This window comes from Ictidomys tridecemlineatus, chromosome 4 (genome assembly GCF_052094955.1).
Source record: "Ictidomys tridecemlineatus isolate mIctTri1 chromosome 4, mIctTri1.hap1, whole genome shotgun sequence".
Classification (NCBI taxonomy): Eukaryota; Metazoa; Chordata; class Mammalia; order Rodentia; family Sciuridae; genus Ictidomys; species Ictidomys tridecemlineatus.
This window is the reverse complement of record NC_135480.1, coordinates 210,569,693-210,638,491: the sequence shown is the minus strand read 5'-3', so window position 1 is coordinate 210,638,491 and position 68,799 is coordinate 210,569,693. Positions and strand designations below refer to the sequence as shown.

General features: G+C 44.8%; 1 protein-coding gene and 1 long non-coding RNA gene across 2 annotated transcripts; one reads left to right on the top strand and one right to left on the bottom strand.

The window, feature by feature from the left end:
* Positions 1 to 20,108: 20,108 nt before the first annotated feature.
* Positions 20,109 to 23,785, bottom strand: LOC144376921 (uncharacterized). The gene is made up of 3 exons (XR_013437270.1): positions 23,674 to 23,785; positions 23,137 to 23,245; positions 20,109 to 20,301 (listed from the first exon to the last, which is right to left on the bottom strand). It is a non-coding gene; the product is annotated as an uncharacterized LOC144376921 (long non-coding RNA).
* Positions 23,786 to 43,684: 19,899 nt separating this feature from the next.
* LOC110597400 (regucalcin) lies at positions 43,685 to 47,384 on the top strand. Its single transcript, XM_078044997.1, is given in 4 exon segments — positions 43,685 to 45,286; positions 45,919 to 45,994; positions 45,996 to 46,048; positions 47,167 to 47,384. Coding segments are annotated over 4 exon segments (558 nt in total). The 5' UTR covers positions 43,685 to 45,075.
* The last annotated feature ends 21,415 nt before the right edge of the window (positions 47,385 to 68,799 follow it).

Below are 68,799 nucleotides of genomic sequence, written 5' to 3'. Positions count from 1 at the left end.
TAAACCTTAACCCTAAACTGTAAATTCTAACTTCTAACTCCTAACCTCTAACCTCTAACCTCTTACCCCTAAACTTTAACCCTAATCTTTACTCTTACCTTAACCCTATTTCCAACCCTTATTCCTGGCCTGCCTGCTCTTAGAGGACCCAGCAAGTTGGAAGCCTGCACTCACCTTGGCGGAGGTGCTCATGATGGTCAGAAGGCAGATCTCGGCATCCTCTTGAGCTAATGTTGTGCACAGGAAGAGCAGATGAAGAATAGCAAGAATAGTGGTGTGGCAGAGGGTGGGGAGCGTCTACTATTGTGCATGTGTGCCCGTCCTCTCACCCCCCTGAGCCTCAAGGGCAGGGTGTCTTTCCTGGTGGCACTTTGGAGTCCCTCATTCTGAGCTGGGGTTCCCTGGAAAGCACCCCCCCAGTCTCTGTTGCTGGCCCAAGTTGTATTAGATATCATACTAAAGATGTTACATGGGGCTGGGGATGTGGCTTAAGAGGTAGTGCGCTCGCCTGGCATGCGTGTGGCCCGAGTTCAATCCTCAGCACCACATACCAACAAAGATGTTGTGTCCGCCGAGAACTAAAAAATAAATATTAAAATTCTCTCTCTCTCTCTCTCTCTCTCTCTCTCTCTCTCTCTCTCTCTCTCTCTAAAAAAATAAAATAAAAAATAAATAATAAAAAATTCTCTCTCTCTTTAAAAAAATAAAGGCATGTGTGTCCATCTACACCTAAAAAAATAAATATTTAAAAAAAATTACAAAAAATAAAGATGTTACATTAGTATAAAAGTCACAAGGCATATATCAGTTTTGTATGCTACTATATGGTATCACATTATTATTAAATGTCACAAGCCACTTATTATATACGTTTTAGAAACTATAATATGACTATTATATCAAAATGAAAGACCACAGAGCAGCTATTATATTATATTTCAGATGCTGGAATTAAAAGCCAAGGATATTTTGTAATTTCCAATGTTAACATTAAAGACCACAGGGTAGTTAATATATTAGTATCAGAAGCTACACTATCCTAAAGGCCAAAGTGCACCAATTATTATTTAGTTTTATATACTCTAGTAGGATGTCACAGTAATAGTAAAGAAAACACAGTAGCTATTAAATTAATTTTAGATAGCATACAATGAATATCATATTTATATTACTTGCCAGAGAGCAAGTAATATTGATTGTAGGGCAAATAGTTAATTGATGATGCCACGGTATTGATATTACATGAGTACTCAAGGCCTCAGTGCAGCTATGTATTAATTTTAGATACTATATTGTGTGTATTATGCAAGCAAGAAATGAATTTATTACATTATTTCTAAAGGCAACACTATGGCTACTATATTAATGTTAAATGACATAGAATAGGAATTAAAGTATTTTGAGGTCACAGTATAGGTACTATATTAATAAAAAAGGAAACAGGTCAGTTATTAAATTAATTAGTTCCTATAGTATCTATATCATATTAATATTAGAGGCCATGGGGCAACTATCATATGAGCATTAAATGCTATATTAAAGATGTTAGGTTAATATTAAAAGCTACAGAACATTAATATATCAGTTTCAATGCTGTTGTATTGATATCATGTTAGTACTAATGGTCACAGGTCAGTCATTATATGAATTTTAGATGCTTTAATATGGATATTAAAAGTAAAGTCAAAGAGCACCTGTTACATTAGTTTTAAAATGTATAATACCTATATTGTATAAATTATAATTGCCACTGGAAAGCTATATACTTTAGTATGGATATTATATTAATATAAAAAGCCACATTGTTGCAATTATATTAGTTTTAGATTGTACAGAATAGATATCATATTAGTACAAAGTTCCACAGGTCAGCAATTGTATTACTTTTGGAATCTCTAATACATGTAATATATTTATTATAATCACTATGGGCCAGCTATTTTGTTAGTTTTGAATACTATGTTATAGATATCATATTTGTCCTAGAGGTCACAGGACAGCCATTATATTATAAAATAGGCCACAGTATATGTATTATATTAATATTAGAGACCACAGGGCAGCTAATATCTTAGTTTTAGAGGCCAAATTAGGCATATTATGTTAATATTAAAGACCACAGGGCAGTTATTATTTCAGTCTTGTGACCAAAGTATGGATATTATATTAATATTAAAAGCCAAAGGATGTTTATCACATTGGCTTTAGAGGCTGTAATATGTATATTATATAAGCATTAAGGGCCACAAGGAAGATAATATATTAGCTTTAGAAGCTATAGTGTGGATATCATAATAGTCTTTAAGGCTACAGGGAAGCTATTTTATTAGCTTTAGATGCCACATGTGGATAACATGCTACTAATAAGGACAAATGAACAGCTAGTATGCTAGTGTTATATGTTACACTATGGATATCATATTAGTATAAAAGACCACAGAACAGCTCTTACATCCATTTTTCATGCTACAATATGAATATGATGTTAGTATTAAATGCCACAGGGCAGCTACTATATTGATTTTAAATGATATATATCACATTAAATTAAAAGCTAGAGGATAGTTATCCTACCGGTTTTCAATGCAAGAGTATGATTATCACATTAATATGAAAGACCATAGAGCAACTATAATATCAGTTCTGATGCTATAGTATGAATAAAATATTATTAAAAGACAGGACAGCTCCTAAATTTGTTGCAGATGCACTAGTATGAATGTTATATTAATACCAAAGGCAACTGGACAACTGTTACATCAGTTTTAGATGCTACACAGGGCAGTTTTAGATGCAATAGTATGGATATTATAGTAATACTGAAGTTTCAGGGTAGCTATTTTTCAAGTTTTCATGTAGGAAATATGTTACATTAATACTAAAGGACATAGGGCTGCTATTACATCAGTTTTAGAAGCCAGATTATGGATATACTAGTAAAGGCAACAGGATGGCTCTCATAGTAGTTTAAGATGCTATAGTATACATATTATGTTAGTATTGAAGGCCAAAAGTCAACTTTTTTTTAAACTTTTGATGCTGTAGCATGGATATCATATTAATATTAATGGCCATAGTGCAACTAATATATCAGATGTCAGATGCTGCACTGTGGATATTAGTAATAAGGACTCAGAGAATATATTACATTTGTTTCAGAGACTGAAAATATATATATATATATATATATATATTTCACATTAAAAGGTTAATGTTATATTAACCTTTAATTAATATGTAAAATATATTATCATATTAATAAATACATCAATATATTACTATATTATTATATGTTAATATATAATATATACATATATATTTCACAAAAAGTTCATCTATCTTATTAGCCTTAGATTCTGTAATATGGATATTACATTAATATTAAAGGCCACAGAGCAGCTGTTTGAACACTTTGACATGCTAAAGTGTACATGTTTTTACAAGTATTAAAGGCCAGAGACTCACCACTATATTAGTTTAAGAGACTTTAGTATGGACAGCATGGCTATTGCATAATTATTCAACATCACAGGGCATATATTATATCAGCTTTAGTTGCTACAGTATGAATATATAACTATTAAAATCACAGTACACTTAATGTATAATATTTGATTCTATAATATGGGATACCATATTGGTGTTAAAGTACACAGGACAGCAAGTAGTTTTAGGTGCTACAGTTTGCACGTTGTTTTAATCTTAAATTCTTCAGAGCAGCAATTATATTAATTTTAGATACTATAGTATGGAAATCATATTAGTTATAAAGGCCACAAAGCAGCTATTATTTCTTATATCAATTTTAGATACTACAGTATGGATTCTGTGTTTGTATTAAAAGAACAAAGGACAGCTATTATTTTAGTTTCATAAGCCAAGTATGGATGTTATATCAATATTAAAGGCCATGGTGCAGCTATTATCAATTTTAGATGCTAATATCCTCACATCATATTATTATGAAAGGCTGAAGGGTAGCCATTATTTTATTGGGTATAGCATGAATATTGTATTAGTATTCAAGGCACAAGGCAGTGGTTATGTCGGTTTTAGATGATATGATGTGAATATCATGTTAGTATTGGAAAACACTGAGCAGCTATTACATTACCTTTAAATGATATAGTGTGAATATCATATTAATACTAAAGGCACAGGGTAGTCATTATATCAGTTTCAGATACTCTGATATGTACATTATATTAGTATTAAAGGCCATAGGGAAACTATTATGTCTGTTTCCAATGCTATATTTTGGATTTTATGTAAGTATTAGAGGTCATAAATATTAGTATATACACACCCACCCAGTCACATTTAATACCAATAGAATAGCTGAACTGTGGCCTTCAATATTAATATAACATACATAATGTGATCTTTAATAACTATGGAAATACAGTATTAGTATTAAAGGTATATTAGTTCTAGATGTTCTGTTATGGATATACTATTAATATTAAATGCCAAAGGGCAACAATTATGTAAGTTTCAAATGATATACTTTGGATATCATCTTAAAGACCACAAAGCAGCTATGATATTAGTTTTATATGCTATAGTATAGTTTATATATTAATATTGAAGATCACAGGGCAGCTAGTATATTTGTTTTAGAGTTCATAATATGGATATTATATTAATATTCAAGGCTACCTATCATATTAGTACTAGAAGCCACAGGATACTTCTTTTATAAATATTAATGGCCAGAACAAGCTATTAGTTTAAGGAGTTATAGAATGGAGTTTGAGTTAATAATAAAAGCCACTTTGCAGCTATTACATTGCAGTTATACACTATTTTATAGATATTATATTAGTAGTAATTAGATATTATTATATATTAGTAATAAAGGCAACAAGATAATTATTATATCAGATTTAGATGCTAAAGGATGAGTATTATATTAGTAATAAAGGAGGCAGTGCAGCTATTCATTTCACATACTATAATATGAATATCTTATTATTAAAAGCTTCATGGCATCCATTATCTTAGGTTTTGATCCAATAATATGCATATCATATTAGAATTAAAAAACACAGGCAGTTACTATATTCAATTTTGATGCTATAATATGAATATCATATCAGTATTTAAGGACACCTATAATGTTAATTTTAGGTTCTATTGTATAGATATCTTATTAGTATTAAAGATCACAAGGCAGATATTGCATTAGATTTAGATTCTATATAATTAATATTATATTAGTTCTAAAATCCACAGGGAACCTATTAAATTAGTTTTAGATGCCATAGTAAGGATAAAATATTAACACTAAATCCACAATTTTCAAAGCTATCATATGGATAAAGTTAGTACTAAAGGTCACAGGACAGCTGTTGTATCAGTTTTACATGCCATTATGTGGCTATCATGTTTGTGTTAAAGATCCACAGTGCAGCTATTTTGTCAGTATTGTCTAATAAAATAAATCAGATAGTATGTAAGGCCATAAGATAGTAGCTATTCTATTTGTTTTAGATGCTGTAGTACTATATTACATTATTATTAAAGACTGCAGGGAAGCTAGTTTGTTATATTTAGATGGTAGAGTATGAATATCATGTTAGTATACTATTAAAAGCTGCAAGAAAACTATTATGTCACTTTTAATAGCTATAGTATGGATGTTTTATTAGTATTAAAGGCCATAGAAGAGCTATTCAGTTTTAGATACTATGGCAAGGATGTTATATTAATATAATAAATAATAATAATATAATGATAATATAATGATTATATTAATATAATACGCAGGGAATTTACAATATTAGTTTTATGGGTTATATTATTATTAAAAGTTATGGATGTTATATTATTATTAAAAGTCACAGGGTAGTTGGTCTGGGGTTGTGACTCATAGAGAGCCTGCCTAGCACATGTGAGGCACTGAGTTCAATCCTCGGCACCACATTAAAAAACATAAATAAAGTAAAGGTATTGTGTCCATCAACAACTAAAACGATATTTTAAAAAATTCACAGAGTGGCTATTATATTAGTTTTTTTATGTCACAGTATGAATATTATATTAATATTTAAGGCCATAAGCAAGTTCATATATTGCTTTTGATGGTATATGTGAATATCATATTAGTATTAAAGGTCACAGGCAAATATTTTATTAGTTTTAGATGCTAGTTTATCAATATCATATTAATATTAAGGGTCCTTGGCAAATGTTATAATTTGGATATCATATTAGTTCTAAAAGCCACAGGACAGCTATTATATTAGTTTTAGATGCTATAATATGGACATTGTATTAATATGAAAGGCCACAGGAAAGGTATGTTATTAGTTTTAGGTCCACAGTATGGATATAATACTAAATCACACATTTCAGCTACTATGTCAGTTTTTGATGCCATAATATGGATACCATATTAGTTATAAAATTCACAGGGGAGCTATTATATCCATTACAAGTTCATAGTATGGATGACATGTTTGTATTAAAAGGTCACAGGCAGCTCTTCAGTTTTAAAACTAATATTATATCCACATTATAGCATGTAAAACTGATATAACAGTTTTCCTTTGGCCTTAAAGCTTCCCTTTGGCCCACAAGGGTTCTGTGTTTGGGACTGGGGTCTCTGATGGCTTCATAAATGTGGCATGATTGGTGGCTAGGAAGTTTCTGTGCCAAGAGGAAAAATGCCTGGATACTAGGAAAACTTCTGTGCAAAGACAAGGGATGCCTACCTGCTGTAGCAATGCCTTGCATTAGAAGGCTTTATGCTAGAGTCTTATTGGCTTTGACCTTGATCGCAGGCACACAGCTCCTGGGAATAAAGAAACACTCTTGTTATACAATAAAAATGTTTCCCCAAGTTCCCATGCTCCTGGACCTGCCCACCTAACAGTAACTGTAAATAAAAAACTTTCTTGATAGCTACACAAAGCTTCTAATATTGCATATTGTAACTATAGAATATAACTGAGGAATAAGCTGCATAATGTTGCTAACTCTATAACCTTCCAAATGACACAATAAACAATAGTATATTACTGATGCCAATGATCAAATGCAACCTATTGATATAAATAAAGCTGGCAGCTTGACCATTCTGCCATTCTGTCATTCTGACTCTGCATCTTCTCTCTCTGTCTCTTTTTATTTTCCTTACATTTATTATTAATATCCATACAGTTATCTATAAAGCTAATAGCTACCCTGTGGCCACATTATTGATATTACATTAATATTAAAGGCCACAGGGAAGCTATAATATTGGTTTTACTTGAAATATTATGGATATCATAGTAGTATTAAAATGCTATACTATTTATATCATAATATGATTAAACACCACAGAGTAACTATTAATTTTAGATGTTATATTATTGATATAAGAGGTCAAAGGGCCACTATTATATTATTTCTAGATAGTACAGTATTGTTTTAGTAAGCTTTTTTTGCCCTTGTGTCTACAATTCCTGACAAGAACAATTTTTTGAGAATGAAAATTTTATTTGACACTTATATTATCCAGGTCTCAGTCTGTAGAAGACCAACTCCATGGCTCTTGCCAAAATGGTATAGAGGTAGGAAGTAAATCAAGACATGGCAAAGAGGAAGCAGATAGAGAGTTCTGCACACCAGAGACAAATATACACTCCAAAGAAATGTCCCCAGTGACCCACCTTCTCCAGCTACACACTACCTTCCTAAAGTTACCATCCAGTTAAACACTAACAGTGGATTAATGCCCTCACTAGGTTAAGGCTCTCATAACCAAATAATTTCACCTTTAAATCTTTCTTGCCTTTTCTCACATGAGCTTTAGAGTAACACTTCATATTTAAACCATAACATTGTGCCCTTGGCCCCCAAAAGTTCATGTCCATCTCATGATGCAAAATACATTGAGTTCATTTCCAGGAGTCCATATGTTCTTAACAGTTCCAGTATTCCCCAAAATTCAAAGTCCAAAACCTCTTCTGAAACTTAAGGAAAACTCAGCATGAGACCCCATAAAAATCAAAGCAAGCTACATAATCTAATATATAATGGCATAGATTAAACATTTCCATTCTACAAGTGATAAATAGGGGCATAGAAGGAAGAGATGGGAACAAAACAGGACCAAAATCCAGCTGGGCAAACAAGATCTGTAGTTCCACATCAAGCATCCCAGGTGAGCGCATTACCACTTGAGCCACATCCCCAGCCCAACACATTACTATTAAATACAAGAGGTCAGCTATTAGGTTAACTTTATATGCTATCATATAGATATGCTATATTATAGGGTTTATTGCTATCATATGGATATTTTACTTAAAATGACAAGGGGGCTATTTTATTACTTTTAGAGGACCTAATATGGATAAAATATTAATATTAAATGCCACAGTCTAGCTATTATATTAGTTTTAAGAGATATAGTTTGGGTATCATATTACCTATAAGGGCCACAGGGCTAATATTTTATCAGTTTTAGATGCTATTATGGGTACCATATAAATATTAAGGCCAAAGAGCAACTATTATATCAAGTTAAGATGCTATAATAAGAATCGCTATTGATATTAAAGGATACAGAGCAGCTATTATATTAATTTTAGATGCAATAATATGTATTACATTAGCTTTAAGGGCCACAGGGAAGATATTATATTAGCTTGAAATGCTATAATATGGATATTACTTTAGTATAAAAGGCTGTAGGGAGGCTATAATTTTAGTTTTGGATGTTATGGAATGAATATTATATTAACATTAAATGTCACAGAGAAGCTATTATATATCAGTTTTAGATGTTACACTCTTAATATCATATTAGTATTAAAGGCATCAGGGCAACTATTGTATTTGTTTTAGATCTATGTCATGTACGTTATTGTTTCAGTCATCTTTTTCGCTGCTTTGACCAAAGGACCTGACAAGAACAATTTTAAAGGAGGAAAAGTTTATTTAGGGGCTCACAGTTTCAGAGATCTCAGCCAATAGATGGCCAACTTTATTCCTTGGGGCTTAAGGTGGGGCAGAAGAGTGTGGTGAAGAAAAGTGGTGATCAGAAAGCAGAGAACCTAAGCTCAGCTCACCAAATATGTACCCCAAAGGCACAGCCTCAATGACCCACCTCCTCCAGCTACACACCATCAGCCTGCAGTTTCCACTCAGTTAATTCCTGTCAGGGGATTACTAATTTGGGTTAAGGCTCTCGTAACCCATCATTTCACCTTTAAACTTCCTTACATTGTCTCACACATGAGCATATCCAAACCAATTATTTGGTATTAAGGCCACAGTGCATCTATTATTTTAAATGCTGCAGTATGGATATTATATTAATATTAAAGGCCACAGGGCTGCTATTATATTATATTAGCTCTGAATACTATAGGATGGATATCATATAAATATCAAAGGCCACAGGGAAACTATTGCATCAGTTTCAGATGTTCCAATATGAATATCATATTAGAATTAAACACTCCAGGTCAATAATTATGTACTATTAGATACTCAAGTATGAATATCATGTTAGCATTAAAGTCAACATGGCAGTTTATTGGTTTTAATACTATCCTATAAATATCATATTAGTTTAATGGCCACAAAGCTGATATTATATTAGTTTCAGGTGATAGAATATCATATTAATACTATAGGACCTATTTACCAGTTTTACATAGAGCACCTATTTATCAGTTTCAGATTTATAATATAGATATTAAATGAACAATTAAATTTCATAAAAAAACTTATTAAATTGGCTTCACAGGTTATAGGAATGATGTAACTTTAATATTAAAGGCCACAGGACATCTATTACATCAGTTTTGGAGGCTATAATGTTATTATCAAAAGCTACAGTGGGGCTATTAGTTTAACATGCTTTAGCATGGATGTCACTTAGTATGAAATTCTATTGTACAGCTACTTACTTGTTTTAGATATTATAGTTTGCATCTATTAGTAATAAAGACCTCCAATATCAGTTTTTAGCTATAATATGGAAATCATATTAATACTGAAGGCCACAGAACAGTTATTTAATCAGTTTTCCATGCTATAGTATGAATAACAAACCAGTAATAAAGGCCACAAGACAGCTATTAATTTTAGAGGTCACAGTATGAATATTATGATATTAAAGTCTAGAGGGCAGCTATCATATTAGTTTTGGATGCTATACTATCAATATTAAAGGACACAAGGAAGTTATTACATTAGTTTTTCATAGTATATTATATTAGCAGTAAAGGCCATAGAATAGTTATTACTTTAGTTTTAAAGAGCACAATATGTTTATCATATTACATATCATATTAAAGGGCCCAGGCAGCTACTATATTAAGTTTAGGAGCTACAGTATGGATAGCATATTAGTATTAAAGTCCACAAGGTATCTATTATACTAGTTTTAAATCCGACATTATGAATATAATATTTGTCCTAGGGACACAGAACATATGTACTATTAATTGAAGATGCTATATTATGGATATAATATTAATATTTAAAGCTAGAAATCATCTATTATGTAATATATGCTATTATATGGATATCATAGTAAGATTAAAGGACACAAATCATCTATTATATTAGCTTGAGTTGCAGTAGCATGGATATCATATTGGTATTTAAAGCCACAGTGCCACTATTTTATTGGTATTGGATATACTGTAGCACAGATATCATATTAATATAAAAGCCACTGGGAAGCTATTATATTAATTTTGATGCTATACTATAAAATTGTAATAGTTTTAAAGTTACAGGGCAGCTACTATATTAGTTTTAGATGATAAATTAGCTATTATTTCAATTTCAGATGCTACAGTACAAATACCATGTTAGTATTAAAGTGAACAGGTTAGATATTCTATTGGCATATAAATGTCATAGGGAAGCTACTAAATTAGTTCAATATGCTATAATATTGACATTGCATTGATATGGAAGACCACAATTCAGCTATTGTATCAGCTTTAAATACTGTAGTATAAATACCTAGTAGCATTAAAGGCCACAGGGCACTATTATTCTAGTTTTAGAAGCTTTGGTATGGATATTATATGGCTATTATAGATTACAGGCAGCCATTTCATCAGATTTAGATCAACAGTATAGATATTTTATTAATATTAAAGTTTTATATTCTGTTATAATTTTTATATTACTATGAAATATTATCAGTTTTTGGTGCTATAGTATGTATGCACTATCAGTATTAAAACATCACTTGACAACTATTACATTAATTTCAGAGGCCACGGTTTTTATCTCAATATTAAAGGCTACCAGGTAACTATTGTATTAGTTTTAGATGCTACAGTATGGATATTATGTTAATATTACAGGTCACAGAGCAGCTATTATATTAGTTTTTGGAAGGTATAGTATGGACATCTTTAATATTAAACACAACAGGCACCTATTAGTCTTAGGTACTATAGCATGGATATCATTAGTATTAAAGACCACAGGGAAGCTATTATAATATTTTCTAGGTACCATAGTGCATGTCATATTACTCTTGAAGGCCAAAAGGAAGCTATTTTATTCATTTTAGAGTCTACAGTATGAATATGATATTAAAATAAAAGGCTACATGGAGACTATAATGATGCTACATATGGATAAAATTAGTATTAAAAGGCTACAGGACAGCTATTCTGGTAGTTTCAGAGGCCAAAGTATTGATGTTATATTAAAATCAAAGGCTACAGGGTAGCTATTATATTACTGTTAATGCTATAGTATGGATATCATATGACATTTATAGGCCACAGGGCATCTATTTTATTAGTTTTAGATGCTATAATAATGGATATTAGTAGTAAAGACCAAAATTCAGATATTATATTTGATTTATGTGCTATAGTATGGAAATTATATAAGTATTAAAGACCACAGGGCAGCTGCCATAGTACTTTAGGATGCTATAGTATGCATATTACATTAATATCAGAAACCAAATTCAGCTACTATTACTTTTAGATTGCATATTATAGATATCATATGATCATGAAAAGACACAAAACAGGTCTTACATTAAGTTTATGTGCTTCTCTGTGGAGATATTATTATTACTGTAATTCACTGAGCAGATAGTATATTAGTCTTAGATGCTATAATCTGGATATTACATTATAATATCAACAGTATGGGTAAATATTAAACGTCACAGGGAATATATTATTATCTTAGCATTAGATGCTACAATATGGATATCATGTTAGTATGAAGTCCACATGACAGCTAATATATTAATATAAAATACTATAGAATGGACATAACATCAGTATTAAAGGCTACAGTAGAGCTATCATATTTATTTTACATGGTATATTAGGATATTATATTAGTATTAAATTCCACGGGGAATCTATTACATTAGTTTGTCATGCTACAGTATTGATACCACGTTGATGTTACATGTCACTTTCCTGCTACAATATTAGCTTTAGATTCTAGAATAAGGATATTACATTAGTATTAATTGGCACAGGGAAGCTATTTTATCAATTTTATAATAGTTGGATATCATGTAACTATTTAAAATCACAAGGCAGCATTTATAATCACTTACATTTATAGTATTGATTTTATACTAGTATTAAAGTCCACAAGGCAGTTATTATATCACTTTTTGATGCAATAGTATGGGTAAATATTAATATTAAAGACCAAAGGATTAGGGTTAGTGCCCATGGATTTAATCCCCAGTACCCTCCCCCAAAAAAGATTAAACTATTCTAAAGTAAAACCTTAGGACATGGTTATATTTTCTCAAACACCTACTTATTTAATTATTCATATAGTTAATTACTAGTAACTGACACTCTTAGCTGTATTTTATTATGAACATTTCTAACACAAAAATCAAATAGTTCAAACTAATATAAAATTCAAAGTATGTGGGCTGGGGTTGTAGCTCAGTGGTAAAGCACTCACCTAGCATGTGTGAGGTGCTAGGTTTGAGGCTCAGCACCACATAAAAATAAATAAATGAAAATGAAGGCATTATGTCCAGCTACAACTAAAAAAAACTTTTAAAAAAATTCAAAGTATGTGCCTCTTTCACATATTTCTTGTTGAAGTAATAACATATGTTAACTTATTATATTTTTTATGCTGTCACTAGGTTCTAGGTTTTCCTTCTTAAAATGTGATCACTACAGGGGGAAAAAATGACATTTTAGAGATTTTATTTCAACCCATGGTTTAACTTTCTCTAAAGAGTGACTTTATTTTTTTTAAAAAAATTGTCCTAATACAAATTGACTCACTGTGACTGAATAACTTGTCCCAAAGAATCCTTGTCTCTATTTTATTTCTATGCATACCTTTTAGCAGAAATATAATCAAATATTTGTCACTGGGACAAAGAGTCAAAGAAATAGTCATCTCCTCCAGGACCTCTGCAGGAAGTGGTGAGCCAAGAGAAGCAGAGGTTTCAACTCAGTCCAGGAGTGATATTAGATGCTGCTGTGTTGTGGGAAACTCTACCTTTTAGAAATCACAAGGAGCTATGGATGCCCAGACTCTTGCATGAGTCTCAATCTAGTTGAAATTCTAAATAATTTTATTGTCACTAGCTCATCATGAAGCTCATGACAACTAAAGGATCTATGGGGCTGGGGATGTAGCTCAATGGTAGAAGGATTTCCTAGCATGCAGGAGTCCCTAGGACCAACCCCCAGAACCACAAAAGGGAAAAAAAAGAATTTATGTCTTATTTGTGTAATCAAATAGAAAATGAATAATCATTCCTCTTAAGAAAACATGTTGGACCTAAAACACTTGAGACTCTCAGAATCAAAATACTCTCCTTATAGTGTATTGCATAGGTAGACCATCATGAACAGTGGTGTCACATCATAAAGCATGTTCACATTAAGCTTACCATCAAAACTAAAAAAAAGGCTTTATTGACTGTTGATAAGAAAACTGAACATAATCTAGCATAGGAAATTATTAACACAATATTAGGATAACATTAGGAAAAAATGTAATCATGGCATTTCCCACATGAAATAACTCTAACTACTAATAAATACATAATTTCAAAAGAAAGTCAAATTTCTGAAATCAAAAGCAAATTGATACGTTTTTAAATAATATTTTGAACAAAGGCAAAACACTTAAAGAGTTCTCCCACAAGAATTTCTGACAACATAAAGTATCATGTTCATTAGAAGACCCATCCCTTTGTATGCAAGGAATAAGAGAACTTTCTGATGAACTTTAATAGGACATATGGACATGCTTTCTAAATTTTAAAGAAAAAGAAAAAATATCTTTTTTAAAAAAGCTTATTTTTATTAAATATATCTGAATTACAAAAAAAATCTACTGACTTGTCTTTTACATTTTGAAATGATTTGCATCTCAGGAAATTTCATCTATATTAGTTTTAAATATCATGAAATATCAATAGTTGACATTAAAAATATCATCATCCCTCTTCTCTTTCAAAAATGATTTGAAATTTTCTTAGAATAATTTCATATGAATTTGGAAAAGGCACTGTGGCATATATATGTATGTAGAAATACATGATCTTTTAAAAAAACTTTATTTTTAGTTGTAGTTGGACACAATACCTTTGTTTTATTTAATTATTTTTATGTGGTGCCAAGGATCGAACCCAGGTCTTCCCATGTGGTAGGTGAGTGCTCTACTACTGAGCCACAACCCCAGCACCAATACATGATCTTTTTAAAGCATACCTCTCATGCTTCAGTCCTGTCAAAGACATCTTTTGTGTGTGTGGTGCTGGGAGGGACTCCATGGCCTCTCACATGCCAGGCAAGTGCTCTGCCACTGAGCTGCACATCCAGTCTCCAAAGATACCTTAATAAATGGAAATTAATTAAAATTATTTGATTATGAGCACTTCCAAACAAGACAATTCTCTCAAACAAAACAATTCTCTCAATCAAAAACAAAGTAAGCTAAAAGTAATTTTTAAAATATTCCTTATAAAAAATAAAAGTTCACAGAATTAAAATTCTATAAAGGGCTAGAGTTGTGGTGCAAAGGCAGAGCGTTTGCCTGGCAGGTGTTAGGCCCTGGGTTCAATCCTCAGCACCACATATAAATAAACAAAATAAATAAATAAAATAAAAAGATCCACTGACAACTAAAAAAATATTTTTAAAATTCTGTAGAAAACTGAAAGAATATTAATCAAAAATTGAATTGGTAAAACCTACTGCACAGAACTGGAGACCTGGAGGCCATGGGGAATTACATTACAAAATAACTCTAAAATAAGAAAATGAATCAATTAGCATACAGAACCTTGGACTGCTACTTAGAGTTCTCCCACTGGAAGGGATTCTGGGATTATCAGGGCTCAAGGCTGGCTGTCATCTGCCCTTTAACAAATTCTGTTTTTGTTTCAAATGTTCATGATCTATAGAGAAAATAAAAAGAGAGAAAAGTGACTTTTCTAAAGTTATTTTATGGTATATTGAATTCTGATACAGTCAAGATACTTCATCCAATGCAGGATGTCAGTGTTTATACAACAGATGTTATTTGTGCACCATTACAAATATACTGCCAATTAGCACAGCAGCCAGGGAGCTGCTCATCCTAGACTAGCAGGGGCAGAGTCTGCAGGAGGGGGAGGGAAGGTCAGGAGAAGGAGGGGGGGCCTGGAAGATGGGTGGGGTCTGGAAAAGAGGCAGGGTCTTAAAGAGGAGGAGGGTTGGGCTGGGGTTATGGCTCCGTGGTAGAGCGATTGCCTAGCATGTGTGAGGCACTGGGTTCAAACCTTAGCACCACATAAAAATAAATAAACAAAATAAAGGCATTGTGTCCATGTGAAAAACAAAAATTTTAAAAGAGAGAGAGAGAGACAGAGGAATGTGAGGTCTGCAGGAGAAGCAGGACAGAAATAAGGGAAAGATCTGGAAGAGAGACAGGGTCTGAAGGAGGGGGAGAATGAGTCACAAGGGGGCAGGGCTTGCTTGGCAGATGGGTGGGACCTGAGGGAGGGACAGGCCCTAGAATGTGAGTAAGAGATAGAGGAGAGGCAGGGTAGGAAGGAGGGGGAAGGTGGCTCGGGAGGCAAGGCAGGGCCGAAGAATATGGGTGGGGTCTGGAGAAGAGGCAGGGTCTGGACGGGGAAGCCTTAGCAAGAGGGTCTTGGAAGGGTGGCTTCTTGCTAATTAAACTCTCCACCAAAAGAAAAATGTGTGGCTGTGGTAGCTCAGTGGTAGAGTGCTTGCCTAGCATGTGTGAGGCACTGGGTTTGATCCTCAGAACCACATAAAAATAAATAAACTAAATGTATTGTGCCCTTCTATAACTAAAAAAAATTTTAAACAAAACTAAGCAAAGATTAAAGAATAAAAATGTGGTTCATTATTAAAATTACAGGGGATGTATTTTTAATAAATTCTGGTTTTGTTAGAAGTAATATATTTAAACCTAAGCAGTTCAGAAGGCTAAGGCAGAAGGATCTTGAGTTCAAAACCAGCCTCAGCAAAAGCAAAGCATGAAGCAACTAAGTGAAACTCTGTCTCTATAATACAAAATAGGGCTGCCCCACACCAGGCATCTCCCTCAGGCTGCTCTGAGGAGAATGGAACCCCGGGCGTCCCTAGAGACACGACTCACGAGGCTCCTCACACCAGGAGGCTTCATCAGCCACTCTGAAGAGAAGGGAACCCCGGGTGTCCCTAGATACGTGACCCAAGAGAGTCTCCACACTGGCGTCTCCTCCAGATCGCTTTGAGGAGAAGGGAACCCAGGCCTACTTAGAGACATGACCTGTGAGGGTCCCCAACCCTGGCATCTCCCTCAGGAAACCCTGGAAACCACATGAGGGTCCCCAATACAGGCGTCCCCCTCAGGCTGATCTGAAGATAAAGGAACCCCAGGCATTCCTAGAGCCATGACTCACGAAGTCTCTAAGAAGTCTCTAAGCCAAAAGTCCGCTGAGGCTGCTCTGAGGAGAATGGAGCTCCGGGAATCCCTGGAGGCATGACCCACGAGGGTCCCGAAACTGGGTCTCTCTCACAATCTGCTCTGGGAAGGGAGCTCTGCCCCACTCTGTGGAGTGACCCAACACTCCAGTGAGCCGGGGCTCTCCCGGGTTGGTCCTGAGGGGAAAGCCAGTTCTCCTCACACTCAGGGAGGCAGCATTAAAGATGGCGGTGAGGCCCTGCCCCTTCTTGACCACGCCCCTTTGGCCAAGTGCACGTGCACCAGCTGCTCACGGCTCAAAGGCGGGGCCTCTCCTGGCTCCCTGGTGAATGTCAGCGCCTTCTTCCACCCTCAGCAGTTACTGAATAAAATCTGTTCCCACTGCTGTAACTAGGTCTGGCTGTGGCACCATGAGGAGTGGAATCTCAGGAGAGGAGAAATGGAGTCCAGGAGACTCTTCCCTGCACTCCTCCAGGCCAAGGGCTGCAGCAGCCTGAGGCAGGTGGGAAGAGGCACAGACGGAGGCTTCCACAGGGAGTCTAGACACTCAGGCGCCCAAGGGCAGAGACCACCTCAAAGGCTTCTGGGACATGTAGTCTTTGAGACAGAGTGACTTAGCCAGGGTCTGCCCCATTTTGGAATCAGGAATTTTAAGAAAATCTGTTAATTCCCAGCCCAGGGTGACCACTGTAGGAGGGTAGAAGAACCTGAGCTCAGACCAAATTCCCAGTAGCCTCTGAGAGCATTCTAGGTCAGTCAGTCTGTCCTGCCTGTCCAGCTCTCACCATAGATGCCTCGGGGAGCTGCAGGCTACACAGATTCAGGGTTCTCAGGGATTCTAGACAGTGTAGTCTGGTGCTCTACGGACACTGTCTTTGCCCTTCAGGACCATGGAAGTTGTGTGCCATGTGCTGGCCCAGGCACCCTGGAGGACCCTGGCAGTGGACTCTGGTGTTCTACCCATGCAACCCTCACCACAGAAGCCAGAGGCTACAAGTAGCACATTTACCCTCATACCCCCAGGATTCTGGGTAGTGCAGTCTTGTACTCTACAATGCAGCACAGCTGCAGAGGTCTCTGTGAGCTGCATGTTACTCAGGCACCCCTAGTGATTCTGAACAGTGTAGCCTGGCATTCCTCCCATTCATCCCTCACTCCAGAAGCCTATAGGGGCTTCAAGTAGCACATTCACCCTCATATACCCACCTAGAATTCTGGGTAGTGTAATCCAGTCTTCTACAATGCAGCCTCCACCCCCAGCAGAGGTCTCTAGAAATTGTAGGCTACACAGTCATTCAGGCATCCCTAGGGATTATGGACAGTGTATTCTGGTGTTCTGCCAAGGCAGCCATCACTACAGTGGATTCTGGGAGCTGCAAGCCCCCAAGGATTATGGGTATTATAGCCTGGTGCTATGTTCAACTGCACAGTGACTACTTAGAGCTCAGAGCCCTCAGGAATTCTGAGTATTGTAGTCAGTTCTACTCAGTCAGCCCTGACTGCAGAGGTCTCCGAGAGCTGTGGGCCATTGATTATTCTGGGTTGTGCAGTCCATCCTACCTAAGTGGACTTCACCATCAAAGGTCTGGGATCTGTGTAGCACAAGCCTGCCTAGACACCCCGGGAGTCTGTGTAGTGCAATACAAACCTTGCCCTGGCAGTACTCAAAAGGTAGGTGTCTGGGAGATGCAGGCCCCCAGGGATTCTGGTAGCATAGTCTTGCCTTCTGCCTCCATAGCCCTCACTGTGGAAGCCTCTGAGAGTTCCAGGCCACATGGACACTGGGCACCTCCAAGAATTCTAGGTGGTGTAGTTCAGCTCCCTACCCTGCAGCCCTCACTATTGCAGATCCTGGAAACTGCAATTCCCCCTGAGGATTCTGGATAAGGAAGTCCAGTGTTTTGCCTACAAGCCCCTACTGCAAGGGCCATGAGAACTGAAGGCCACATGCTTGCCTTGGTACTGAAGACCTCACTGTGGAAGCCTCCTGGAATTGCAGGCAGCACATTCACCAGTGTGTCCCCAGGAACTGTAGGTATTGTAGTCTGACCAGCATAATGCACAGCTCTCACTTGGGAGGCCTCTGGGGGTTGCAGGCTGCATACTCACCTGGGAAACACACCTCACCAAGGATTCTGGATACTGCAGTTAAGCTCTCAGTCCAACAGTCCTCACAACAGAGGATCCTGAGAGCTGCTAACACCGAGATTTGTGGGTAATATAGTTCTGTGTTTTTCCTACTCACTGCAGAAAATTCTGAAACTCAAATTCCCACTTAGGATTGTGAGTAATGCAGTCCAATAGTTTGCCCACTCACCACAGAGGATTCTGGGAGCTGCAGTCTCTGATGGTTCTAGATAATGCAGTCTAGGGTTTGCCTGCACAGTCCTACTGAGGATCACAGGAGCTGAAGACCCCATGCTTTCCCTGGTACCCTAGAGATTCTAGGTAGTGGGCTCTAACAATACAACTGTCACCACAGAAACCTCTGGGACTTACAGGGTCAGGGTATGAAGGCATCCCCAGAAGTTCTAAGCATTGAAGTCTGGTATTCTGCCCTTGCAATTCTCACCCCAGAGGCTCTTGGGCAGAGCAGGCACCCAAAAGTAATTGATAGCATAGTTTGATTTTTTGTCAGTATGGCCCTCTCTGCAGAGGTCTCTGCAAGCTGCAGGTCCCCAAGAATTATGGGTAGTACACTTTGTCATTTGACCCATGCTGCCCTCAATTCAGAAGGTTCTGGTAACTGCAATGATGATTCTGTAGTTACCCAGGATTCAGGGTAGTGCAATCCATCATAATCCTTACATCTCTCACCCTAGAGGCTCCTGAGAGCTTCTTACTGCATTTTCATGCTCCCTTACCCTCAGGCCCCAGTGAGACTCCAGGCACTGGGCCCTCCCTGCACCACCTTGAGGGGGCATTTGTGTCCTTAGACACTCAAACCACACAAAATACATTGATATACCATGATAATGAGCAGCCAAAGCCTCAGTAAGAAATACTGTTGTTGGTGTGGGGCTGGGGATGTGGCTCAAGTGGTAGCGTGCTCGCCTGGCATGCGGGGGGTGCTGTGTTTGATCCTCAGCACCACATAAAAATAAATAAAGATGTTGTGCCCACCGAAAACTAAAAAATAAATATTAAAAAAAATACTGTTGTAAAATAAGTTCTGCTAAAATATTACCTGAGAAAGTAAAGAACATGGCAGAATTTACTTCTCAGCACACCAGGCAGTGCACAGGAAGCTTCTTCCTCATGTTTTCCTCACATGGACCTCAGTCATCCTGAATCCACAGTGGAGCCTCCATGGGTAGGTGCCAAGGAGAAGGAAGTTCTGGTCCTCACCATAGATATATCCACCAGGCATCCCCAGGCCATGGTATCTTTCTAGGTGTGTCCCTAGGATTAAACAAAAAAAACAAAACACTGGTTTACACCTTAGATAGAGCCCCTAGGAGTCTCTAGATGTGGCATCTCTCAGGTGGGTCCCCATGAGAAGGAAGTTTGATTAGGGCACAGAACACAACCCCCAAAAGTAATTGATCAGAGAAAGTTGTCCTGAGTGCCCCCTGCTGGCCAATGTAGACAGTGCAGGATGCTGGGTGTTCACTGTTCAGAGCTGCACCCCCTTGTGCTAGGCACAGTGAAGCTCTAAAATTCATACTTCTGACTATTCCAGGTCATGATTTTGGAAATCAAAAAGAAATAGAGCCTACCATCCTATGTCTTGATCAGAATGGATGGAGATAGCAAGCAGCAAAATACAGGGCCCATAGACAAAATTCCATTGAATTCAGCAATCAAACTGGAATAAGAAAAATTTTAAAACATTAATATTTCAAATAGAGACCCCAAATATGAAGTACTTTCATGTAAGTCTTAAAGTACAATCATTCTTTCAGAAAATCTTGAAATGTTTAGAAAGAAATCAAATGAAATATAAATAAATGCAGATATACTTTGTTCAGGTCTCAATATAATTAAGATGAAATTGTCTCAAACCTGACCTGAAGATTCAGTGCATTCCAGAAATTCCCAACAAGCTGTTTTTAAACATAGACTAGACAGCACTGACTGCAGAAGGACCCACTTCAAGAAGGCACATATATGGACACCAGAACCTATCAAAATACTCTCTAGACTTGCATTTAAAATGGGAAACTGTAAAACTCTAGAAGATGTGCATGACCACATGTTTCATGAATACAGCACCCCCCAAAAAAAATCCATGAAATCTGGGGATGTGGCTCAGTGGCTAGGCACCCCTGAGTTCAATCCCTGCTACCAAACAAACAAACGATAATAACAACAAATAAATGAAAGAAAAACCTGATAATGTGGACTGTATTAAACTGCTCTGTTTAAAAAAAATCATATTAAGGCGATAAAAAGACAAATCAAAGACGGGGAAAATTTGAAAAGTATATGTCTAAAACAAACTTGTGTACAAAATATAGTAAGACACTCAACAATAACCCAACATTGGGCTGGGGATGTGGCTCAAGCGGTAGTGCGCTCACCTGGTATGCGTGCGGCCCGGGTTCGATCCTCAGCACCACATACCAACAAAGATTTTGTGTCCGCCGAGAACTAAAAAATGAATATTAAAAATTCTCTCTCTCTCTCCTCTCTCACTCTTCTCTTTGAAAAAAAAAACAATAACCCAACATAATGGGTAAAGATCTGAACAGACAATGCACAAGAAAGACACAACATGGCAAAGAAGCATAGAAATGACTCTGAGTATCACCTGTCATGAGGAAAGCATAAACTAAGTTCCCAAGGTGCACTGCACAACTATTAAGCTGCTAAGGTCTTTACTAAAGTGTAGTATCAACCATGAGGATGATGAGCAGCCACAGGAACTCTTTTGAGACCCTGCCTCTAAATAAAATACAAAAAAAGGGCTGGGGATGTGGCTCAGTGATTAAGTGCCCCTGGATTCAATCCCCGGTACACCCACACACACACACACAAAAAAAAAAAAAAAAAAAAGATTAAACTACTCTAAAGTGGACATGGTTATATTTCCTCAAACACCTACTTGTTTAATTATTTATACAGTTAATTACTGGTAACTGAAATTCTTAGCTAGTTCTGAATTTTATTAGGAACATTTAGAACACAAAAATCAAATAGTTCAAACTAATATAAAATTCAAAGTATGTGCCTCTTTTACATATTTCATGTTGAAGTAATAACATATGATAACTTATTATATTTTTATCATGTCACTAAGTTCTAGGTTTGTCTTCTTAAAACTTGATCACTACAGGGGGTAAAAATGACATTTTAGAGATTCTATTTCAACTCATGGCTTAACTTTCCCTAAAGCGTGACTTTATTTTTAAAAAAAAAGTCCTAATACACTTGAGACTCTCAGAATCAAAATACTCTCCTTATAGTGTATTGCATAGCTAGACCATCAATAACAGTGGTGTCACATCATAAAGCATGTTCACATTAAGCATACCATCAAAACAACAAAAAGGCTTTATTGACCGTTGATAAGAAAAATGACACATGCCTCTCATCTCAGCTATTTGGGAGGATAAAGCAGAAAGATCACAAATTTGAGGCTGACATTAGCAATTCAGCTAGACCCTGTCTCAAAATGAAATTGTAACAAGGACTGGGGACATATGTAGCTCAGGGCTTGCATAGCACATGCAAGGCCCTGGGTTTAATCCCCAGTGCCAAAAAAAAAAAATTCTCTAGGTGAGACATCTGATAACAGTCAACTATGGCAGGTACATAACAGAACAGAAGCCATTATGTCAACCTCTGTTTTTTTAAAAAAGCTTATTTTTAATAAATGTATCTGAATTACAAAAAAAGCAGCTACTGACTTGTGTCTTACATTTTGTAATGATTTGCACCCCAGGAGATTTCATCTATAGTGGTGTTAAATATCATAAAATATCAACAGTTAACATTAAAAATATCATCATCCCTCTTCTCTTTTAAAACTGATTTGCAATTTTCTTAGAATAATTTCATATGAACTTGGAAGAGGCACTGTGGTATATGTGTATATGTGGAAATAAAAGATCTTTTAAAAAATTATTTATTTTTAGTTGTAATTGGACACAATACCTTTGTTTTATTTAATTATTTTTATGTGGTGCTGAGGATTGAACCCAGGGCCTTGCATGTGCTAGGTGAGTGCTCTACTGCTGAGCCACAACCCCAGCCCCAATACATGATCTTTTTAAAGCATACCTCTCATGCTTGAGTCCTGTCAAAGACATCTTCTGGATGGACTCCATGGCCTCTCACATGCCAGGCAAGTGTTCTTCCACTGAGCTGCACAACCAGTCTCCAAAAATACCTTAATAAATGGAAATTAATTAAAATCATTTGATTATGAGCACTTCCAAACAAGACAATTCTCTCAAACAAAACAATTCTCTCAATCAAAAACAAAGTAAGCTAAAAGTAATTTTTAAAATATTTCTTAAAAAAATAGAAGTCCAAGAATTAAAAATTCTATGGAGAGCTAGAGTTGTGGTGCCTGGCAGGTGTTAGGCCCTGGGTTCAATCCTCAGCACCACATATAAATAAACACAATAAATAAATAAAATAAAAAGATCCACTGACAACTAAAAAGTATTTTAAAAATTATGTAGAAAACTGAAAGAATATTAATTAAAAATTGAATAGGAAAAACCTACTGAACAGAACTGGAGGCAATGAGGAATTACATAGCAAAATAACTCTAAAATAAGAAAAATAAATGAATCAATTAGCATACAGAACCTTGGACTGCTACTTAGAGTTCTCCCACTGGATGGGATCCTGAGATCATCAGGGCTCAAGGCTGGCTGTCATCTGCCCTTTTACAAATTCTGATTTTATTTCAAATGTTCATTATCTATAGACAAAAAGAGAGAAAGGTGACTTTTCTAAATTTATTTTATGGTATATCAAATTCTGATATAGTTAAAATAATTCATCCAATGCAGGATGTCACTGTTTATACAACAGATGTTATTTGTGCACCATTACAAATATACTGCCAATTAGCACAGCAGCCAGGGAGCTGCTCATCCTAGACTAGCAGGGGCAGAGTCTGCAGGAGGGGGAGGGAAGGTCAGGAGAAGGAGGAGGAGGGGGCCTGGAAGATGGGTGGGGTCTGGAAAAGAGGCAGGGTCTTAAAGAGGAGGAAGGTTGGGCTGGGGTTATGGCTCCATGATAGAGCACTTGCCTAGGATGTATGAGGCACTGGGTTCAAACCTTTTTAAAAATATTGCTGAGGAAAAACAGCAGAAGTTCATAGGATTAAGAATTCTGTAGAGGGGCTGGGGATCTGGCTCAAGCGGTAACTCGCTCGCCTGGCATTCGTGCGGCCCAGGTTCCACCCTCAGCACCATATGCAAACAAAGATGTTGTGTCCACCGAAAACTAAAAAATAAATATTAAAATTCTCTCTCTCTCTCTCTCTCTCTCTTAAAAAAAAAGAATTCTGTAGAAAACTAAAAAGAGAAAAACTTAAAAAGAACTGGAAACCTGGTCGATATGGGACATTTCCTAATACAGACATTTCAAAACAACTAAAATAAGAAAACTCAATCGGGCTGGGGATGTGGCTCAAGCGGTAGCGCACTCACCTGGCATGCATGCGGCCTGGGTTCGATCCTCAGCACCACATACAAACAAAGATGTTGTGTCCGCCGAGAACTAAAAAATAAATATTTGTTGGGAGCCAGCGACCGCACCCTGAATATGGCGCTGGTCTCTGCTTCCGCTTCGTTAAGCGGTTGGAGTTGTTAGAGGTAAACAACTCCTTGTAAGGCCGTGGGGCTGGGCTCTGGCCTGCTTCCGCTGCGCTGTACCTATTAGACTTTTCCACGTGGTGCTAGTTCATTGGCGGGGCTGGGTACTTAAGCTAGGGCAGAGAGACCGCTCGCTCTCTTGTTCCTGTTTTCTCATCATGCTTCAAGGGTCCTGAATAAACTGCTGAAAGAAGAATCCTGTATCGTGTTTCCCTTGCTGGCGAGGGGTCGTGACAAATATTAAAAAATTCTCTCTCTCTCTCTCTCTCTCTCTCTCTCTCTCTCCCCCCCCTCACTCTTTAAAAAAAAAAAGAAAGAAAAGAAAACTCAATCAATCCATTAGCATAGCAAAGTTGGAACTGCTGCTTGGAGATCTCCCACTGGAAAAGACCCTGGGATCATTAGGGTTCACAGCTAAGTGTTACCTGACCTTTCACAGATTCAGATTTTATTTCAAATGTTTATGATCTAGAGAAAATAGGTGACTTTCCTAAAGTCACTTTATGTTCATCAAAGCCTGATATAGTCAAGATATTTCATCCATGTAGAATGTCAATGTTTATACAACAGGCTATTTTGTGCACCACTGCAAATATACTGTAAATTAGTGCCCTGAGCTGTGGCTGAGAGAGGCAGGTAGGAAACAGGGTAGGGTCTGGAGGAGGGCCACAATCTGGACAGGGCAGGGATCTGTACAAGAGACATGGGGGCCTTGGGGAAAGGGTCTAGGCAGAGTGTGTGGAGGGTGTGGTCTGGAGGATGGGGTGAGGTCAGGAGATGGGAGGCAAGGCCTGGAAGAGGGGTCTGGAGGAAGGTCAGAGCCAACAGGAGGGACAACAGATGGTGAGGAATATTGACCTTGGTGGTCACTCGCTCAGAGCCCTGAGTTCTCTAGCCTTCCATCCCAACAACCCACCTCAGGGACACTGACCTGAGCTGGGTGGAGGAAGCAACAGTCTGCCTCACCCACCACCCTCCACCTGGTACAGTAGGCCCCAGCAGCTTCACTGAATCCTGGGCAGAAGTCCCTGGCCATCCACCACCCTGCCTGCTCTGTACCAGCCACCTTAAAGTGCATAGAAGTACCAGGTAGTCTACTGAAAGAGGAGAGGACCCGGGTATGGTGGTATACACCATAATAATCCCAGCTACATAGGGAAACTGAGAAATGAAAATTCTAAATTTGAGGCTAGTCTGGGAAATTTAGCAAAATCCTGTCTCAAAAAGAGAAGTGAGGATGTTGCTCACTTATACGGTAGAGCACTTACATAGGATACATGAAGTCCTGAGTTCAAATCCCAGTCTAAAAAAAAAATATATATATATATATATATATATATATATATATATTTTAAGAAGAGGTATACACTGTTATTGTAAAACCAAGTTCCTTTTATTCTACATTCATCTTTATCATCATTTAAATGCATTATCACATTCATGAACAATGAATTATTTTGGCAGAAGCTGTAGAGCACTTGAAAACTAAAATGTAAGATGCTATTTATTAAAGATCAATCAATTCAAGATAAATGATTTCTAAAATGAAGATGTAAGCCAGTAGAAAAGCTAGATTGGGATCATAGACACCTGACTCTGCAACATATTGGTGCAGGCACTGACTTCCTCAACAAGACCCATAAAGTTCAAAAAATAAAACCAAGACTCAATAAGTGGGATGCCTTCAAATTAAAATGCTCTGCCCAGTAAAGGAAATAGGATCATGAAGAGAGCCTCTCAGAATGGGAGAAAGTCTTTTCCATCTACTTTTCCAACAAGGGATTAATATCCAGAAATATAAATAACGCAAAACATGTAACAACAGAAAAATGAATAGCTCAATACAAAAATGGGTGAAAGAACTAAGCAGACATTTCTCAAAAAGAGAAATACAAAGGGCTGAAAACATGAAAGAAAAAAAAAGTTTCAACATCCCTGGCAATCAGAGAAATGCAAATCACATGTACATTAAGATTTCATCTCCAGTTAGAAGGGCAAACATCAGGAATACAAAAACTAACAAACTCTGGTGAGGATATGGAGAAAGGTACACTCACCTGTTGTTTGTGCAGACGAGTGCAACCAAACACTATGGACAGCAGTTCAGAGATTCCTCAAGAAACTAGAAAAAAAGGCATCACATGATCCAGCTGTTCCTCCCACCTTTTTTTTTTTTTTTGGTATTTACCTAAAAGAACAAAAATCAGCATGCTATAGGAATACAGCCATATCAATGTTTAAGCCAGCACAATTCTCAAGCACAATTCACAAGCTATGAAACCATCCCAGGTGTCTGTCAACAGATGAGCAGATAAAGAAAGCATGGCATATACACACATCAGAGTTTTACTCGGCCATAAAGAACAATGAAATTACTGCATCTGCTGGTAAATGAATGGAACTGGAGAACATCATGCTAATTGAAATAAGCCAGACTCAGAAAGCCAAGGTCAAATGTTTTATCTTATATACAGAAACTAGAGATAAATAAGGAAATATAGAAAGGGGGAGATCCCATAAAGATAGAAGGGAGGTCAGTGGAATAGAAGGGGATGTAGGGGGAGAGATGAGGGATGGGAAAAGGGAGGAACTGCAGAATGAAACTGAACAATCTAAGTACATATACGATTCCACCACAGTGAATCCCCCCTTCATGTCTATCTATAAACCACCAGTTTAACAAAACAATAAATAAATAGAAGGAAGACCACTAGAGAAAGAGGAGCAGGAGAAAGGAGGTGGAGAGGGAACATGGAAATACTGGGGTGAAACTGAACAAGTTATACTCCATGCATGTCTGCATACATCAAAATGGACCCCAGTATTATGGATAAGTAAAATGCATCAGGGCTGGGGTTGTGGCTCAGTGGTAGAGCACTCACCAAGCACATGTGATGCCCTGGATTTGATCCTCAGCACCACATAAAAAAATAAATAAATGAAGGTATTGTGTCTAGCTACAACTAAAAATAATATTTTTAAAAATTTTCTAAAGAGGTAAGATGCACATATACTGATAATTAAACTGGAATTCTCTCAACCAAAGAAAAATGTGATTCATGAGTGAAGTTTCATGAGTTTAGTTCCATGAAATGTGGTTCATGAGTTTAGTACATGGAATACACTTTCTTAATATGTTTAGGTGTAGATCAAACAAACACCTGTATCTTATTTATTTATATGTGGTGCTGAGGGTCAAACCCAGGGCCTCACACATGCTAGGCAAGCACTCTACCAGGAAGCTTCAGCCCCAGCCCTGAAATACATTTTTAATAAATACATTTGTTACAAATAACATACAAAACTGAAATAAAGTAGTGGGCTGTTAACACACGTGCTTTTCCATATTTCCGTATTCTTTTCTACTACTTTGACACCATTAAAACAATAAGGAGGGCTGGGGTTCTGGCTCAGTGGCAGAGCACTTGCCTAGGATGTGTGAAGCACTGGGTTTGATTCTCAGTATCAATAAATAAAACACAATCCATGGACAACTAAAATAACATTTTAAAAAATAAGCAATAAGGAACACAAGTAATGGAGTCTCTCCTGGGCTTAGAACCCTCATTCATCATTCCTCCTTCATCCCACCCAGGTACTCCAGGAAAAACCTGGGGTAACTGTAGAAAGATGATGAGTGGCTGGGGCTGGGGCTCCATGGTAGAGCACTTGCCGAGCACGTGCAAGGCATTGGGTTCAATCCTCAGCACCACATAAAAATAAATAAATTAAATAAAGGTATTAGGTCCAACTACATCTAAATTTTATTTTAAATTATGACAATATATACATAATGTAAATTATTTGTAAAAAGATGATGAGGGTAACAACCTAAGGCCTGCTGCAGAGCCAGCCTGAATGAAATAGTGAAGGAGCAGGGTGCACAGCCAGGCTCTCCTCAGCTCTCAGTCCCAAGGTGGGGCTCTCTCCTCACCAATGCCACATTTCCCACACCTGCTGCAGGTCATTTCAGAAGCTTCTAGTGGATCTCCCTCAGGCAACTCTGAGAACAAGAGAGCTCCAGGCATCCCTAGAGACATGACCCATGAGTGTCCCTGAGCCAGGTGGCTCCCTGAGGCAGCTGAGGAAAAGGGAGCTCCAGGCCTTTTTAGAGTGTCCCCAAACCAGGAGGCTCCCTGAGGTAGCTCTGAGGAGAAGGGAGCTCCAGGCATCCCTAGAGACATGACCCACAGTGTCCGGAGGCTGGCATCCACCTGAGGCTGCACTGAGGAGAAGGGAGCTCCAGGGGTCCCTAAAGACATGACAATAGACCCAGCCTGATTCCCTCTTAAAATTGGGAACCTTCTTGCCACAAAGCCAGGAAAAGCTGATTTTGGTTTCACTGTAAATTACTGCAGATTCTGAACCTGCTTGGAATGCCTGCCCGTGCATTGGACTCCCCCTTGCCTGGCTCTCTGACCAGACAGCAGCCCTCTCTGAAACTGGCCTTCCCTGGCCAGATCAAGCCCCTCTCTGAGGCTCCAATGACCTTCATAAATTCTGATGTCAGGGCCAGCAAAATGTGAACTACCTTTGTGCCCTGCTGTCCGAATGTTGTTATCTGTGACCCCCTTTGTGGAACTTTCTGGGCTATGGAGCCGCTGCGAGGGAGCTGAGAGTGTCTTCTTCCCGCGGTTTTGGGTGGGAGAGGCAGCCCGGCTGGTGGAAATGATCAGCTTGCATTCATTTGATTTTAAATGGAGTCACTGGTCTTTTCTTTGCATCCTGGTCTAACAGTGACCCACAGTGTCCCCAAGCAGGGTGGCTCCCTGAGGTAGCTCTGAGGACAAGGGAGCTCCAGGCGTCCCTACAGACATGACCCCCAGTGTCCCCGAGCCAGGCGTTCACCTGAGGTAGCTGTGAAGAAAAGGGGGCTCGGACCCTCCCTGAGGGGTTAACCACAGTTTCCAGAGCCTGGCTGTGCCGTGTGGGTCCTGAGGAGAAAGCTCACCTCTCACCCTGAAGGAGGACTGACGTCAAAGATGGCGGTGAGGCCCCTCCCCTGATGACCACGCCCCCCATGGCCAAATGCCCGGATAACCACGTGCCCAATGGCCACGCCCCTAATGGCCACGCTTGATGGCCATGCCCCACAGGACCCTACTCATGCTCAGAGGTGGTGCCCACCCCTAGTTCCTGGAAAATCTCAGCCCTTTCTACACTCTCAGCTGTTACTGGATAGAACCTGTGCCCACAGCTGTCACAAACTCTGGCAGTGTTGGCTGTGTCATCATGGAGTGGAATCTCAGGAGAGGAGAAAAGGGAGTCCAGAAGCCCACCTCCCCGTTCACCAGAAACCAGGGAGCTGAAACTCCAAACCCCAGCTCTTGTGCTACAGCGAAGGAAAATTTAAAGTCAGACACCAAAAGTCATGCAGGAGAGGTTTCTGAGAAGTGACAGTGAGGTGAAAATAAATTAAAACTGAGGCTTAAGCAAAAGCACTCTCAAGGGGGAGAGTGGGCATCTCCAGGCAGAGAATAAAAGGACATAAGGCTGTCCCCAGACTTCATTACTGTTGACGTTTGCCAAGAGAACTGGGGACCACCTGTGTACTCTGCCCATCAGGTGGTCAACTCCTCCTTCACGTTGGGCAGTGGAGTTGTTGACCTTAGCTGGTCCTCTCCAGAACTGTCACCGTGGCCAACCTATTTAGGGGGCTTCATCCACAAGTCAATCCCATGTTGATGTGGGCACTGGGGTAAATTCCTGGTCAGAGGTTACCTTAGTGTGACTGTGCTACTAAAGGGATCTTCTATAGTGGCACCCCTTCCTCTACAGAAAATCTTAACTAAGTTTCCCCAGAAATCTTCACCATAATTGATTTGAGGACTATCAGCAAAAGAGTCTCTATCTACAAGAGAGATCAATGTAGGTAACTTCCTATGTTCCTGTTTCTCTATTTCACTTGGCCACTGGCCTGGAAGAAATCATCACTCCAGGTGCTGAATGCCCCATTACTAGTTTGCCACAAACATTTACCAGTATAGTAGTTTATAGAAGTGTGGGGAGCCACTCTGAATGACCCACACCTTCCAGTCCTGAAGCAAGAGGCTCTGAATGATCATTTCAACCATTTCATGGTGACTTGGGCATTGTCCCAACTCAGAAAGTGGAGGCATGTCTTCAGATGTAGGTGTCACCCCTGAGGTTGAGCTACACTCACCTGTTCCTCAGTAATCCTACCCCTTTGCCCAGTTTGGGATAGAATGGTCCATGGAAACTCCCTTTGTGTGTCCCCTGCTCTTGCTCTGCCTTTGGGTGTGGCCTTCCTAGATGTCAGTCAACCTGCTGACACATACATCAGGAAGCTAGACTCAATCCCCTTAAACTTGAACCCTTGCCTCATTTGAATGGCTTCTCCTCAATAAAAGTGTTCAGCACAAGTGTGTGTGTATGTGTGTGTGTGTGTGTGTGTTCTCTCTCTCTCTCTCTCTCTCTCTCTCTCTCTCTCTTTCTCTCTCTCCAGACCCTTAAGGGTAGAGGAGCCATCACTATAGGACCCAAAGAAAAAGGTATTTTTCTGTCTCTTGTGTGATTATTTAACACAGCCCAGTTCACCTGGAGTGACCCTGAGTGTTTTAGTCATGAGAAAGGTGACAATTTGTGGCCCATATGGAACTCTAGGATGAATTTTAGAAATTTAGTGGGTTTGAAATTTCTCTCCAGAAGTTAAGCACGCTTAGGATTTAAGAGTAATGTGGGCTGAATTGTAGAAAGCAAGTAGAAGAAAAATCTGTGACATTCAACATTTTAATATTTGGGAGTAGTTTGTCTTTAGAAAGAAAAAAAATATTTTTATAATTCTAGAGACTCTAAATGTAAAGAATTATTAAGATGATTAATGGGATATGTTGTTAAGTATTCTCCCATGGGGAAAGTGCTTTTGTGGACTTTTTTGGATTGTTTTTGTGAATTTTTATATTTTGAAATATTAAGTAAAGATGGGGGGGTTATATACTAGAAGTCTGTGCTTGGAGAGTGAGAAAAGGGGAAGGAAGATTTTGTGATGAGACTTGATAAAAGGATTCTTTACCTGTAGAGGAGTAAATGTTATTTTTGTGAATACTCAGAAGGTTTATACTGAACCTCTTTGCTACATTCTTGTCCTGCTGAATCAGAAAGGCTGGAACTCAGCCACTGTGGACAAAAGACTTTAGCTGCTGTTCCCTGTGGTGTCTGTAACTAGACTCACAGCCAGCAGTGCTTTCAACTCTTAAGCAACCTGGCCTGGGTGCCAAATGAAGACTGCCCTAAAATCTGAGAGAAACACTGCTATTGATGGGAGATTTCCAACTATGCTCTTTTTTATATTTTGCTTTTAATTTTGAAGGTTATGGGGGTGCACTTGCTTGTCGCAGGAACAAAAGCCGGCAATGTTCCTGTGATGAGCATAAAACCCTTACTCTCATTCTTGACTAAGTAATTGTAAAAAATAAAATATACATAAGGGTCAAAAATTTAAGCTACATCATGTGACATCACAGATTTATTTATGTACTCCTAGTTAAAAATAAATGGATTCAAATATCTTAAGAACCACGTGGTTACATAAAGTTAATACAATTATAAGTTATGGGCTGGGGAAGTGGCTCAAGTGGTAGCGCCCTCGCCTGGCATGCGTGTGGCCTGGGTTTGATCTTCAGCACCACATACAAACAAAGATGTTGTGCCCGCCGAAAACTAAAAAATAAATATTAAGAAAATTCTCTCTCTCAAAAAAAAAACAATTATAAGTTATGCCCTTATTATTAATATATTTTTCTAGGTACTTGGATAACCTATAGTTCTTAATTCATAAAATGATTAGCATATATGTCTAACTGTTTAGTAAATATATATTTATCTAATTGCTTTTCTTCAACAGAAACAAATAATTTACATACTTCTTATACATGCATTTATCTGATGTTCTGCCTTACCTCCTCTGCTTCTGTTTACACATATTTTAGATACAGACATTTTAGATGAATATATTTCACTATAAATTTCATTTCAAGAGAGAATACAACCTTCAAGTAATCTCTAGTTCTCAAAGTTATCATACAAATTTTTTTTTAATTTTTTATTTTAGTTGTTGTTGGACACAATACTTCCATTTTTAAATGGTTTTAGGTGGTGCTGAGGATTGAACCCAGCACATTGCACATGCTAGGCGAGTGCTCTAACACTGAGCCACAACCCCAGCTCCTGTATAAACTTTTATAAGATGATAAACAAATATAATTCTATCTTCAGAAATGTTCAAGGGGTTTAACTATTTTTTCATTAATATTTCTTCTCATCAAAGTACAAAAATTTGTTTAGATTCTAAGGTTTTCAAAAATTACTCCAAAGTATAACCAGGAAAAATTCTAAAAGGAAAAGATGCTTCAACCGAGAGGAAGCACACATTGGAGGTCCTAAGAAGAATCAAAAAAACATCTTTGGGTGAAACAAGGTCTTTACATTCTAGATTTTAATGATTAAAGTATTTCCCTAAACCAGAAAATCTTTATATCATTATCTAGACAGATGATATAAAAAGTTAAAACAATTAAAAAGAGATTTATATGTACTGTACTGACTATAAAAATTTTACCTGATTATTCAAGAATATTTCAGGCTATTTCCCTAATTTCACTATGCTAATGTGAGCTAACGTTTTGTCCATATTTTGGCAAGATAAAAACCTATTAAAATGTTGCTTATTTCCGTTAAGGAAGGTCTTTATTGCCTAATGATTCGTACTGTTTACTGTGATAAAATAAAATTTAAAAAGTCGAATCCTGTAACAAGGCCTCTGGACCTGAGCTGGAGCCTCACTGACATGGCTACATCTCTGAGAGAAGTTACCAATCAGGCTCCATGGTAAGAGCTGACAGGGGAGGAAGGGAGGGGAGAATCAGCTCCCCCCTTCTCAGTCGCTGTCCTTGAAGAGTTAACTTGCCCAGAACAGTGAAAGAAAAAGCTGCTTTGGTGTGAACTTCTGCAGACTGGGAGCTTCTGAGCCCCTCCACTTACATGCTGGGTATAGAGTTCTGAAACCACTGAACTCAAAGTTCAGGGGGATTGACTGATTACAGAGAAAGCTGTACCCTCTGAACCTGACCTTGTAGTGTGGTGCTCTGTTGGTGCAGACCACATTATAATGGCACCTTAGAACTCTGAGCCCCCAGGAATTCTGGGCATTGTAGTTCGTACTACTAGGGCAGCCCTGACCTCAGAGGTCTGTGGGCCATTGATTATTCTGGGTAATGCAGTACATGCTATCTAAGTGGACCTCACCATCACGGCTCCTGTGATCTGCCTGGACACCCCAGATGCTTTTCCCTGAAGCCCTCGACAGGAAGGTGTCTGGGCGCTCCAGGGCTCAGGGATTCTGCAGCCCCTGAGGGTTCTGGGTAATGTAGTGCAGTGTTCAGGCTCAATTACTACAAAGGATCCTGGGAGCTGAAGCACCTGAGGGTTCTGGGTAATGTAGTGCAGTGTAGTCTGGCCTTCTGCACAGCCCTCACTATGAAGGCCTCTGGGAGTTGCAGGCTGCACACTCACCTGAACAACACCTCCCCCCAAGGATTCCAGGTAGTACAGTTAACTTCTCTGCCCTCCCGTTCTCCCCACAGAGGACCCTTAGAGCTACAGCCCTTGAGTGTAGTGAGTCATGCAGTTAGCGCACTCACATCAGAGGGTTCTGGAAGCTAAATTCCCCCTTAGGGGGCTGGGGATGTGGCTCAAGCGGTAGCGCGCTGGCCTGGCATGCGTGCGGCCCGGGTTCGATCCTCAGCACCACATACCAACAAAGATGTTGTGTCTCGCCGAGAACTAAAAAATAAATATTAAAAAAATTCTCTCTCTCTGTCTCTCCCTCTCTCTCTCTCTCCTCTCTCACTCTCTCTTTAAAAAAAAATGAAATAAAATAAAAATAAAAATAAAATAAATTCCCCCTTAGTGTTGTAGGTACTTCAGTCCCAGGGCTTGCTCAGCCATCAAAGAGGGTTCTGGGAGCTGAAGTTCTGAGGACTGTGGGTAATGTAGTGCAGTGTTCATGCTCAATTACTACAAAGGATCCTGGGAGCTGCAGCCCCTAATGGTTCTGGGTAATGTAGTGTAGTTTCAGGCTCAATTACTACAAAGGATCCTGGGAACTGCAGCCCCTGAGGGTTCTTGGTAATGTAGTGTAGTTTCATGCTCAATTACTACAAAGGATCCTGGGAGCTGCAGCAGCTGAGGGTTCTGGGTAATGTAGTGCAGTTTCATGCTCAATTACTACAAAGGATCCTGGGAGCTGCAGCCCCTGAGGGTTCTGGGTAATGTAGTGCCCATCGGTGACATCACAGATGTGGACACCGTCTGATGTCCAGTTGTACCCTTCGGTGACATCACTGCAGTGGACGTTCAGGAGGAGAAAGCGTCAAGGAGACCACCTTCCTAAGCGCCATCCTCTGCACTCGGCCCCTCCAAGCACAGCTGCAGCCCGTGGAGCACGCAAAGGAATGAACACGCCGGTCCTAGTCAGCCCTTGGTGGCCACCTGCAGCTGGCCAGCACGCAACACAGCACAGGGGAATCCCCACCTCTGTGCCCAACTGTGGGAGGCCCGATACCCAAGCGGCCGGCCGCAGAGGCCTCTGAGGAAGCGGTACCCAGGCATTCTGGGTATTGCAGTCCAGCATCCTGCCCACGCAACCCATATCGTGATGCCCCCAATCCTGGAAGCCGAGGGCCGCTAGCGTTCTGGGTCCGCCCACAGAACCCTCACCATGATGCTCCCCCCCACTGGAAACCAAGGGCCCCAAGCATCTTGGGTAGTGTAGTCCAGAGGTCTGTCCACGCAACCCTCACCATGATGGCCCCTGGAGCATTCTGGGTATTGCAGAGCAGCATCCTGCCCACACAACCCTCACCATGATGGCCCCCGAGCATTCTGGGTAGTGTAGTCCAGAGGTGGGCCACGCAAACCTAATCACGATGCCCCCCCATCCTGGAAGTCGAGGGTCATTAGCATTCTGGCTACTGTAGTCTAGAGGTAGGCCCATACAACCCCTACCATGATGCCCCTCCCTGGAAGCCGCAGCCCGATCGTTCTGGGTAGTGTAGTACAGCATCCTGCCCACACAACCCTTACCGTGATTGCCCCACGTTCTGGAAGCCGAGGACCCTGAGCATTGTGGGTAGTGTAGTCCAGAGATCTTCCCACACAACCCTTATGGTGATTTCCCCCCTGGGATGGTGCCGAGATTCTGGGTAGTGTAGTCCAGAGGTCGGTTCATGCAACCATTAGGGTGTTAGCCCTCCCCGGAAGCCGGGGGCCATTCGGATTCTGGGTAGTGTAGTCCAGAGGTCTGTCCACGCAGCTCTCACCAAGATGGGCCCCCTCCCCCGCCAAGCAGCAGGCCCCAGGGATTCTGGGTAGTGTGCTTTGGCGCTCTGTGGAGTCACTACAGATACCCTGGGCAGCTGCGGGCCGGGAGGATTCTGGATATTGTAGTCAAGTGTTCTCCTATTCAGCCCCACTACAGAGGATCTGTGGACCCCTCAGCTGATCCATAACAATCCTCCTGGTCCCTCCTGGCGTACACTAAGGGGAGCTGCACCCCACTAATGGGACACAGGGATTAGATATTGAGGTGAGCATATGCCACCTGGGAACGGGGGAGGGTGAGGAAGCTGGTCAATAACGGGGTGATGGGACATTATCGGGGATCGGGTGGTCAGATATAGGGTGGGGGACATCACCGAGTGTGTACGGAGAAACCTGAGAGACAACGCGGAGAGCCCAAGGAGATGGAAGTGCCGAGACTTGAGGAAGAGAGCCGAGTGTGTACGGAGACACCCGAGAGACTAAGCGAAGAGCCGAGGGAGGCTGACGTGCAGAGACTTCACGAAGAGAGCCGAGTGGCCTCGGAAGGGCCGAGTGTGTACGGAGAAACCCGAGTGTGTACGGAAAGGGCCGAGGGTCGAGGACAGAGTGGAAAAGGGGGACCCAAAGAACCCATGTTGGCAGGGAGTAGTCGAGGGCCAAAGAACCGGTTCAGGGGCGGCGCAGAGTGTCCAGGTCCTGAGCGGACCGCGGGGAGCCACGCAGAGGGCACCGGGAGGGCCAGAGGCGGTGGACGTGCTGGGGGCGGTCGGCAGGCGGGGAGGGGAGCAGGGCAGGGGAGCAGGGCGGCGGGAAGTGATCTGGGTGTGGCGGGGAGTGGGGGCAGCGCAGGCTCGGAGGAGGGAGGCCCTGGAGGACGCTTGGGTCCGGAATGGCCCAGGGGGAAGCGGAGTCAGGGGCGGCGCAGTAGGGCGTGGTGGAGGCCGGGGCGTGGTGGAGGCCCCCCGGTGTGGGTCTGGCCTTCAGCCCAGACCTCCTAGGGTCGGCCAGGTCAGGTGTAGCCTGAGAACAGCCAGAGCTATACCACTTTCACTTCTGTGGTCAGAGTGGGAAGAGGACACGTGGGAGCCTGTGTCCCTCAGGAAGCCTCCCTGCAGAAGTACCCAGCCGGACACCCCTCAGAGATCTGATGGAGTCCAGGGCACAGAGCCTGAAGAGTCCTGGCAGGGACGGGGTCGTGAATGTACCCAGGACACTGCGTCCTCCCCGAGTCGGCACTTGGGACACAGAGTACTCCTCCAGTCTACACTGCGGACATAGTGTCCTTCTCTAACCTACACTGGGGACACAGTGTTCTCCTCCAGTCTACACTCGGAACACAGCGTCCTCCTCCAGTCTACACTGTGGACACAGTGTTCTTCTCCCGTCTACACTCGGGAGCCTCAGATACAGTGTCCTCCTCCAGCCTACACTGGGGACACAGTGTACTCCTCCAGTCTACACTGGGGACACAGTGTCCTTCTCTAGCCTACACTGGGGACACAGTGTCCTCCTCCAGCCTACACTCAGACACAGGGTCCTCCTCCAGCCCACACTAGGGACACAGTGTCCTCCTGCAGTATACACACGGGACACCGTATCCTCCTCCAGCCTACACTGGGGACACGGTGTCCTTCTCTAACCTACACTGGGGACACAGTGTCCTCCTCCAGCCTACACTCAGAACACAGTGTCCGAGCAGACTCTGCTGTGTGGGTCTCATGAAGACAGATGGACCCTGCTACAGCGGTCACCAGAAGCTGTGTGACACGGTCTGGACAAAACACCGTGGAAGAGCTGGTGTCTTTGGGGTCCTGCCTGTTGCCACATGTGGGCATCCCACCTTGGGGTGCTGCACTAGCCCCCTGTGCAGAGGGCCATGGGGACCCTCCCCTCATGCTGAGGGGGCCTCACTGCTTCCGAATCTGTTTTGATGTGAAGTCAGGGCTGATGCCTGGGGTCACTACCCACTAGACCAAAGGGCCTTGAACACCCAGTGCCCACCCTGGGGGCTGCCCTCTAACTAATGATCTTGTGCTGCGTAGCCCCAGGCCCCTTGGCCAGACTGACGCAGGTGACTCAGAGTTCAGCTCTGCAGCAAGTGGGGACCCTCAGTAGTGTAGCAGGACTGAGCAGGGAGAGGGAGGGAGGGGTACAGGGGCTGTGAGCAGGGAGAGGGAGAGAGGGGTACATGGGGCTGTGAACAGGGAGAGGGAGGGAGGGGTACAGGGGGTGAACAGGGACAGGGAGGGAGGGGTACAGGGGGGTGTGAGCAAGGAGAGGGAGGGAGGGGTACAGGGGGTATGAGCAGGGAGAGGGAGGGAGGGGTACAGGGGCCTGTGAACAGGGAGAAGGAGGGAAGGGTACAGGGGGTGTGAGCAGGGAGAGGGAGGGAGGGGTACAGGGGGGTGTGAGCAGGGAGATGGGGGAGGGGTACAGGGGGGTGTGAACAGGGAGAGGGAGAGAGGGGTACAGGGGGGTGTGAACAGGGAGAGGGAGGGAGGGGTACAGGGGGTGTGAGCAGGGAGAGGGAAGGAGGGGTACAGGGGGTGTGAGCAGGGAGAGGGAGGGAGGGGTACAGGGGCCTGTGAACAGGGAGAGGGAGGGAGGGGTACAGGGGGTGTGAGCAGGGAGAGGGAGGGAGGGGTACAAGGGGTGTGAGCAGGGAGAGGGAGGGAGGGGTACAGGGGGTGTGAGCAGGGAAAGGGAGGGAGGGGTACAGGGGGTGTGAACAGGGAGAGGGAGGGAGGGGTACAGGGGCCTGTGAACAGGGAGAAGGAGGGAGGGGTACAGGGGGTGTGAGCAGGGAGAGGGAGGGAGGGGTACAGGGGGGTGTGAGCAGGGAGATGGGGGAGGGGTACAGGGGGTGTGAGCAGGGAGAGGGAGAGGGGTACAGGGGGTGTGAGCAGGGAGAGGGAGGGAGGGGTACAGGGGGGTGTGAACAGGGAGAGGGAGGGAGGGGTACAGTGGGTGTGAGCAGGGAGAGGGAGGGAGGGGTATAGGGGGGTGTAGGGGGTGTGAGCAGGTAGAGGGAGGGAGGGGTATAGGGGAGTATGAGCAGGTAGAGGGGATGGGTGGGTGCCCTGATTCCCTCTACAAGCAGATGACCTTCCACTGGGCACCCCCACTGCCATAGTCACCCCAGGTCTACAGGATGCAGGGTTCCAAGTCTCTCCATATGAGAGCCCCCTCTTTCCCCCAGAAGCTCTCCTGGGACTGTGAGGGTCATGCCTTTGGGGGCAGGGTCTCCCAGAGACTCTCTTCTGGTTCGGGAGGTCCTTGCTGCCCAGGGCATGAGTTCTGTGACCCGATAATGATGGTGTCCACATCCACTGCCGGCCCTGGGAATGCCAAAGGCCCTCTGCCACCTGACAGGGATCCCTGGTAGGGATGAGGAGAGGGAGGTGACCTGGAGGGTCTTGGGGCTCAAGGAGTCAGCAGGGTGCTGAGAAGAGGGGCAGATCGAGAAGGGACAGAGGGGACAGGGAGACAAACTGGAGTGATGAGGACCCAAGCTTAGGGCCTGGGGCCGTGAGGGGTGGGAAAATGCAGGAAGGAGCTTCCCAGGACCCTGCAGAGGACGGCCTGCCCTTCAGGATCCCAACCCCAGAGATGTGGACCCGAGGCAGGAGGTTTGAGCCCCGAGGGTGTAGGGCTGACGGCGGCCAGCAGGGAGCGCAGGCAGTCTTCTGAGCATCAGCGCCGCTGTCTGCCTTGAGGAAGGGACTGGGTCCATCCCATGCTCACACACAGGGCAGGTGGGCGGGGCTGTCCTGGTCCTGCCGGAGCTGGACACACCAGGCAGGTGAGCCAAGCAGTCTGATGAACAGGTGCTCAAGGAAGGTGACCTTGACACAGACTCAGGGCTGTGATGGGGCCAGGTGCAGGACCCAGAGTCACTCAGGAGAGGCTCAGGTGGAGGCTGAGGCCGCAGCCTGGGGAAGAAGTCAGCCTGTCACTCCTGGCACAGGAAAGTGCTCCTGCGGGACCCTGAGGCCAACCACATGCTCATGAGGGACATGGAGTGCTGGGCGCAGGAGGAGGGAGCCTCAGGCCCTGGGCTGCTGGATTTGGTGATAGAGGAGCACTGAGACTCTCAGGGAGACTTCTGTCCCCAGGCAGACCCACAGCCTGAGCCCCACCTTGCCCCTGTGCCTCTTCCAGGAAGCAGCCTAAGGCCAGGTGACCCGAGGCTCTGGCAGACCCAGGGTGCTTTCCTGTCACACAGCCCCTGGGCGACAACCCCCATCGGGAAGGAGTTGGGACAGGGGGTGCTCAGCTGGGCCCCAGAGGAAGCCACTCTTAGACAGGAGACGAGATAGAGCAGTGCCACCACTCACAGACCCAAAGAGAGGAGGGCAGGGTCTCATACTCGGGGACAGAGGGAGCCAGCTGACCCACCAGGGAACAGGCCTGTGTCGGGGTCCAGCGAGTCACTCCAGCAGGTCTCCCACAGCGAGTACCACCTGGGGGGCTCACCACAAGCACACAGGCCATTGCAGCTCCCAAGGTGCCTCAGGGCTACCACGGCTTCTCTGGACAGCCAAGTGGGACGTGGGGCCAGCAGGCCAGGTCCAGCAAACTATTTCCAGCTATCCCACAGGGAGGAAGGAGTGTCACCAGGAGGGTGAGAAGTAGACACTGTCCATGTGACTGAGCCCTGCTCTGGTGGGGGAGCCCACCCCATGCCAGCAGGGTGGCAGCAGGACATCAGAGGAGTCACTGCAGGGGACACAGGCTCACACTGACTTGGCACAAGGCTCCTGCTCTGGGGGAGCAGACTGGGAGAGGGTGGTGCCAGGGAGACCTGATGAAGAGGCTCCCAAGCCCAGTGGTCAGAAGAGCTGAGCAGAGGGGAGGGGGAGGAGCCCCTGGGAGCTGCAGAGCTGAGCAGGGGGGAGGGGGAGGAGCCCCTGGGAGCTGCAGAGCTGAGCAGGGGGGAGGGGGAGGAGCCCCTGGGAGCTGCAGAGCTGAGCAGGGGGGAGGCAGGAAAGATTCCTGGGAGCTGCAGAGCTGAGCAGGGGGGAGGGGGAGGAGCCCCTGGGAGCTGCAGAGCTGAGCAGGGGGGAGAGGGAGGAGCCCCAGGGCCCAGGGAGCTGCAGAGCTGAGCAGGGGGGAGAGGGAGGAGCCCCAGGGCCCAGGGAGCTGCAGAGCTGAGCAGGGGGGAGGGGGAGGAGCCCCAGGGCCCAGAGACCTGCAGAGCTGAGCAGGGGGAGGGAGGGAGGAGCCTGGTGGACAGGACATCTGGAAGGCAGGGATGAGGGGCCAACTTTGGATGCAATTTCATGGCCCTGTTAGTGTCCTGCACTTAGAAACAAAGAGTCACAGGGGCTTAAATCATTTCCCCAGTAAGGTGGGATCTTCTCCCCCAGCCTTGGAGGGCAGAAGGCTGAGACCAGGGGTCACAGGGCTTAGCTCCCTCCACAGGCTCCAGGGTAGGCTCCAGGCATGACTTGTCCAGCTACAGAGGGAACTTTACAGATGGCGGGAGTGACAAGGTGGCCCTTCAGCACTTGTCCAGTGCAGGGAAACCTGGGGCTGATGTAGGAAATGACCACAAACCAGCAGCTGAAAACCACAGAAACCTGTCCTCTGCCAGGCCTGGAGGGCAGAGGCCAAGACCAGGGGCTCAAGGCTGAGATCCCTGCACAGGCTCCAGGTGGCCCTGGGCTGGTAGCCCCTCACTGCAGTCTCTGCCTCCATCCCCACGGGGCTCCTCCTCTGTGTCTGTGTCCCCTCCTCTGTCTCTAGTGAGGACAGTGCCATTGCATGAGGGCCACCTGACCCAGGATGGTGTCATCTTGAGATCATTACCTCATTACATCTGCAGAAACCCTACGTGCAAAAGAAGCCCTATCCCGAGGTCACAGTGCACTTGGGGTGCTATTCAGCCCACTGGGGTAGGACGTGGAGAGGCATCCCAGGTGGGGAGGAGGAAGGCAGGTGATTGTCAGGAGGAGGAAGGCAGGGGAGCAGGGGCATGTGGGCAAGCCCATGTGGGATGCCTGATAGACTTCCAAGCAGGGTGCTTGGCATGGAGTCCCGTCTGGGAGCCTGTGTGTGCCCATCTACAAACGAGAGAGTCATGGGCAGGTCGGAGGGTGTTAAGTCATGAGACAATGAGATCATCTGCTCCAGGTGCAGAAGGAAGCTGCCCCGGGACTCCAGGCAGGGCCTGGGAACCGGCCAGCGTTTGGCAGGTGGAGGACGAGCACTCTGGAGGTAGGACAGCCGGACCACCAGAGAGCGAAGGGTGGGTGCCTGGTGTCCTGTTGTGGGGTCACAGGGGTATGACAACTGATTTGGTGCCAGGGCCCCTGGAATGTGGGAGCAAAGGGCGTGTGGGGCTCTGTGCCCTCACAGTGTGTCTCAGAGAGAGCTAGGTCCTGTTGCATGGAGGCCACCACCCTGCCTGCCCAGCCAAGGGACTGCCTGCCCCCTTTGGTTTCTGTGTCCAGCCCACTGTACCTTCCCACCAAGCCAAGGCAGCATTGTGTCCTGATGCTCAAGATGTCGTGAGGTCTGACGATGTCCAGCCGCTGCCTGTCCTTGGCTTGAGCATAGAGAGGAGAGCCATCGGGATGGATCAGGGGCCACCTCAGCCATCTTGACCTCAGGGTCCCACAAGGCTCCCTAAATATGTCCCCTTAGCTTTGAAGAGCTGCACATCACTGGTGATCCTGGGAGGTGTCTGCTCCTACAAGAGCCTCACAGAGTAGGTGTGTGTCAACACCAGGACTGTGTGCCGGTGGAACACACTCTCTGGGGAGGTGCAAACTGTGGGCCTAAGTGGACCTGGGGCCTGCAGATGGTGGGACAAAGGAAGTGGGCCTGGGGGGCTGCAGAGAGTGAGACAAAGGAAGTGGGTCTGGGGGGTGGAGACTTTGGACCAGAGGAAGTTGGCCTGGGGGCTGCAGACGCTGGGCCAGAGGAACTGGGCCTGGGGGCTGCAGATGCTGGGTCAGAGGAAGTGGGTCTGGGAGATGCAGAACATGGGCCTGAAGAAGTGTGGGTCCCCTGGAGATCCAGGTGCTCCTGGGAAGGGAGCTGTGAGACCATCCTATGTGCCCAGGGCCCCATGTCCCCTGAGGTCCTAGGGCTGGTTGGTACCTTTGCCATAGGTATCCTGCCTGAGGGTTGCAGGGGCCCAGCTGGGGCACCTGCTTGCTCAGCACCTGTCCCCCTGCTCCGGAGCCCCTGGAGTGTGGGCTGTCACACCATGGGCACAGGACAGACCGTGGGGTGGGAAGTCCTGGTGTAAGCTGTAGTTGGAAAGACCAAAGCCGGGCTCGCTGTCGTCCAGATTAAGTCCCGGAAACACTGACATCCTCCTGGCTGCTGTGTGGAGCCCACGCCTGGCTCTGACCCTGGGTTATGCCACACATGCACCTGTCCTGTCTCAGGAGCTAGGGTGGGGGTGACTGCGTGTTTTCCAGGCTCATATGTGTGCGTGGACCCACACACCTGAGAGGTGCCTGTGTCTGTGGGGCTTGCACACCTGTGTGGACGCCTGACTCCTATGGATTCACACACCTGGGAGGTATCCGTGTGTCTGTGGGGCTTGCACACCTGTGTGGACTGCTGACCCCTGTGGACCCACACACCTGGGAGGTACCTGTGTATCTGTGGGGTTTGCACATCTGTGTACACTGCTGACCCCTGTGGATTCACACACCTGGGAGGTACCTGTGTATCTGTGGGGTTTGCACACCTGTGTACACTGCTGACCCCTGTGGATTCACACACCTGGGAGGTACCCGTGTGTCTGTGGGGCTTGCACACCTGTGTGGACTGCTGACCCCTGTGGATTCACACACCTGGGAGGTACCTGTGTGTCTGTGGGGCTTGCACACCTGTGTGGATGACGACCCCCTGAGAAGCAGAAGCAGCACTCTGAGAGCGTCCCCCACTCACCGTCACCCTCCCCAAGGGCAGGTGCCACTGTCCCCCTTGCAGATCAGGACTGGCCCCAAGTCTGTGTCTCGCCTCAGGCACCCTCCTGTGGAGCCTGCCTCAGGCCCAGAGTCCTACCCAGGGCTCAGGGGCACTCGCGGCTCTCACACTGGCACTGCCGTGAGGAGAGGCCAGTGCTCTCCGCTCCTGCAGTCCTGGTAGCCCTGCAGGCAGGCTCGGCAGCCTCCAGTCCCATCTGGAGGCCCTGTGGTGGCCCCTGTGGGGAGGGGGTGCAGAGAGGTGGTCCACGCAGGCCCAGCAGGACTGGTCCGGTGCTGAGACGTGCTCTGTGCCCTGATGGTGCCTCCTGGTGGGAGCCCCATGGGTGGGGTGGCGCCATTTCCTGGAGATGCAGCAGTCGGGCCACCCTGCTGTCCTCTGTCCTCCCAGGAGACCCTGTTGGCTGTGTGGCTCTGCACAGAGAGGGCAGCTACGTGGTGGCCTCTGGCACCTACCTTGGCCTCCTGGACTGGGCGATGGGGCAGGTGGAGTGGGCGGCCTGGCTGGACAGGGACAAGCCCCACAACAGGTTCAACGATGGGAAGGTGGATACCAATGGGAGGTTTGTGGCAGGTGGGCTGCTGAAAGGACTGGCTGTGGCCCGGTTAGCTGAAGGTGGCCCTGGACACCTGGAGAGCCTCCTGTCATGGTGGGTGCCGGCTTGGTGGGGACCTCAGGAGCCCTCCCCAGGCTGCTGGCAAACGGCCCCTGAGGCCATGCAGGTGCTGGGAAGCCCACAGGTTCCCTCCTGCTCCAAAGCCTTTGGCTTCCAGGTCATTCTTCCTGGGTCCCTGCCCAGAGAGGACCTTTGGAGGGTTGAAGCCGCCAGGGTGGGGCAGCGGCCAGGGCCGCTGGCCAGGGGCCATTCACGTGCAGCTGAGGGCCCAGCACCTCTGCCTGAGCAGGCCTCTTCCCAGTGGAACATCTCTGGGGTCCCCCCTTCGCCCAGCACAGAGGCTCACTCACAGATGCCGCCTGAGGGCCATCCTGCCTGCTGACCCCGACTGAGGGTGACCACAGCTCTCTGCACAGCGGGTCTGTGTGGGGTGGGCAGGGCAGGGTGCTGCCCACTGACCTTCCACTCTCTCCAGGCACCATGCCAGAGGCGTCCGCCCCAGGAATGTGGGAGCCGGGGCAGGGCTCCCTGTACACACTCTTCGCTGACCGCTCGGTGGTCAGACAGCTGGACCAGCTGGGTATCCACAACGGGCTGGACTGGTCCCTGGACCACCGCACTCTCTACCACGTGGACAGCCTGGACTACTCTGTGCGGGCCTATGACTACGACGTGCAGACAGGAGGCCTGGGTAGCGGCCGCCACTGCTAGCCCCCCCCACGCCCTCCCCAGGGGAAGGTCTCCGTGGCCAGGCCCCCACACCCTCCCTGGGGTAGGAGCCTCCGTGGACAGCCCCCTATGCCCTACCTGGGCAAGGCCACCGTTACCAGCCCCCCACACCCTCCCTGGTATAGGAGCCTCCGTGGTAAGCCCCCACACCTCCCTGGGCGGGGCCACCGTTACCAGCCCCCCCACACCCTCCCTGGTATAGGAACCTCCGTGGTCAGCCCCCACACCCTCCCTGGGCGGGGCTTCCGTGGCCAGCCCCCTATGCCCTACCTGGGCGGGGCCTCCGTGGCCAGCCCCGCACGCCCTCCCTCAGGTATGGTCCTCTGTGGCCAGCCCCCGACACCCTCCCTGAAGTAGGGGCCTCCATGGCCAGCCCCATAAGCCCTCACTGGGCGGGACCAACCATGGCCAGCCCCCCACACCCTTCTCGGGGAGGGCCTCTGTGGCCAGCCCCCCACATCCTCCCCAAGTGGGAACCTCTGTAGCTCTCCTCCGACACCCTCGCGAGTCCACTCCTGGGGTCCCAGATGCGCCACTGGGTCTGTCACTCCCTCCCGTTGTTGAGGCCATGCGCCTCTGTCTGTCCTGCCGCAGCAAACCCACGGCTGGTGTGCCAGCTGGAGCCAGAGCAAGGCATGCCAGATGGGCTGAGTGTGGACACCACAGGGACACTGGGTGGCCTGCATTGACGGAGACAGGGTGATCCGCATGGACCCCGAGACAGGTGTGTGCACAGGGCAGTCGGTCAAGGAGGGGCCATGGGGTGCTCTGGGCCACGGTGTTAGGGTCCAGGAGTAGGAGGGCAGCACTACATGTTTGTCCAGCTACAGGGGGACTGTGCAGATGGCGGGAGTGCCAGGGAGGCCCCTCAGCACTTGGCCAGTGCAGGGAACACAGGGGCTGATGTAGAAAATGACCACAAACCCTGTGGTTGAAAACCACAGGACCTTTTCCTCTCCCACCCTGGAGGGCGGAGGCTGGACCAGGGTCCCAGGCTGAGCTCCCTGCACAGGCTCCAGGGAGGCTCCTCCTGCCTCTCCAGCTCCTGGGCTCCAGGTGGCCCTGGGGTGGTGGCCCCTCACTGCAGTCTCTGCCTCCGTCTCCACAGGGCTCCTCCTCTGTGCCTGTGTCCTCTCCTCTGTCTCTTGGGAGAACACGGCCATTGCATGAGGGCCACCTGACCCAGGAGGAGCCCATCTCAGGACCCTTCACTAACGACCTCTGCAGAGACCCTGTTCCCACACCAGGTCCCACTCACAGGTTCTAGGGTGCAAATGTGGACCGGATCCACCTCTTACCATGGTGTCCAGTTCCCTCCATGGGCTCCAGAGAGGCTCCTCCTGCTTCTCCAGCTCCTGGGCTCCAGGTGGCCCTGGGCTGGTGGCCCCTCACTGCAGTCTCTGCCTCTGTCTCCACAGGGCTCCTCCTCCTCTGTCTGTGTCCCCTCCTCTGTCTCTTGGGAGGACACAGCCATTGCATGAGGGCCCCCTGACCCAGGAGGAGCCCATCTCAGAACTCTTCACTAACGACCTCTACAGAGACCCTGTTCCCAAACCAGGTCCCATTCACAGGTTCTGTGGTGGAAATGTGGACAGGATCAACCTCTTACAATGTGTCCAGCTCCCTCCAGGAGACTGGCCTCTCCAGCTCCTGGGCTCCAGGTGGCCCTGCTGACCCCTGCAGTCCATGAGGCAGGGCAGAGTTGGGGATCAAGTGCTGCAGGTGCCAGGGAGAACCAGCAGGCTCAGGGCCCCACTGGGGAGTGAGCACAGTCGGGCCACCTGGGGTTCTACAGCAGGCGGGTGGCTGGGCTTCAGGGACGTACCTGAGCTTTACTCACAGGGACACAGCTGTGCACCCTGGAGATGCCAGTGTCCAAGGTGACATCCTGCTGCTTCGGGGGGGCTGACTACTCCGACCTGTACATGACCTCTGCAGTGGACAGCCTGAGTCCAGAGCAGCTATTGCGGGAGCCACAGGCAGGGCACATCTTCAAGGTCAGTGGGGTCTCCCTGCCAGGGTCAGCTTGGCTCCTGGCCACGGCTGCTGGCCAGGTGTAATGCATCTTGACCTCGGGGACTGGAGCGGGCTTGGCAGCATCCATGGGGACCTCTGTCTACCTGGAAAACAGCCCTCCCGAGGCCCCACATGCCCTGCTGTGCACAGAGACGTTTACGGGAGGTTTAGGAAGCTGGTGTGGCTGGCACTGCCGTGGCTGGGGCTGCCGGGAGACTCAGCCACGTCCAGGGACTCACCTCTACCCTCTCCTCCTGCAGGTCACGGGCCTGGGGGTGAGGGGCCTCGCGTCCCGCCCCTTTGCTGGCTGAGGGACCCCACCGTCTAGCAAAGCTCAAGACAGGCCTCTGTCCCTGGGGTTGGGCCAGGCTCGGCTCTGGCAGGGCGCTCCATGCCTGACCGCTGTTCACAGCTGACAATAAATGTGGCCACCTCAATGTCATCTCTGCAGCTGCTGCCCCCCAGGGACCGCCCCACGCTCTGTCCAGGGTCACCCAGCTTCGGCTTGTAATGCCCCCGTGTGTTCTCCAAGGTCCCCACAGGTCACCTGCAGACCTCAGAACATGTGGCTGACACTGGTGTCTCTGTGGTTGACCTCTCTGCCTCCACTTGGTGCTGGATCACTGGGAGCAGGAACCTGAGCATGGGCTGTAGCTGTGCTGGACGTGCACAAGTTCATCTGCCAGGGATCGAGCTGGGCATCAGGTGCCTTCACAGCACTGGGTGCCTAGCGCCTCTACTTCCAAATAGCCCATTTACCCCTGAAAGGCACCCACACTCCAGCAGTGACCCAGTCCCCTGCCCAGCCCCATCACCTGCACACTGCCTGTGTCTGGATGGCCTGCTGTGGATAGGTCCTGCCCACAGAGTCCACACTATGTGACCCTCTGTGTCAGCTTCTCTCACCAACCCCCATGTCTCAACGTCCATCCCACTTGCAGAGCTGCAGTCCTTTTCGAGGCTGAGTAATATTCCATCATATGGATGGACTCGTCCTGTTCCCCATTCCTCCTCAGTGGACAACTGGGTCACTTCTCCCTTCTGAACCCTGTGCATGGTGCTGCTGTGAATGTTCACACACAAGTTTTCATTCCAGCATTTGTTTCTGGGTCTTCAGGGACTAGGCTGGAGGTGCTGGTGGAATGGGAAATCCCTGCATAACCCCGAGAGGCCCCTGGGCACTGTCCCTGCACAGGGGCTCCATGCTGCCCTCCCACATGCACGTGCTAAGAGTGACTTAGAATGTTGAGTCCCCGACTCCAGAGGGCTCAGCACAGAGCTCCTGGAGGTCCCCACACAGGTGGCCTGCAGGTGCACATGGCTCTGATTGCCAGCTGCTGGGAGTCTCTGTCCTGGGGTCCCGTGGTCATGATGGCAGAGTGCAGCTTGTGCTGTGGGCAGGGGCGGGCAGTGCTGTGACCAGGAAGGGCCGTCCTGGGGCTCGAGCCTCCATCTGGGAGTGAGGCCTGTTTGGAGTTGGTCCTGGCCGAGTGGTCAGTCCTGGAGAGGGGCAGCTGGCTTGGGAAGAGGAGAGACCTGGTCTCAGGTGCAGCCCCTGATACAGGGTGCTGAGGGGCCAGGCAGGGGCCTTGGGGAGGCCAAGCAGGGGCCCAGGAAGTGGGTGTCCTCCTGCTGACCACCACTATCTGCTCAGGGACTGGGAGGCCAGGAAGCAACTCTGTGGGAGACCAACTTTGCTTGTGACTGAGTCATACTCCCCGGCTGGGTGTGAGGCGCTCAGTCACAGAAATGTGGCTGAGCTTTCCCCACCTTCTTAGGTTTGAGGGTCAGTGTATCGGGCATGGGTGTGTCTTGCTACAGCCCCATGGGTCATGGGCGAAGCTACGCTCTCCTGTTCCTTTGTAATATAACTCCTTGCCCTGTTCAGGGTAGAATCTTCCATGGAAGTGCCTTGTGTGTCCCCTCCTCTTACTGTGCCCTTGGGTGTGGCCTACCCAGGTGTCAGGCAACCTGCTGACAGTGGACATCATGAAGGTAGACTCATCCCTCTGATACCTGACCCCTTGCCTATTTGAATAGCTTCTCACTAAAAGCGGTCAGCGCGTGCTCTCGCTCTCTCTCTCTCCCTGCGGACCCTTAAGGTCAGAGGAGCCATCAGAGTGACCCCAAAGTAAAAGGTATTTGTGTATGTTGTGTGGTCATTTTGCACAGCCCAGTCAGCCCAGTTTACCTGGATGACCCCTGAGCCTTTTAGATGCAAGAAGAGAAACTCGGCACATGATTTTGGAAATTCAAATGGAAATGAAACCCATTAAACACTATTTGTCAAAAAATGGTGATTGAACAAGCTTTGGAAACTATATTCAGTGAAATGAAAGTATATCCAAACCAAAGTTTCCACAAAAATTGACTCATAATCATCCATAACTAAAATTTGAAAAAAAAAATATTTAAAGAGAAACAGAAGAAAATCCATGTAATCTTAGAGAGTGGTAACTGTATGTGTGTTTTTGTGTGTGTGTGTGTGTGTGTGTGTGTGTTCTGGAACTGGGGATCAAATGCAGGGCTGCACACATGGTGGACAACCTCAGCTACATACAACCTCAGCTACAATACTCAGCTACATCCCTAGCCCTTGGTGGTTTTAACACACAATACTAAAAGTAAATTGGCAGAAGAAAATATTGATAGCATGGACTTTATAAAATTAAATTTTTACCAAGTGTGGTGTTGCATGCCAAGAATTCTAATTACTCAAAAGGCTGAGACAGGGGGCTGGGGATGTGGCTCAAGCGATAACGTGCTCGCCTGGCATGCGTGTGGCCCGGGTTTGATCCTCAACACCACATACAAACAAAGATGTTGTGTCCAACAAAAACTAAAAAATCAATATTAAAAAATTCTCTCTCTCTCTCTCTCTCTCTCTCTCTCTCTCTCTCTCTTTTAAAAAAAAGGGTGAGGCAGGGAGATTGCAAATTCAAGGCCAGCCTGGAAGATGTTTAAAGGGATGGGGTATAGCTCAGTGGTAGAGCACTTGCCTGGCATATGTGAGGCCCTGGGTTCAATCCCCAGCATCATATGAAAAAATTAAATTTTAAACTCTGTGAAAAGAGAACAAAAAGAAAAGCTATAGACTGGGATAAATTATTTACAACATGCAATTCTCTTGTGCAGAAACCTCTTGTGAAGAAGCATACCAGATAACTAAGGCAGACAAGGCCATCGAGGAGGTACAGCTAACTCCCTGTTCCTTAAGTGTGGGCCCTCTATAATGACTTCCTCCAGAAACACAGACAATGGGGACATGCAGAGAACAGTAACTCCACAGTCAGAAAGGCACTACCTGAGCCAGGTGAGCACAGTTAGTACTAACATGGCATTCACCTGAGGGTCAGAAATGACAAAGCAGATGTCCACCCCAGTGCCCTGCTTGCCCCAGACCCACAGCCCCAGGATAAATATGAGAAAACCAAGGAACCTTGAAAGGCACTCCCCAGCCAGCTGAGCACACTCAGTACTAAGGTGACATTCACCTTGAGGGCTTGAGATGACAGAGCAGCTGTCCACCTCTGTGACTGCTTCCCCCAGACCCATGGCCCAAGTCTAAATGTGAGGAAAAACAAGTAAACCCCAAAGTAGAACAATCTAAAAATACCTGACAGGTCCTCCCCATGTGCCGAGGTCACTGGAACAAGCAAGTTCAGAGAAACTATCACCCCAAGAGGAGTCTACAGAGACATGTTGACTGGATGTCACTTGGGGTCCTGGGTGGGGTCCTGGAATAGGAAGAGGCAGAATTGAGAATCCAGAGGAAATACAACTTCAGTTATTTATAGCATACTAGTGTTTATTCTTCCTGACAAACGGTCTAAGATGTTAACACATCTGAGATAGTGCACCTAAGTCATCACAAGGGAAAAGTCAGGTTGAGGCTTCCTTTGAAATTTCTGTATAAAGATACTAAAAATAAATTCAAATGTGGCTACATTTTTGGGCTGGGTTGAGGCTCCATGGTAGAGAGCTCTCCTGGCATGCACTAGGCATTGGGTTCAATCCTCAGCACCACATAAATGTAAAATAAAGATGTTCTGTCCACCTAAAACTAAAAAATAAATAAATGAACATGGCTACATTTTCAGAAACACCTGTTTTCTTAATTATTTGTATAGATAATTACTGGTAAATGACACTATTATGTACGTCTGTATTTTATTATGAACACAAAATTTACTATAACACAAAAATCAAATAACTCAAGCTAATACTTAATTCAAGACAAGTGCCTCTGTTATGTGCTGTGTTGAAGTAACACATGTAAACTTGTTATCTTTTTTTAATATTTATTTTTCAGTTTTCGGTGGACATGATATATTTATTTTATTCTCACCTCGAACCACCTGGTAGGGCAGCAAGGCTTATTAAGGGCTAGCAGGAGAGAGAGAGAGAGCACACCTGGGAGTGGCCTTTTATTGGGGAACAAGAAGTTCAGGGGAGAATTCCATCCAATGAAGATTGAGAGGGGCAGCACTCCAAGGTCAGGGTCAATGATTGGCCTCAGGATCAGTGGTCAGTCACACCCCCACAGGGTCAGGCTCTCACACCAGGAGAGGGTCGGGAAAGCTCCAACACAGTTTACCCAGAGCGCCTCACACCCAATCCGGGAGTTGCCCAGTCACGTGTGAGAATGGCTCCCCACATTTTATTTTATGTGGTGCTGAGGATCGAACCAGTGCCCCACGCATGCCAGGTGAGCACGTTACCGCTTGGGCCACATCCCCAGCTCCAACTTGTTATCTTTTTATGCTGTCACTAGGTACTTTTAAAAACTTGATCACTTTAGAATAAAGGAAAAAATGAGATTTTATTTTAACTCATGGCTGAATTTTATCAAAAGAGCCGCTTTTTAAAAATACATGTTCCAATGGCAAAAGAATTTGTATCTTATTAGTGTAATCAACTAGGAAATGAATGATCACTGCTTCTGGGAAAATATGTTGGACCTGAAACACCACTGAGACTATCAGAATCAAAACACTCTTGCTGTGAATTGCATAGACTATCATGAACAGCAGGGACACATCATGAAGCATGTTCATATTAAAGCATATGATTGAAAAAAAAAAACTTATTGACTGTTGAGAAGAAAAATGGACATAATATAGCTTCTGTAATTATTAACACATTGGAAACTTGAGACTGGCATCAAACTCCTCCAGGACATGCCAGGCACATGCCTATCATCCAAGTCACTTGGGAGGCTAAGGCAAGAGAATCATAAATGTGAGCCCCATCTGGGCAATATAGCAAGACCATGTCTCAAAATTAAATTTTAAAAAGGGCTGGAGATGTATGTAGCTAACTGCTTTCCAAGCACATACAAGGCCCTGAGTTCAACACCCATTGTGAAAAAAATTCTCCAGGCCAGACATCTGGTCATAGACAACCATAGCAGGAATAGAACAGGATAGAAGCCATTATATCAACCTCCCAAAAATAAGTAAAGTAAACCTGCACTTTGTTCAGCTCACAATACTAACATATATAACCTCTGCTTCTACTAATTTAAATATGATAACATTTTAAATATGATTAAAAGTGTATGTATTTTTCTAATAAACCCAGCAGATATGCAATATACTCAACTCTGCTCTAAAAGCCAATTTATAAGTACATAGGGGCACAAACATTAAGATAAAATGTAATTATGGCACTTCACATGAAATAACTCTAACTGCTAATAAAACATATAACCTCAAAAGAAGAAATTCAAATTTCAGAACTCAAACCATAATGGTATATTTTCAAGTGATTTTTTGAAAAGATACAAAACACAAATAGAGTTCTCCAACAAGAATTCCTGGCAATATACAAAGTATCATGCTCATCAGAAGACCCAATCTCTGGCTTGCAATGAATAAAAGATTTAACTTTTTATAAATGTAAAGCTTTAGGGCCTGAGGATGTTGCTCAGTGGTAGAACACTTGCCTAGCATGTGTGAGGCACTGGCTTCAATTCTCGGGACCACATAAAAATAAATAAACAAATGTAGAACTTTAATAAGATATAGGGATATGCTTTTTAAATTGAAAAGTAGAAAAGAAAATGTCTGTACATATACTGACAATTAAACTGGAATTTTCTCAACCAAATAAGAATGTGGTTTATGAGTTTAGTTTCATGAGTTTAGTTCCATGAAATGTGGTTCATGAGTATAGTACATGGAATACACTTTCTTAATATGTTTAGGTGTAGATCAAACAAACACCTGTATCTTATTTATTTATATGTGGTGCTGAGGATCAAACCCAGGGCCTCACACATGCTAGGCAAGCACTCTACCAGGAAGCTTCAGCCCCAGCCCTGAAATACATTTTTAATAAATACATTTGTTACAAATAATATTCTAAACTGAAATAGAGTAGTGGGCTGTTAACACATGTGCTTTTCCATTTTTCCGTATTCTTTTCTACTACTTTGACACTGCAATAAAAGAACCATTAAAACAATAAGGAGGGCTGGGGTTGGGCTCAGTGGCAGAGCACTTGCCTAGGATGTGTGAAGCATTGGGTTTGATTCTCAGTATCAATAAATAAAACACAATCCATGGACAACTAAAATAATATTTTAAAAAAATAAGCAATAAGGAACACAAGTAATGGAGTCTCTCCTGGGCTTAGGACCCTTATTCATCATTCCTCATTCATCCCATCCAGATTCTCCAGGAAAAACCTGGGGTAACTGTAGAAAGATGATGAGGGGCTAGGGCTGGGGCTCCATGGTAGAGCACTCGCCGAGCAGGTGCAAGGCCCTGGGATCCATCCTCAGCACCACATAAAAATAAATAAATTAAATAAAGGTATTAGGTCCAACTACAACTAAATTTTATTTCAAATTATGACAATGTATACATATGTAAATTATTTTAAACAAATGATGAGGGTCACAACCTAAGGCCTGCTGCAGAGCCAGCCTGAATGAAATAGTGAAAGAGCAGGGTGCACAGCCAGTCTATCCCAGCTCTCAGTCCCAAGGTGGGGCTCTCTCCTCACCAATACCACATTTCCCACCCCTGGTGCGGATCATTCCAGATTCTAGAGCATCTCCCTCAGGCAACTCTGAGAACAAGAGAGATCCAGGCATCCCTAGAGACATGACTCACAGTGTCCCCGAGCCAGGTGGCTACCTCAGGCAGCTCTGAGGAGAAGGAAGCTCCAGGCCTCCTTAGAGTCATGACCCACAGTGTCCCCAAGCTGGTGTCACACTTGGGCTGCTCTGAAAAGGGAGCTCTGGGCCTCCGTAGAGGCATGACCCACAGTGTCCCCAAGCCAGGCATCACCCTCAGGCAGTTCTGAAAAGAAGGGAGCTCCAGGGTCCCTAGAGACATGACGATAGACCCATCCTGATTCCCTCTTAAAATTGGGAACCATCTTGTCACAAAGCCAGGAAAAGCTCATTTTGGTTTCACTGTAAATTACTGCAGATTCTGAACCTGCTTGCAATGCCTCCCCGTGCCTTGGACTCCCCCCTGCCTGGCTCTCTGACCAGACAGCAGCCCTCTCTGAAACTGTAGTGATGCCCCATGAACCCTGGCCTTCCCTGGCCAGATCACGCCCCCCTCTGAGGCTCTAATGACCTTCATAAATTCTGATGTCGAGGCCAGCAAAATGTGAACTACCTTTGTGCTCTGCTGTCGGAGTGTTGTTATCTGTGACCCCCTTTGTGTAACTTTCTGGGCTATGGAGCTGCGCTGTGAGGAAGGTGGGGCTGTCTTTTCCCGCAGTTTTGGGTGGGAGAGGCAGCCCGGATGGTGGAAATGATTAGCTTGCATTCATTTGATTTTAATTGGAGTCACTGGTCTTTTCTTTGCATCCTGGTCTAACAGTGACCCACAGTGACCCCAAGCAGGGTGGCTCCCTGAGGCAGCTCTGAAAAGAAGGGAGCTCCAGGCATCCCTAGAGACATGACCCCCAGTGTCCTCGAGCCAGGCGTCCACTTGAGGTAGCTGTGAGGAAAAGGGGGCTCGACCCCTCCCTGAGGGGCGACCCACAGTTTCCAGGAGCCAGGCTCTGCCCTGTGGGTGCTGAAGAGAAAGCTCACCTCTCACCCTGAAGGAGGAGAACTGGCGTCAAAGATGGCGGCAAGGCCCCACCCCTGATGACCACCCCCCCAATGGCCAAGTGCCCAGATAGCCATATGCCCAATGGCCACACCCCTAATGGCCACCCCTGATGGCCACACCCCGCAAGACCCTGCTCATGCTCAGAGGTGGTGCCAACCCCTAGTTCCCGGTAAATCTCAGCCCTTTTCCACTCTCAGTTGTTACTGGATAAAACCTGTCCCCACTGCTGTCACGAGGTCTGGCAGTGTTGGCTGTGTCACCATAGAGTGGAATCTCAGGAGAGGAGGAAAGGGAGTCCAGAAGCCCACTTCCCCGTTCTCCAGAAAGCAGGGAGCTGAAACTCCAAACCCCAGCTCTTGTGCTACAGCGAAGTAAAATTTAAAGTCAGACACCAAAAGTCATGCAGGAGAGGTTTCTGAGAAGTGACAGTGAGGTGAAAATAAACTAAGAGAAAAGTGAGGCTTAAACAAAAGCACTCTCAAGGAGGAGAGTGGGCATCTCCAGGCAGAGAATAAAAGGAGACAAGGCTGTCCCCAAACTTCATTACTGTTGATGTTTGCCAGGAGAACTGGGGACCACCTGTGTACTCTGCACATCAGGTGGTCAACTCTTCCTTCACGTTGGGCAGTGGAGTTGTTTACCTTAGCTGGTCCTCTCCAGAACTGTCACTGTGGCCATCCTATTTAGGGGGTTTTATTCACAAGTCAATCCCATGTTGATGTGGGCACTGGGGTCAATTCCTGGTCAGAGGTTACCTTAGTGTGACTGTGCTACTAAAGGGATCTTCTGTAGTGGCACCCCCTCCTCCACAGAAAATCTTAACTAAGTTTCCCCAGAAATCTTCACCATAATTGATTTGAGGACTATCAGCAAAAGAGTCTCTGTCTATAAGAGAGATCAATGTAGGTAAACTTCCTATGTTCCTGTTTCTCTATTTCACTTGGCCACTGGCCTGGCCTGGAAGAAATCATCACTCCATGTGCTAAACACCCCATTACTAGTTTTTCACAAACATTTATCCTTTGTAATCCTACCCCTTTGCCCCGTTTGGAATAGAATGGTCCATGGAAACTCCCTTTGTGTGTCCCCTGCTCTTGCTCTGCCTTTGGGTGTGGCCATCCTAGATGTCAGTCAACTTGCTAAGAAACCTGACCCCTTGCCTCATTTGAATGGCTTTGCCTCAATAAAAGTGTTCAGCGCGCGAGCTTGTGTGTGTGTGTGTGTGTGTGTGTGTGTGTGTGTGTGTATGTGTGTGTGTGTGTGTTCTCTCTCTCTCTCTCTCTCTCTCTCTCTCTCTCTGCAGACCCTTAAGGGTAGAGGAACCATCACCATAGGACCCAAAGGACCCAAAGAAAAAGGTATTTTTCTGTCTCTTGTGTGATTATTTAACACAGCCCAGTTCACCTGGAGTGACCCTGAGTGTTTTAGTCATGAGAAAGGTGACAATTTGTGGCTGATATGGAACTCTAGGATGAATTTTAGAAATTTAGTGGGCTTGAAATTTCTCTCCAGAAATTAAGCATGCTTAGGATTTCAGAGTATTGTGGGCTGAATTGTAGAAAGTAAGTAAAGTAGAAGAAAAATCTGTGACATTCAACTTTTTAATATTTGGGAGTAGTTTGTCTTTAGAAAGAAAAAAAATACTTTTATAATTCTAGAGACTCTAAATGTAAAGAATTATTAAGATGATTAATGGGAGATGTTGTTAAGTTTAGTCCTCTCCCATGGGGAAAGTGCTTTTGTGGACTCTTTTGGATTGTTTTTGTGAATTTTTATATTTTGAAATATTAGCTGAAGATTTGGGGGGTTGTATACTAGAAGACTGTGATTGGACAGTGAGAAAAGGGGAAGAAAAATTTGGTGATGAGACTTGATACAAGGATTCTTTACCTGTAGAGGAGTGAATGTTATTTTTGTGAACACTCAGAAGATTTATACTGAACCTCTTTGCTACATTCTTGTCCTACTGAATCAGAATGGCTGGAACTCAGCCACTGAGGACAAAAGACTTTAGCTGCTGTTCCCTGTGGTGTCTGTACCTAGGCTAACAGCCAGCAGTGCTTTTAACCCTTAAGCAACCTGGCCTGGGTGCCAAATGAAGACTGCCCTAAAATCTGAGAGAAACACTGGTGTCTGCCGTTAAAACTCACTTTTAAAGTCCTCCATGCTACAAAAAAAAGTACAAAACTCACTTTTTTTTAAAGAGTGAGAGAGAGAGAGAGAGAGAGAGAGAGAATTTTTTAATATTTATTTTTCAGTTTTTGGTGGACACAATATCTTTATTTCATTTTTATGTGGTGCTGAGGATGGAACCCAGTGCCCCAAGCTTGCCAGGAGAGCACACCACCGCTTGAGCCACATCCCAAGCCCCTAAAACTCACCTTTAAAGTCCTCTGTGCTACAAGGAAAAGTACTAAACATAGGAAAATACAAGTTGTTACCCATTCCTAGGATCCTGCCTAGGTGGGAGATAGAGACAAATCTAACAGAATCCCACCTGCTAGGGGAGCTCAGGGAACCTTTGGCTGACTATAGGCAGCAGGCTCCATGCTGTTTCCATCACCATGGTAACCACTGGAAGCCTAGCAGAGTGGGCTTCCTGTTCCCGCCTCCCACATTTCAGTTATTTTTGAATTAAAAACCTGACTTTTCTCTGTGGTTATGTTACTAAATAATGCTATTGATGGGAGGTTTCCAACATATGCTTTTTTATATTTTACTTTTAATTTCGAAGGTTATGGGGGTGCACATGCTTGTCGCAGGAACAAAAGTCTGCAATGTTCCTATGATGAACATAAAACCCTTACTCTCATTCCTGACTAAGTAATTACAAAAACTAAAATATACATAAGGGTCTTATTTCAGCTATACTGTGTGACATCACATATGTATTTATGAATTCCTAGTTAAAAGTAAATTGAAATGGATCCAAATATCTTAAGAACCACGTGGTTACATAAAGTTAGTACAATTTAAATTATGCCCTTATTATTAATATATATTTATAGGTACCTGGATAATCTATAGTTATTAATTAATAAAATGACTCCCATATATGTCTAAATGTTTTGTTAATATATATTTATCTAATTGCTTTCTTCAACAGAAACACATAATTTATATCCTTCTTATACATGCATTTATCTGATGTTCTGCCTTACCTCCTCTGCTTCTGTTTACAGACATTTTAGATACAGACATTTTAGATGAATATATTTTACTATAAATTTGCTTTCAAGAGAGAATACAACCTTCAAGGAATCTCTAGTTCTCAAAGTTATCATACAATCTTTTTTTAAAAAAATATTTTTGTTTTAGTTGTAGTTGGACACAATTCACCTATTTTTAATTTTTTTAGGTGGTGCTGAGGATTGAACCCAGTGCACTGCACCTACTAGGCAAGCGCTCTACTGCTGAGCCACAATCCCTGCTCCTGTATGAACTTTTATAAGATGACAGACAAATATAACTCTATCTTCAGAAATATTCAAGGGCTTTAACTATTTTTCCATTGATATTTCTTCTTATCAAAGTACAAAAATTTGTTTAGATTCTAAGGTTTTCAAAAATTACTTCAAAGATTAAGCAGAAAAAATTTTAAAAGGAAAAGATGCTTCAACCAAGAGGAAGCACACATTGGAGGTCCTAAGAAGAATCAAAAAAACATCTTTGGGTGAAACAAGGTCTTTACATTCTAGGTTTTAATGATTAAAGTATTTCCCTAAACCAGAAAATCTTTATATCATTATCTAGACAGATGATATAAAAAGTTAAAACAATTAAAGAGATTTATATGTACTGTACTGACTATAAAAATTTTACCTGATTATTCAAGACTATTTCAGGCTATTTCCCTAATTTGTCTATGCTAATGTGATCTAACATTTTGTTTATACTTTGACATGATAAAAACATATTAAAATGTAGTTTATTTCCTTTAAGGAAGGTCTTTATTGCCTAATGATTCTTACTATTTAATGTGTTAAAAAAAAAAAAGTCGAATCCTGTAACAAGGCCTCTGGCCCTGAGCTGGAGCCTCACTGAGATAGCTACATGTCTAAGATAAGTTACCAATTGGGCTCCATGGTAAGAGCTGGCAGGGGGAGGAAGGGAGGGGAGAAGCAGCTCCCCCCTTCTCAGTCACTGTCCTTGAAGGGTTAACTTGTCCAGAACAGTGAAAGAAAAAGCTGCTTTTGTGTCAACTTCTGCAGACTGGGAACTTCTGAGCCCCTCCCCTTACATGCTGGGTATAGAGTTCTGAAACTACTGAACTCAAAGTTCAGGGGAATTGATTGATTACACCAAAAGCTGCGCCCTCTGAACCTGGCTATAGCCAAATAAAATCTGCTTCCTGTTTGGTGTCTTTCCTGGTCTGTGCCCTGCAGCACTTCCTTTCCAGACAAATGGAGCCACCATTAGCCATAATTTGTAGCGTCCCACCAACCTCAGTGAACAGAGTTAGTCCCATTACTCCTTTTTCTTGACATGTCTTCCTATTAGCTCCTCTGCTTTGGTTTATTTCTACAAATTAACTACCACCTTTGCTTTCTCATCTACTTTGGGAATAGTTTAAAGAACTCTTGGGACCTTGCCTGCATTTCACTGCTCATTGCTAGTTACTACCTAACACCTGCACCCCAGCCCTGCACTCCACCAGGCCAAGCACTGCTGCAGCCAGGGAAGGGTGCAGACATGTGCAGCTGCAGGAGCTGGGAAATTCACTCATGCACCTAACAGAAGCCCCAAAACAGCCCACTGCAGAGGTCTCTGGGAAGTGTGGTGTTGGAGATAGAGTGACTTAGCCAGAGGCTTCCCCATTTTCAGATCATGGTTTTTTAGTAAAGAAGTTAAGGCTGAATGCTGTAGCACACACCTGAAATCCCAGTGGCTCTGGGGGGTGAGGCAGGAGGATCACAAGTTCAAGGTTAGTCTCAGCAATTTAGTTAGACCCTGAGCAACTTGGCAAGACCCTGCCTCAAAATAGAAACTGAACAGGGCTGGGTTGTGGCTCAGTTGTTAAGCACCTCTGAGTTCAACACCTGGTGGAAAAAAAAAAAAACTAAACAAAACAGTTTAATCTCAGCCCATGGTGACCACTGTCAAGGGAAGGAGAACTTACTTCAGATCAAACTCTCTGGTGATTCTGGGAACACAGGCTTAAGCCCCCTGCCTTGGGGCATTCTAACTAATTCTAAATAATTCATTCTAGATGATTCAGCTCTAGTCATGGATGCCCCTGGGAGCTGCAGGCTACACTTTCATTCAGAATTCCCAGGGAATCTTGACTGTGAAATCTGGTGTTCTGCCCCCACACTGTAACCACAGAGGATCTGAGAGCTGTGTGACACATGCTGTCCAGGCACTGGAAGGGCCCTGGCAGGGTCACTTGGTGTTCTGCCCACACACTGTAGCCACAAAGGACCTGAGAGCTGTGTGCCACATGCTGGTCCAGGCGCCCTAGAGGGCCTTGGCAGTGTCACCTGGTGTTCTGCCCACACACCCCAGCCACAGAGGACCTGAGAGTTGTGTGCCACATGCTGGCACCTGGAGGACCCTGGCAGGGTAGTCAGGTGTTTTGGACACGCAGGCCTCACCCCAGAAGTCTACAGATGCTGCAAGTACCACATTCTCCAGGATTCTGGCCAGAGGAGTCCAGTATTCTACAATGTGGCCCTCATTGCAGAAGTTTCTGTGAGGTGCTACATGGGAGCCCCTAGGGATTCTGGGCAGTGTAGTCTGGCCTTCTGCACAGCCCTCACTGTGAAGGCCTCTGGGAGTTGCAGGCTGCACACTCACCTGGACAACACCTCCCCCCAAGGATTCCAGGTAGTACAGTTAACTTCTCTGCCCTCTCTGTTCTCACCACAGAGAATCCTTAGAGCTACAGCCCTTGAGGGTAGTGAGTCATGTAGTTCTTCCCACTCACATCAGAGGGTTCTGGGAGCTAAATTCCCCCTTAGGGTTGTGGGTACTTAAGTCCAACAGCTAGCTCAGTCATCAAAGAGGGTTCTGGGAGCTGTAGCCCTGAGGATTGTGGGTAATGTAGTGCAGCTCAATTACTACAAAGGATCCTGGGAGGTGCAGCCCCTGAGGGTTCTGGGTAATGTAGGGTAGGTTTTGCCTGCACAGCCCTGCTGGGAGAACCACAGGAGCTGCAGACCCCATGCTTTCCCTGGTACCCTCTGGGAGTTACAGGGTATGCAGGGATCCCCAGGGATTCCAAGCACTGAAGCCTGGTATTCTGCCCTTGCAGCCCTCCTCCCAGAGGTTCCTAAGAACAGCAGGCATCCAAGGGTAATGCGTAGCACAGTTTGTCATTTGTCAGTACAGCCATCACTCCAGAGGTCCCTGCAAGCTGCAGGTCCCTGAGGGTGATGGATACTGCCGTCTGACATTTGACCTATGCTGCCCTCACTGCAGAGGGCTCTGATGATGGCAGGCCCTGAAGGATTCTAGGTAAGGCAGCCATCATCACCTTTGCAGCTCTCACCCCAGAGTCTCCTGGGAGTTGCTGGCTGCATTCTCACAAACCACACGGGGACTCCGGGCAGTGCTGTCGAGCATTCTGCTGCTCACACCCACCAAGGCCCCTGGGAGCTTTGGGCCACGTGATTCCCCTGGTACACTGAGGATTCTGAGTAGCATATCCCAGCGACTGCCCACCCAGCCAAGAATCCTCCACTAAGGCCTGTGGGATCTGCAGGCCACACAGTTGCCAGGAGCCCCCATTATTCTGGGTAGTAGTGGTCTGTCATGCAGTTCTCACCAGAGGCTCCTGGGAACTGTGGGCCCCGAGGATTCTAGGCAGTGCTGTCCAGCATTCTGCCCACAGTCCCCTCAGTGTGTGGCCCCTAGGAGCTACTGGCCCTGGCCCCCAAGTATTATGGGTACTTCAGCCAAAAACTGCTCACACAGCCATCCCCACTGTGGGACTGGTCAGAGGGCCCACCCCACTGGGAACAGACTCACCCAGCAAATCCCAGCATCATCCGGTTTCTTCTAAAAAATTGTAGCCACATAACGGAAAGAAGTCTTTAATACAGCCACAGTTGAAAATAATCATAATTTTTTAATATCTAACACCCAACTGATACATAGATTTCTCCAGCTATTTCAAATAAATTTTAGACAAAGTCAAATGAAGTTCTAATAGGAGCATGCAGTACACTGGATTGATACATCTGAAGTCCTCCTTTACTTGTGGTTAATTTTCACTGTAGATCTTCAAGTCTGTGTTTTGCTTCTTCGTTTGGTTTCATCTCAGAGTGCCTGGGATGGAGCACTCCACCCTGGTCTATAATCCCACCACAAGGTTCTTCTTGTAACCGACACAAATACAATATTTACACTTAACGTAACTTTGAATTTTAACACATCAACTTCTCAATATTTCTCAAGTACTTAAACCTATAAGAAAAATTAGTTATTAAAACATGAATAAGAGCAAGCACTGAGGTGCACATTAGCCCTTCCCCTCATGCCCCAGTGGGACTCCAGGCGCTGGGCCTCCCTGCACCTCTTGAGTGGCCATCTGTGTTTCTCCCGTGTCCTTGGATTTCTCCCCAAAATACACTCAAGCCACACAAAACACACTGAAGTGACATAATGACGAGCAGCCAAAGCCTCAGTGAGGAAAACTGTTGTAAAAAAGTTCTGCTGAAATATTACCTGGGAAAGCAAAGAACATGGCAGAACTTCTTCCTCAGCAAACAGGCAGTGCACAGGAAGCTTCTTCTTCATGTTTTCCTCACATGGACCTGGGTCATCCTGAATCCACAGTGGAGTCTCCATGGGTAGGTGCCAAGGAGAAGGAAGCCCTGGTCCTCACCACAGACATATCCCCCAGGCATCCCCAGGCCATGGTGTCTCCCCAAGAGGGTCCCCAGGATAAGGAAGCCCTGGTCCCCACCCTAGACAGAGCCTCCAGGCATCCCCAGAAGTGGCATCTCCCACCTCGGTCCCCAGGAGAAGGAAACTTGCAGAGGACACAGAATACCACCCCCCAAAAGCAGGTGGTGGGAGACAGTTGTTATCTGCGCCCCCTGCTGGCCACCATGGGCAGCGCAGGATGCTGGAGGTTCAGCCTTCAGAGCTGCCTCTGCACACCCTAGTGCCAGTCAACAGTGAAGCTCTGAAATTCATAGTTCTGATGATTTCTGGCCATAGTTTCATAAATCAAAAAGAGGGATGGGGCGGTATCAGTGGCAAAGCTCTGGACTAGCACATGTGAGGCACTGGGTTTGATCCTCAGCACTGCATTATATAAATAAGATAAATAAATAAAGACATGCTGTCCATCTACAAGTATAATAAAAATTAAAAATACAGCCCATCCTATGTCTTGATCACAATGGATGGAGATAGAAAGCTGCAAAGTACATGGCCCCTAGGCAAAATTCCACTTATTTCCTATACAGTAGCATGATATAGAGGAAAGAGTGGAATGTGTAGACTGGAATAAGAAATTTTTAAATGTGTTAACATGTAAAATAGCAACCCCCAAAACTGAAGTATACCTGCTTTCAGAAAATATTGAAAAAGAAGAAAGAAAGTGAATTTCTGAGCCCCTCCCCTTACGTGCTCGGTATAAAACTCTGAAACTACCTGAACTCGGGGTTCAGGGGATTGATTCATTCATGACAGCAAAAGCCGTGTCCTCTGAACCTGGCAGCGGCCAAATAAAACCCCATTTCCTGCTCTGTTCGGTCGGTGCCTTGCCTCATTTGTCCCTACAACACATCCATGCAAGGAAGACTTGATCAAACCAGTAGCCTAGGTAAAGCAGGTTCCAGGTTGCTTTTTGCCACCATCACCAACACCAACCCCTCCCCCCTTGCACCCCCCCCTTCTTTGCAACTGAGAGATAAGCTAACATGGGTCACTCTGTATGCAATGAATACCAATCATTTCTTCTGATTTTTTTTTTGAATTACATACAAACAAACAAACCAAAAACCATGAAAAGTATCAACTATGTGACTGAGAATCAAGAAGAGTAATTCACTCATGTAAATTCAGAAATTCGGTAAGGTGGTTGTTGTTTCTGCTGCGGTTGTTGCTGCTGTTGTTTGTCCTTTTTTGTCTTTTTAAAAAAATTTTCTCCCAACTGTCGAATCGAGGAAAAGGGGTGGGGGGAGGTGGTGGTGGTGGGGGTCAGAAAATGTACCAGGGGGTCCACTTTATATGCTTTGAGTATAAGTCTCACTGCTCAGCCACTGAGGCTCATGTCAAAACCCATATCCTTTTTCCTTTCTCTTTTCCCTTCCCTCCCCCTCCGTCATCACAGGTGAAGCTACATTGACTTTCAGGGTGGGTTATCTGCCCATTGGCTAACAAATATTTAGAATTTCCATCCAGAAAATCACTTTTTCTGTTTGGTAACCTTGCCAGGCCTCGGATGCGTTAAAACAACAGAGTGTCAGCAGAGTCATCAGAGTTTTGCTGCTGTAAAGGTTTAGTTCTTATGTTTTCTTATTATAATAAATTCCCCCTCTTCCTTCTGAGATGCTTTGCCTCTGAGCAACACCCCCCAACACCTACACACCTCTCTCTCTCTCTCTCTCTCTCTCTCTCTCTCTCTCTCTCTCTCTCTCGTTACCGCAGGGCTCCGTAAGTTGCTGAGGCTGGGCTTAGTCTTGTGATTCTCCTGAATCACCCCACATCTCCATCTCTGCCACTGGGGATGTGTGCACATCTGGGGACTAGAGTAGTATGCTGTGTGTGAGAGATTTTTTTATTATTCAAAAGTCGGTACACTTAAAGACATATAGGTTTCCTACACTACACGAGAGTAGTGCCCTTTTTCTTAGAACGTGTATTGTACCGAAGCTCTAAACTTATCCCGCAGTCAGTGACACATGTGGAAGTTCTAACACTTGAATTCGGTGTAACATTCAGATTAAAAAAAAAAAAAGAAAAGAAAAAAGAAAAGAAAAAAGATCTGTGCTTGGGGCTGGGGATGTGGCTCAAGCGGTAGGTAGGAGGAGGAGGAGGTCGACCAGCTGTCCCGACGCGAGCGGGTTACATCTCTTCCCTCCGCCCCGCAGGTTGACCAGTTGGCCGGTGTGTCCCAGAACGACCGGGGTCGACCAGTTGTCCGAGTGAGGACTTTGATTTTCTTTTTTCTTCTTACCCTCATGTGACATGTACGGGGGTCGACCAGCTGTCCTGACGTAAGAGCCACATTTTACATTTAGGCACTTGGTAATAAGAAGCTGCAACAGGGCTCTAAGAGAGGCTGCCTTGGCTAAAAAGCATGGTCTGTTGCCCTAGACTGAAACACCACATGCTCTGGGATAAATAAAGCTGGAGAGAGCTTGCCATCTCTACCTTCATTTTGATCTGTGTGCACATATTACGCACTGTTTCATCTAAGACGTAGCAGGGCAACAATATCTGTCAGCCCTAAATGGACCCAACCCCTGCCCTCCCCAGCCACACAGGAGACCACAGTCTGAGCAAGAGCACTTCATGGTGTTGTCATTCTGGTGTTGTGGCTCAGTGGTACAGCACTTACCAAGTACGCATGAGGCACAGGGTTCGATCCCAGCACCACATTAAAATCATCATCATCATCATCATCATCATCATCATCACCTAAATAGACAAAATAAACATATTTATTTATTTATCTATCTATCTATCTATCTATCTATCTATCTGTTTGTTTATTTATTGGAGGAGGCCTGTAAACAGGGATTGAACTCAGGGGCACTCACTGACTACTGAGCCACATCCCCTAGCCCTACCTATCTATCTAGTATGTTACTTAGAGACAGGGTCTCACTGAGTTGCTTAGTGTCTCACTTTTGCTGAGGGTGGCTTTAAACTCTCGATCCTCCTGCCTCAGCTGAGAGAGAGAGAGAGAGAGAGAGAGAGAGAGAGAGAGAGAGAAGCATCTGGGATGACAGGCATAGGCCACTGTACTCAGTCACTTATTTATTTTCAGTATGACTTCAAGGTACACACAAGACAATCACTGCCAGGCGTAGGAGGAACGTAGCACCTTGATAAACAGTCAGATCTTTGAGGAAGCATTAAACAATCTTAAGGTAGTGTGCAAATCATTCAATAACCTCAGAATACCTACATGAGGGTTGGGATTGTAGCTCAGCGGTAGAGCGCTTGCCTTTGCATTCGTGAGGCCCTGGGTTCGATCCTCAGCACCACATAAAAATAAATAAATAAATAAAGATAAAGACATTGTGTCCATCTACAGCTTAAAAAAAAAAAATGTTTAGAAAGAAATAAATAAATACCTACATGAAAACCAGAGAGAATTAAAAGAAAAGATGGATACATCAATTATGGCAAAGAGACGAGAACACTCGTCCCTTAGCAGCTGATGACATAGGCCATAAATAAATAATCAGTAACAAAGGACAGCAGAAGCACATCACGAACAACCCACACCTAATGGGCATGCTCAGAACACTGCAAGGCCACCACTGCACAGCAGACCTTCTTCCTTTTTTTTTTTTCTTTAATAAATATTGATTTTTCAGTCGTAGTTGGACACAATACCTTTGTTTTATTTATTTATTTTTATGTGGTACTGAGGATCGAACCCAGGGCCTCACACATGCAAGGCGAGCGCTTTACCACTGAGCCACAACCCCAGCCCCAGCAGACCTTCTTTTAAAGTGAATACGGAATGTTTACCAAAGTTGACCATAGAATGGAACATAAACCCAATCTCGACAAAGTCTAAAACATGAAATCACACCACAACTCTTCTCCGAACACCACAAAAAGTAATCTGGAGGTCAGGCATGCTGGCCACTGCCAGGATTCATTTCAGTCAGACTGATAGGCCACGGTTGGATCCATCCAGACGATGTAGGAATTGACAGAGACATGTAAAAATCAGTTTGCATCTTTCACAAACTCTTGAGAGGGGCAGGTCAGGGGTCGAGGTGAGATTGAAATACCCCCAACAAAGTGTCAACTTTATCAGACCAGTAACCTAGATAAAGCAGGTACTTGTACTATTCCTTCTCTGTGCCATTGTGTTCTTTTTTTTTTTTTTTTTTTTTTTTTGGGGGGGGGGGGAGGCGTGGTTCCAGCCACTTTGGGTTCCTACCAGTTTGTCTGCAAGGGAAAATTTGTTTTCTGCCAGGCTGGGGTGCCAGTTATCAGGGCGGGGAAGTAAGATGCTTACACTAAACCGGGCTTGCTTGGGGCAGGTCTCAGTTCTAATTTACATAACAACAGGCAGTGCAAAGTCTCTCCCACTGCCCCTGAAGGAAGGAAAATATGGCCTCTCCAGGCTGTTCACAATTCCCAGCCTGTTTCAAATTCCAGTATGGTTTCCCGTATCTGTTTTAAGGGTCATTTTGTCTCTCTAACTCTGCATTTATGCTGACCGTTTGGTTTAAAACTAAACTAAGAGGTTAATTTGGATATCACTTGTTTCAGAGCATTTGTTCAATGTGTCCACCAGCATTTCATTTCTCTCTCCTGATGTTCCTTAATACCCTGATTGCTTTGGCCTCCTTCTCCTGGATCATGTGTCACTTGCCCCCCAACCCTTTGGTATAAAAAGAAACCTAGGAGGAGATTGATCCTAAAGAAAAGGGGTGCTCCACTAAGTGAGAAACTGAAAAATCAAGTGATTAAAAAGAGTTTGGTGTGGAGAAAGAGACGGAAATGTGTGTGTGTGTGTGTGTGTGTGTAAGTTATAGAGACAGAAGGAGACAGTCTCTTGTACTTCAGGGTTTTTGTTTGTCTGTCTGTCTGTCTGTGTGTTTGTTGTCTAATAATTACAGGGTTTCAATTGGAAGCTCTGCCCTGGGTAATTCTTTCCAATTCTTACAAAGTAGTAACTGTGGTTATGTTCATTTCTGCTAATGATTCATTTTTCCTGCTTTTTAAATTCATTGATCACCCGGAACTTTTTTTCCGTTTGGGGCAGGAGGGGTCCAAGTGCTTGAGAGATTTTTTTTTTTTTTCTTTTCTCCCCCCCCCCCCCTGTGTCATTTGAATGGAGATTTGGACCTCTGACTAAGAGTAGAGTTTTCTAAGAGAAAAGAGAAGAGCTCTAAGGGAAAAGCAGGGGATTAGATAAAAAAAAAAAAAAAAAAAAAAAAAGCCTTTTGAAACCAAACCATTGTTAGGTAAAACTGCTTACTCTCTGCCCTGAATGAGTAGAATCTTAAAATATGTGATATGTTTGGGTGAGTTCAAGGTGTCTTTGCGATTCATCATCTGAAGTGGCACCCCCTCTCTCCACTGAAAAGTCTTAACTGGGCCTCTTCAGAAATCTTCACCCAGACTGGTTTTAGGTCTGTCAGCAAGGGAGTCTCTGCAAAAGAATTCGAGGTGGATAAACTTCCTATTTTCGTGTCGCCCTGTTTACTTGGCCACTGGCCGAGAAGAC